The sequence below is a fragment of the Cynocephalus volans genome, chromosome 5 (assembly GCF_027409185.1).
Source record: "Cynocephalus volans isolate mCynVol1 chromosome 5, mCynVol1.pri, whole genome shotgun sequence".
NCBI classification, from domain to species: Eukaryota; Metazoa; Chordata; class Mammalia; order Dermoptera; family Cynocephalidae; genus Cynocephalus; species Cynocephalus volans.
The window spans coordinates 57,556,991-57,613,305 of NC_084464.1; the positions used below are offsets into that span (position 1 = coordinate 57,556,991).

The 56,315-nt window shown below is 38.7% G+C and overlaps 1 protein-coding gene across 1 annotated transcript; it reads left to right on the forward strand.

Annotated features, from left to right (window-relative positions):
• The first annotated feature begins 19,304 nt into the window (after positions 1-19,304).
• Positions 19,305-54,819, forward strand: MEP1A (meprin A subunit alpha). Its single transcript, XM_063098310.1, has 14 exons — positions 19,305-19,373; positions 19,459-19,483; positions 19,577-19,627; positions 23,740-23,780; positions 24,299-24,374; positions 34,750-34,867; positions 37,198-37,373; positions 41,751-41,972; positions 42,778-42,927; positions 45,762-45,977; positions 49,111-49,581; positions 50,415-50,588; positions 51,094-51,394; positions 54,663-54,819. Exons 1-14 carry the CDS (start codon positions 19,305-19,307, stop codon positions 54,817-54,819), a joined length of 2,247 nt encoding a protein of 748 aa, XP_062954380.1.
• The last annotated feature ends 1,496 nt before the right edge of the window (positions 54,820-56,315 follow it).

The following is a 56,315-nucleotide window of genomic DNA, read 5'->3' on the forward strand; positions in this document are numbered from 1 at the left end:
GCTTTGTACTGAGATAGTGGCTAATCAAGAACCTATGCCCTAACTGACCATATTTTATCGGATCACAAGAGCTGTGTCACCTTGCATACCACTGATTTCGAAATTGCCCATTACTCTGTCAGAACCCTCACTAAAAGTCTTATAAACCTCCTGCTTTCCTGGGTTCAGGGGAACTGATCTGGTTCAGTCTCCCCTCCACATTAGTGGAATAAAACTTTTGTCTGAAATGGCACCTGGCTCGGGTCTCTCCCTCTCTCTTCACCGTCTCGCTGAAACTAACACTATTCTTATTATCAGAGTCAAAAGGACCCTAAAATTCATCTAACAGAAAACCCTCATTTTACAGATGGGCAATCAGATGCTCAGAGAGGAAAAGTGATTTCCCCAAAGTCACATAACTGATTAACTGAGAGTCAGGATTTGAACTCAGGTCTTCTGTATTCCAGTCCAGTCATCTGTCCTCTTGTAGTTCCTTTCCTCTTGAGGTTGTTCCTTCCGTCTTATAGAATTACATAGACCAATTACAGGTCAGTCCGATACCACCAATAAATCCTATGTCAAAGAGCAACTTCGAGCAAGAGACAGCCCAGGAGTTCTCTTACCTGCTGGCTCTGCTGCTTTGCTCTCAACACTTGGGTAGTCCTAGATTCCATAGGATCAAAGGACTTTGGACAGCCAGCCTTGAGCTCTCCAGGGAGCTCCAGAGAAGCACCGCACTTGTTCTGTTTGGATGCTCAGGTACAGCCTGTCACACTAGGGACTTCACAGGTGCTGCAGCAACCCCATTGGCAAGCCAGTTCTTGCCCTATCTTATTGGACAAGACCAGAGTAGAGAAGCTCCCTTCCAGGATATGACTGGGGATCCAAGGCCAGTCTCATCCCACATATGTTCCCCCTTTTTGGGATCGGGAACTCCAAATTCTTGCCAAATTTGCAGAAGAGAAATCAGAAACTTTCCACTCCCTAGGAACCATGTGACTGTTTAGCAACTTTGTACCATGGGTCCAGAAATTAGAGAACACAGCTTCCGCTCTCTAAGTTGGCTTCCTATCTCTGGGCTGGTCACACTGGGATACTTCTCTGGCCTTACCTGACACTTGTGCACATCGTACTAGTCTCAGAGCAAATTGAACCATAGAGATGTCCTTTTTAATGTTCAGTACAGGAATTCTCATGGCTATGTGACTCTAGGCCTCCTCATCAGTTGCCATGGAACTTAATGAGCAGACCATGAAGAATCTAAGGCAGCAAAATACCTTCCACTGAGAACACAAGGTTGCATGTGAAACATGAAATATGAGGTCTGAATATGACTGCTTTTATAAAAATGTTAAGAGATTTTGGGTTGTCTTTCCTGCCATCAGAGAAATCTTTGGAACTGGTTGGCAAGGAGCCAGCAAAGATGCGATGGGTTCTTTTTTTTTTTTTTAAAAAAAAGAAAAACAAAAAACAGTTTTATGGAACTATAATTTACATATCATAAAATGCTCTCGTTTTAAGTGTACAATTTATTGATTTTTAGTAGACATACATGGTTGTGCAGCCATCACCACAATCCAATTTTAGAATATTTCATCACCCAAAAGCTCATTGGCAGTCACTCCCTATCCCACTCACTCCCAGCCCCTGGCAGCTACTAATCTACCTTCTGTTTCTATAGATTTGCCTTTTCTGGACATTTTCATCAAATGAGTTCTTAAGAGTAGATAATCATATCTCCATTACTCATTTATCCAATCTCTTAAATACATATTAAGCATTTGTTGTGTGCCGGGCACTGTGCTAGGTGTTAGGTGCTTGCCCTCAAATGAGCAGAACAAACTATGTCTTGTCCAGCAGAAAAGGCAGGAAGTTAAACAATCAAACAGTGGAGGGGGTGAAAAGGGAGACCCAGGACTCTTGTAATGTAGTCTAAAGAAGTCAGGGGAGGCTTCTTGGAGGAAGTGGCATCTGAACAGAAAACTGAAGGGCAGGCTGGAGTTAAGCAGAAGAAGAGGAGGGGAGAGCTCACTCCCTGGAAGGCAAGGGGAGGTGGTGACCAGATGGGGTGACTCTGGAGAGAGTAAATGAAGCCAGGTCATAAATGGCCATCATACGGCATTTGGGTGGTATCCCAAGGGCAAAAAGAAGCCTCTAAAGGACTTTAGGGAGAGTTGGTTGTGACACAGTGGCATGACAAACATATTTGAACAGGGCAAAAATGCAGGCAAGGAGACCGACGGGGAAACTGCTGGAGTAACCCAGGTGAGAGACGCCACTAGGAGGCAGCACAGCCCTGGGGTTAGAAGCTTGAATTCTCAAGTCAGAATGTCTGATCTAGGAGGTGTTTATCCTTGGGAAAATTGCTTAACTTATCTACACTTCTCATTTGTGACATGGGGAAATAATAGTATTGTATTCCCCTCTAAGGATTGTTACAGTTAGAATTAAATGACAGAGGCTTGTGCAGCATTTTACACAGTGCCCGGCACAAAGGCTGTGCTTGCCTGTGGACTGTTGGGCAGTGTGGTCCACCAAGGCCTTTCCATCTTCAATCTACTCAATAAATACATTGAGCATCTGCAATATGTTAAGTGCTATGACTTAAGATAGAGACATTATTTCTACCCTCAGGCCATTTTATTTGAGCAGGGTAAATTCTTAATCTTTTTGTATCATGGACTCCTCTGGCTGTCTGGTGAAGCTTGTAGACCACTTCTCAGAATCAAGTTTTAAAAGAATAAAATAAAATACAAAAAAGCTCCGTATTGATTCTCGTGTGTAACCAAAGTAGAGAACTAGAACTGCTACTCTAGATGTCTTATGTTGGGGAGAAAGACTTTTATATATTTTTAAATAGCCTTTCACGTAGAATAAACCTTTCAAGTAGAATTCATTCAACAATTATTTTCTGAGTCCCTCCTGTGTGCTGGCTACTTATCTACAGCAGAAGAAAAAAGTTCCTGTCTTCATGAACTGACATGAGTGGAATAGGCAATAAACAAATAAAGGAGGAAATATATAGAAATTAAGCGCTGTGGGAGAAGTAAAGCAGGTTGAATCAGGTAGAGTTCTCCAGAGAAATAGCAACAATGTAAAATATACATATATATATATTATAAATGATATATAAATTCATAACAATATATATAATAAATGAGATTTATTACATGGCATTGGATCACACCATTATGTGGGGGGGACAAGTCCAAAATCTGCAGAGATGATGGCCCCATTTGAGTCTGAAGGTCGGCATACTGTTGTTGAACCAGGAAGAGCCAATACTGCAGTTTGAGGGCCATCAGGTAGAAGTCTCTCTTACTCTGGGGAAGGTCACCTTTTGTTCTATTTAGGTCTACCAATCGGATGAGGCCCACCCACATTAGGGAGGGAAATCTGCTTTACTCACTCTACTGATCTAAATGTTGATCTCATCCAAAACACCCTCACAGAAATTCCCAGAAACGTGTTTAACCAAATATCCAGGCACTCCATGGCCCAATCAAGTTGACACCTAAAATTAACCATCATACTAGTTCCTGGGGAAGGTGGTAACTGGGGGAACTGTTTTAAAAGAGTGATCAGGGAAGGTATATCTAAGGGGAGGCCATTTGAACAGTGAGCTAGATAAAGTAAAAGCCAGAAGCTATGGAGGATGGCCATCCCAGGTGGAGGGTACAGCAAGCACAAAACACCATACCTGGGACAAGTTCAGAATATCCACACTGCAATAAGAAACCGCAATGGCTGGATCATGAAGGGGTGGGGAGTATCTCAGGGGAGGAGGTGAGGTTGGAGAGGTAGACCATGAAGGCCAAGGCGAGAACTGAGCATTTTGTTTTAAGGGTGATGGAAAGTTCCTGGAGAGTCTTAAACAGATCTTTCTGGCTACTGTGCTAAGAATAGGTTACAGAGAGGCCAGGGTAGAAGCAGGAAAATCAGTGACTGACATTATTATCATAGCCAGGCTCACGATGGTGGTGGCTTAGGTTGTAGTGGCATAGTGGCTATAGTGAAAGTGCTGACAAGTGGCCAGATTATGGATGTACTTTGGGGGACAGAGAACCCAAATGTAGGGAGAATAGAAAAATGCTCAGGATGTGCCCCATCAACCCTTTTCATGGACCTTGATTACACTTGATGACGATTCAGCTTTCACAGAGGGAAACCTTTTGCTGGGCTGTCAGCTGATTACTTTTCTGAATAGTTCTGGATGTGCCCGCGCTTCTGGAAAGTTGCTGTTGCTTTATTCGTCACTATATGCTTCTGTCTGTTTGCCAGGAAAGCTATCTCTGCACATGTTGCCTTTCTCCATATCTTGGTAACTCAGCTTTGCTTTGAGAATTCTTTTTGGCTAGTTAAATTTCATAGACTTGTTTGTTTTGCTGTGTTTTTCCAAAAAACTAACATGTTATTGAGGTATCATTTACATATGTCAAATGCACAAAGCTTAAATGAACAGTTTAATGTGTACCCTTGTAAACTCCACAACCTAAACGGAATTAGAACATTTCCATAGCACAAGAAAGTTCCCCCATGTCCCTCTTCAGTCAATCCCTACCAGTTCTCTGCCCCATCCCTCCTGCCTGCAACTTCTGTTCTGATTTCTGTCACCATAGATTAGTTTGGCCTGTTCTTAACCTTTGTATAAAGACATCATTAGTATGAATTCTTTTGTGTCTGGCTTCCTTCCTTCAGCATAGTGTTTTTGAAATTCATGTATGTTATTGACTGTGTCAGTAGCTTATTCCTTGGATGAATATACCACAATTTGTTTATCAGTTTACCACTTGATGGACATTTGGGTTGCTTCCAGGCTGAGGCCATTACAATTTTTACAGCAATGAACATTCAGTACATGCTTGCTTATTTACGTATATTTTCATTCCTGGTAAACACCTAGGAGTGGGATTGTTTGGTTACTCAGTAGAAAATTTATAAGTGTTTTTTGCTTGTTTGTTTCTGTTTTATCAAGTAATGCTTCTTTTTAAAAAATTTTACTCAAAATATTCTAACATTTACTTGTATTTGTGGGGTACAGTGTGTTGTTTCAATACATGCATATACTGCACAATGATTCACTTAGGGTAGATAGCATAGTTTGTGCCCATGAGTCCACCTCTTCTCCTCCTTCCACCACCCCGCTGCCCCCAGCCTCCTGTAACCATTATTCTACTCTCTACTTCTATGAGAACACTTTTTTTTTTTTCAGATTCCACATACGAGTGATGTCATGCAGTATTTGTCTTTCTTTGCCTGACTTACTTGACTTGACACGATGCTTCTCAGTTCCATCCACATTGCTACAAATGATAGGATATTAAAAATAGCTGAGTAGTATTCCTTTGTGTATATATAACACATTGTTTTAAATCCCTTCATCTGTTGATGGATATTTACATTGATTCCATCTCTTGGCTATTGTGAATGGCATTGTGATGAACCTGGGAGTGTAGGTGTCTTTTTGACATATTGATTTCATTTCCTTTGGGTACATCCCCAGTAGTGGGATAGATGGGTGTAGGGTAGATCTATTTTTAGTTCTATGAGGAACATCCATACTGTTTTCCACAGTGGATTCACCAATTTACACTCCCACCATCAATGTAGGAGAGTTCCTTTTTCTCCACATCATCGCCAGCATTTGTTATTTTCTGTCTTGTTGATAATAACTGTTCTACGTGGAGTGAGATGATATCTGATTCTGGTTTTAAGTTGCATTTCCCCAATGATTAGTGATGTTGAGCATTTGTATGTCTTCTTTGGAGAAATGTCTGTTCAGGTCCTTTGCCATTTTTTAACTGGGTTATTTGTTCTTTTGCTAAGTTCCTTATATATTCTGGACATTAGCCCCTTGTCTGTTGTGTAGTTTGCAAACACGTTCTCTCATTCTGCAGGTTGTCACTTCACTTTGTTGACAGTGTCTCTTGCTGTGCAGAAGCTTTTTAGTTTGATGTAATCCCATTTGTATATTTTTGCTTTAGTTGCCTGTGCCTTTGTAGTCTTGCTCAACAAAGCACTGCCATTCCCATTCTGTGTAGCGTTTCCCCTATGTTTTCTTCCAGTAGTTTTGGGTCTTAAGTTTAAGTATTTGATCCATTTTGAGTTGATTTTTGTGTATGGTGAGAAATACAGGTCTAGTTTCAGTCTTCTGCATGTGGATATCCAGTTTTCTCAGAACCACTTCTTGAAGAGGTTGTCCTTTCCCCAGTGTGATTCAGTTGCCATGCACGAGAGGGCACCTTCTAGCTAGGTACATCCACTGAAAAACCTGCATTATCAAGCCTTAGAAGGAAAACAATATGTGATAGTAAAGATACAAGTGATGATGAAGAGGTGGAGGAGAGGAGGACCTGATGATGGTGATGTTTGAGGAACTGTTTTTGTAGAACTTACCATGGTTGGCTTTATATGTACTACTTTATTAAATCCTTTCAACACTGAGAGGTAGTTTTATCCCCATTGAAGCTGAAGAAACTGAGGCTCAGAAACATTAATCAGCTTCTTCAAGATCACTTAAACCATATCGAAAGCCCGTACTCTTTCTACTAACTCTGCCACCTCACGTGAGAGGTCCTTGCAGACATCATCTCTCACACCTTCTCTAGATGCCCTGGCCAGCCTTCTGAGTGGCAGCTTTGCCTTTTAGGTGACTGTCTGAGTCCTCCTGGTGTCCAGTGGCCTGGCAGTCACTGTCTGGTATCTGATCTGCTGAACTAACATCTGCCTGCCTAACTGGGTCCTTTTGACTATCAGTTCGTTTGACCCCTGCCCCCCACTAAATCTCTCAACTCCTTTCTCATCCCTTCCCTTACCCCCCTTCACCTTGCCCCACCCCTGCATCATGAACACCATCTACATCCCCAAACCCCATTATAATTTACTACCTAAAGCCTATAAAGGAACGTGGATCCTTGGATCAACTTTTCTCAACAGTTGGAAGAATCTTTCCTCAAAAGTGCTTATTTGTTCTACAAATGTTTTATTGTTTTTGTGAAGAACTGTGTCCAAAACCAAAAGCAACAATACAGAGAACTTTAACAACACTACTAACTTGACCTAACTCACATTTATAAAATACTGTACCACAAAATAGCAGAACACAGATTCTTTAAAAAAAAAAAAACGAGAAAAATCATTTTTAATTGAAAATGTTTGACTCAGTGGCCTTATTTTGATAAAGCCACCACGTAGCATGAGAAGTATGATGCTGTTGAGTGCAGACATGCTACTTTTGTGGCTTTTGTATTTATGTGGCTACCTTTCATCTGTCTGATGGGTGAGAATTTCAAATGAATACATTTCAAGATGAAAAACTGGATCTTTAATTAATTATTTTACTTTTTTTACCCAACAGATATCTAATTATAATTAAGATAATTAACACACATCCTAAGTTCTTATTTCTCAGCAGTAAACTCTTGTCTAATAACAATAGTCTGCCTACATTTAGATAGTTTCAAATAATTTTCATTCTACTCCAAATTAACCTCCAAAAAACCCTGTGAAGTGGACCACACAGATGTAATTAGAAAGCACGGCTACTAAGTAGGAAGCTGGTGAGTTAAGGAGTTGGGGGTTCTCTATAATGTTGCATAGAACCTCAAGTCTAGCTGCATACAAATTTCACCTATTTCTTCACTTCAATATCATGGGTAAAATCACGAACTCACCCCATTTGTGGAGATACTCTTTTTTTAAAAAAACCAAAATCAATTTGTACCAACATATATTTTGAAATGTTTAAATAAATTACAAGTGCATTGAGGATTTCCCTGAAATTTTAGAGTATAAGAGCTATAATCCAATTTGGTAGGATGTGGGCCCCCTCTAGTGGAACATATAATACCAAGGAAAAGCAGATTTTAATCAGGAAGGATTAAAAGGTCTAAGCACAGTAGCACTCACCACTGTATGCACTAAATCCTTAGAAATGAATTGTAAAAGCAATAAAATAAGTTTATTCAAGACAATATAGAACCTTAGAACTTGAGAACTACATCATCAAGGTGTAACATTATTTTACAGAAAAGGAAACCAAGGTTCAAAGAAATTGTAACTTGTCCTCAAATCATAAAACATTAAAAATATGTGGTCCTGCTAAGAATTTCAGACCTTTCATGAAACAGCAGTAGCATATTAATTGTGCATAAAAGACCAAAAGAGATATGTGTTAAGAGACATATATACACGTAGTATGGCATTCTTTAGACATTCCGGAAGTTCCTCAGACATTCCGGAAGTTCCTCAGCCTGCATCAGAGTGAATTGGTGGGGAGGCTGGTTAGGAAGTGATGCAGTAGTAGAAAAGAGAGTGGTGATGCTCACCTGCAATGGGTGGGCGCTGTTGGCACGGGAGTGGAGCAGATGGTTTAGAGAGTTAGTTAAAAGGCTGAATCCACAGAACTTAGTGAGATTGGTTGCTCACTAAGAGGCAAGGATAGCTCCTAAGTTTCTGGTTTGGGGCAATTGAGTGGATCGTAACTGAGGCAGAGAATATGAGAGCAAAAGCAGGCTTGAATGAATAAATGATGGCCAAAAAAGTTAATAGCTGTGTTGTCTACATTTGTTTTCAGCATTGGGCCCTATAATCTGAAACTTCGTGTGTGTTCATGTGTCCACATAGATATTTAATTGATAGCAAGGGGATTAGAGAAAATCGATGCTTGGCTGCCTTACAAGTGTTCGTGAGACTCAAAAAAGAAAAAAAAAAAAAAAGGTCTGGGGCATAACAGAGGCTTTGTTTCTTCTCTGTCTTTTTTTTTTTTTTTTTTTTTTGTCAGTAAACCTTCATAATACCCCAGTTTCAGGATGTAGTTATAATAGAATTAAGTAGCTCTAAATTACATTATAACTGCATTTAGTTTCAATGATGATTACTTATTGATTCCAGCCTCTTCGATGTTTGTTGTAACATAATTGCATTGACAGGCAGCTGGTTAGGCTTGCTGGGTCTCCTTATTCAGTCTAGATTATCAGACAAAGGTTATGCTCTGCAAATTTCAGGGGGTTGTACCTTTGGAAAGGGGACTATCTGTTAGATTCCTTGACTTAAAATATTATTCTCTATAAGGATTTCAGAATTTTATAGGGATTTCCAAAAAAAAAAAAAAAAGGGAGAAGTTCTTGGAATGTTGGGCAAAGATTATTTAATGGTGGATTTCCAGGAAAGACAGATGATAAAGGACATGTCTTGGGAACAGAAAATTTCAAATCACACCTAAAAGGTAGTCACCAACTTTCCCTCCTTGTAGGGTCAGGAGGATAAAACAGCAAGGACATGGGGTGTGGCATCAGACTGTGAGTTCAAAAGCTGCCCTTTTCTATATATAGGATCATGTCATTTGAAAACAGGGACAGTTTGACTTCATCTTTTCCAGTGTGGATGCCCTTTAGTTTCTTTCTCTTGCCTGATTGCTCTGGCTAGTACTTATGATATTATGTTAAATAGGATGGTGACAGTGGGAATCCTTGTCTTGTTTCTGTTCTTAAAGGAAAAGTTTTCAGCTTTCAGAAAGATATCGGCAGTGGCTTTGTCATACATGGCTTTTATCGTGTTGAGATTCTTTCCTTCTATACATAATTTGCTGAGAGTCTTCATCATGAAATGGTGTTGCATTTTGTCAAAGGCTTTTTCTGCATCTATTGAGATAATCCTATGGCTTTTGTCTTTGATTTTGTTGCTGTGCTATATCACATTTATTCACTTGCTTATGTTGAACCATCTTTACATCCCTGGGATGAATCCCACTTGATCATGGTGTATAATTTTTTGATAATATTTTGTTGAGGATGGTTCATAAGAGATATTGGCCTGTAGTTTTCTTTTTTTGTTGTATCTTTGTCTAGTTTTGGTATCAGGATAATGCTGGCCTCATAGAATGAGTTTGGGAAAATGGTCTTTGTTTCAATTTTTTGGATAGTTTGAAGAGAATTGATATTAATTCCTCCTTAAAGGTTTGGTAGAATTCAGCAGTAAAGCAATCTGGTACTGGAATTTTCTTTTTTGGGAGACTGCTGATTACTGCTTCAATCTTGTTGCTTGTTATTGGTCTTTTCAGGTTTTCTATTTCTTCTTGGTTCAGTCTTGCTAGTTTGTATATGTCCAGAAATTTATCCATTTCCTCCAGATTTTCAAATTTGTTGGTGTATAGTTGTTCACAGTAGTCTCTAGTGATTCTTTGTATTTCTGTGGTATCAGTTGCAATGCCTCCTTTTTCATTTCTGATTTTTGTTACTTGAGTCTTCTCTTTTCTTTTTTCAGTTAGCCTAGCTAATGGTTTGTCTATTTTGTTTATCTTCTTAAAAAACCAACTTTTTGTTTCATTGATCTTTTGTATCACGTTTTTAGTCTCTATTTAATTTCATTTTTGTAAGGCAGCTATGCTCACCACTATACCACCAAGGCCACCCTCATTTCATTTTTTGGATCTCTGATCCTAATTATTTCTTTTTGTCTACTTTGGGAATGGATTGTTCTTGTTTTTCTAGTTCTTTGAGGCTTAGTGTTAGGTTGTTTAGTTGAAATCTTTCTATCCTTTTGATATAAGTGTTTATTGTAATAAACTTCCCTTTTAGTATGGCTTTTGCATATCCCATAGGTTTTGGTATGATGTGTCTTTATTTTCATTGGTTTCAAGAAATTTTTTGACTCCCTGTTTAATTTCTTCTTGCACCCATAGGTCATTCAGGAGCATGTTGCTTAATTTCCATGCAATATTTTAGTTTCTAGAGTTACATTTTTATTGGTTTCCAGTTTTAATCCTGCATGGTCTGAAAAGACACTTGAAATGATTTCAATTTTTAAAAATTTGTTGAGACTTGATTTGTGACTTAACATGTGGTCTATACTGGAGAATGTTTCACGTGCTGATGAGAAGAACATATATTCCATAGTTCTTGGAAGAAATGTTCTGTAGATATCTGCCAAGTCCAATTGTCTAACATGTAGTTTAAATCCTGTGTTTCTCTGTTGATTTGTTGCCTAGATGATCTGTCCAATGTTGACAGAGGGGTGTTCAGATCTCCAACTATTATTGTATCAGGGTCTATTTCTTCAGGTCTAGTACTGTTTGCTTTATTTATCGGTATGCTCCAGTATTGGCTGCATATGCATTTATGATTGTTATGTCTTCTTGCTTGACAGATCCCTTTATCATTACACAATGGACTTCTTTGTCTCTTTGAATGGTTTTCGGTATAAAGTCTGTTTTATCTGATATAAGAATAGCTAGCTATTCCTGCTTGTTTTTGGTTTTTATTTGCATGGTATACCTTTTTTCATCCCTTCACTATGAGTCTGTGTGAGTCTTTATAGGTGAGGTGAGTTTCTTGTAGACAGCACATAATTGAGTGTAGCTTCTTAATCCAATCAATCTGTGTCTTTTTTTAGTGGAGAATTTAATCCATTTACATTTACAGTTGTTATTGAAAGGTACTCTCTTACTCCTGGCATTTTATTGTTTTCTTTTTCTTCCCTTTTATTGTTTGTCTTCAGTGTTTTTTTGTTTTGTTTTGTTTTGAGGTGGCGAGATACAGTTTCTTTCTCTTTCTTGCTTGCATTTTTGTTCTACCAGTGGGTTTTGTTCTTTCTTGTGTATTCATGGTAGTGACTATGGTTTTCTGAATTCCAGATGCAGGCCTCCATTGAGGATTTCTTGTAGAGCTAGTCATGTAGTGGTAAAGTCTTGCAGTTTTTGTTTGTCTGGGAAATACACTATTTCTCCTTCATTTCTGAAGGATAGCCTTGCTGGGTATAGTCTTCTTGGCTGTCAGTGTTTTTTCTTTCAGTACTTTAAATATATCCTCCCATTCTTTTCTGACCTATAGAGTTTCTCTTGAGAAACCTGCTGTTAATTTGATGGGGACTCTCTTACAGGTGACTTGACACTTTTCTCTTGTAGTTTTTAGGATTCTCTTTTTGTCTATAGTTTGCCAGTTTGACTATAATGTGTCTCAGAGAGGAACTTTTTGAGTTGAATCTATAGATTTTTGAGCCTCCTGTATCTGAAGGTCCGTCCATGTCTCTGTCAATGCCTAAGAAGTTTTCTGCTTTTATTTTGTTGAATAGGTTTTAAATGCTGTTTTCTTTTTCCTCCCCTTCCAGAACACTCATGATTTGGATGTTTGTGCACTTAAGGTTGTCTGCTAGCTCTCTCTTAGATTTTCTTTATTTTATAAAATTCTCTCTCTCTCTCTCTCTCTTTCTTTCTTTCTTTTTCTTTCTCTCTTTCTCTTTCTCTCTTTCTCTCTCTCTCTCTCTCTCTCTCTCATCTCCCTGGGCTTTCTCAAAAAGACTGGATTCAAGATCAAAAATTCTTTCTTCTGTTTGCTCTAGCCTGCTGCTTAAGCTCTCAATTGTGTTTTTTATTTTGTTGAATGAATCCTTCAGTTCCAGGAGTTCTGCTATGTTCCTTTTTAAGGAATTTATCTCCTTGATCTCCTTGTAGAGTTCCTCCTTCATATTCTGAATAGTTTTTATTTTGTCATGTCATTGAGCTGAACCTTCTTGTATCTCATTGAATTTCCTTAAGATTATTTCTTAGAATTCCTTTTCAGTCATTTCATGGGTTTCCTGCTCTCTGGGGTCTATCACTTGAGAACTATTGTATTCATTTGGTGGTGTCATATTTTCTTGTTCTTTATTTCCCCCCTCATGTTTCTAGTGTCTCTACATTGATGTCTGGTCATCTGGTAGAGAAGTTGCTTCTTCTAATACTCTGGAGTGGGCCTTGAGGAGAGAAACTTCCTCCTGTAGATGTGTTTTATATTGACCATTGACTAGGGTGTTTTAATATTAGTTCTAAGTAGATGCAGTAGTGTAGTCTACATGTGGGCACTTTGGCCATATTCAGTGTTGGAGTTGTGTGTGAGTGCCTCCATACCCTAGGCACTGGGACACTTAGTGATTCCTTGCTAGAGTTAGTGACACTGTGTTGGGTCATTGAGGATGAGGGCAAGCTTTCAAGTTCTTGTGAAAAGTGCTTGGGTACCCTGTCATTCTTTGGCTGGGGTGGGTGACCTGAGTGGGTTTGTTGACTAGCATCCTGGGACCCTGCCTGATGGTGCACTGGGGTATATTGGAGCCCCTCAGTTTGCATAGGTGACTATGGGTGGGCTTTCTCTTTCCTCTTTCCTATAGGCAGAGTCTCCCCCAGTTGGGAGATGGGTTGGTGATGGTTGGGAATTTTCTTCCTTACTCTATTTGGCTATCCTCGATTTCAGTACTCTCCAGGGTTCTGTGTGTGTCTCTCCCTGGATAAAGGTAGTTGTGTGGGCTGCACACATACCTTCCAATGCCAGGTGTGCTACTGAGTCAGTGTAAATCCCCCTGTGGGTTGGGCCACTGGGTTGTAGGTCTGCACTTGCTCACCCCTTTCCCCAGGCTCCACTGGTGACCTTCCTTGTGTCAGTGCAGTTGAGTGGTTGGTAAACCGCCTGCATGGCAGTGGTGGCTGCTACGGTGGCTGTGGCTGCTACTGTGGCAGCAGGTCAGCACTGCAGTGGTAGTGGCCATGGCCGTGGTGGACTACCTGTACAGCAATGGTGTCTGCAGCAGTGGCAGTCTGCCTGCATAAGAGCACTTGCATTCCTGCTCTCTGTTGGTGGGGGCTGCCTGGTTCCTAATTTTGTTAAGGTCAACTTTATTGGGGTATAACTTACATACAATAAAATTCTCCAATTTTAAGTGTTCAATTCCATGAGTTTTGACAAATTTATACAGTATATACCCACCAACACAATCACAATATAGAGTATTTCATTCCATCACTCCCAAAAGTTTCTTTTTGCCCTTTGTAGTCAATCTCCTTCCACCCTCAACTCCTGGCCTCTGGTGACCACTGATCTGGCTTTATTACTATAGTTTTGTCTTTTCTAATATTCTATGTAAGTGGAATCCCACAGCATATGGTCTTGTGTCTGGCCTCTTAGCATAATGCTTTTGAGGTTTATCCATGCCATTGCATGTATCAATAGTTCAAATTTTTTTTATTGCTTAGTATTATTGCATGGTGACAATATTCTATCGTGTATTCTATTCTAGTAGGATTCTATTGTTACCTACGAATATAGCACAATTTGTTCATCTATCTACCTGTCGATCTATCTTTGCTAAGGGTAATACTAAAATGCTGGTGGGTACTTCTCTCCCTGTGACATTCACCTCTGTCTATGCTCCATGAGGGAGGGGACAGTGTCTATCTGCTCCATGGCTGTTTCCCCAGTGCCTAATGTTATGTCTGGCACAGAGGAGGCACTAAATAAAAATTTTATGGATGAGTGCATGAATGAAAAAATGAATTAATAAATACATTTGGTGATATGCTGGTCTAGCTAATCAACTGAGACTGGACACCGGCCTGGAAAGAAAACACATTATTAACTAATTTCTCTATTTTGATATTTTTCAGGTTCTGGGCACTGTACTTAACCTCTCTCCAAGCTCAGTCTTCTATAAAACGAGGGCAACAATTCTTACCTTAAGTGATCATCATGAGAATTAAGTGAGATTGTCTATGTAAAGCACTTTACACAGAACTAGTCAGGTAATAGGTCCCTAATAAGGCATCTGGTTGTTATCATAATGCTATTATTTCAATAAGAAATGTCATTCAAGCTAGGGAACTTTGTAGGGGATTGGCAAACTGCTGTTCCCAGAAATTCAACTGTAAAACCCAGGTGTGGCTAGTTTTCTTCCTATTCTGGTAGGTACGTAAAGTAATTAAACCCATCTATTCACAGGTCACCAGAGACTGACATTCTTATCTACATGTTTGTGCAAAGCAGTCCTCACTAGTGTGTGACATGTGGCATTGTTTTAGAAAGTGGCTGCAAGTGTAGTCTTTTAGAATTTTAGAAGATGAACTTATATTTAGAAATTTGATTCAGCATATGAATATAAACTGACTAATTCAGGAAGTTTCTTTTTCCAGTCTGTTAACTTTGACTAATTACCTTGAGAATTTCTAACAATGCTTCTACATGGGCCTACTTGTTACCTTCTCCTTACTAGTTCAACTCAGATCCCTGTTGAATTGGCAGACAATGCAATTGGCTCTTAACAGAGCTGTTGGTTACTTGCATAAAAGAATCAGCTGTACCAAAAACAATTTTGCAGTTTTCAATGGGAAATGGGATTACAAATCCCATGTGTTTTCTAAGAGGGCTGAACCTCCTTCTCTGGATTGAGTTACATGTGTGATTTACCATCATCTTGCTTCTATTAAAATACCTCAAAACTGAATGACATTTCCTAGGACAAAGAAAAATCCCCAACCTAGCCCCACCCGTTCTTTCTCCAACACCACCTCTTTCTGAAGAATTTCATCCATCTGTGCTCAACTCTCCCCAGGCTGTAGCCATGGCACTCTTTACTATGACTAACAAGGTCTTCCTTTTAAACATACTTAAGAATCCAAGAATCCTCAGATGACCAGGAAGGCCTCTATATGTAACAATTAAGTGTCCCTATTGCAAGCCAATCCTGTTTCCTTGTATCCTGACTTCAGAGACAGTAGAAAACAGATCTCTTGTTCCTCAGAATCACATTTCTTTTCCAAGAAAAGCCTGGCACAATTGTGTCTTCCCTTTACTCAACAATTTCCACATATTTAGTCTTTTCTCCCAGATGCTATGGACCAACTGGGCCTTCTCAGTGGTGATAACCCTTGTAGTCAGCAGAGGTTAGAGACACTTCCTGAAACCAGGGGGGCAGCTGTGTAGCTCTCAGCTGAGCTCCAACCTTCAATTTAAATACTTTATGAGGATTCAATAAGTAGGAAAAGAATTGGCAAAAAATAAAAAAGTAAGCTGCTTGTTTGATTCTTCCCCATACCATGTGAAAGAAGTGACAATGTGTTCTGTGGGTGCTATAAAGGAGAAAAAGCTGAAATCAGTGAGTCTCATGTTTTCCATGTAGGAATCACCCCCAAACTTGTTAAGAATGCACTTCCTGAAACCATACCTCAGAGAGGCTGTTCCTCGAGGCATTCTGAAGTAGATTCCTGTGTTAATGATCTCTCTGATTCTTACTACCTGATATGTCACCACTGGGAAACTGGAAGTTGCTCTGATCTTTTGATTTCCTTCTAAAAAGGGAACCAGGAAGAAGCTACCCAATAACCACAATCAGAAAGAAAGCATCTGGCTGACACAAATTCCATATAGCCCTATCCATCAAAGTGTATTCTACAAAATCACTGGGGTGTTTATTAAAAATGCAGATTCATGGGTCTCACCTTTTGAACTGAATCAGAATTTACAAATTCCAGGCCCAGGAATTGTAATTTAACAAGCTTTCCAGGGGATTTTGAAGGACTCTACAGCTTGGGAACTGTTTCCCTAGAGGTCAAGTCTTCTTAATAAATTGTTGGAGTTGGAACCCATGGAACTGGGACCTGCATGCTGCAGCTTGATGTTGGGTGCCTCACCCCTGGTTGCCTGATTCCAGTCCTAGGCAGAGAAAGCTTCCTCTCGGGTTGTATTTTAGGAGCACTGGAAAGGGTCTGTGTGACCTTGGGCAGGTTTCTTAATTTTTCTGTCTCAGTTTCTTAATCTGTAAAATGGGGACGGTATTAATGCCTTCTTCATAGGATTATTGTGAGGATTAAATGAATAATTGCACTTTAGGTCCTTAGAGCAGTGCCTGGCCCATAGTGAGTGCTGTATACATGTCAGTTGCTGCTGCTGCACCTTTTATAACTATATCACTATCTCAATCTCCACCATTCAGGGGGTCAATTTTTTAAAAGCCAGGGGTCAGCAAACTATGACCCTTTGCTTGGTTTTGTAAATAAAGTTTTATTGGAACTCAGCCATGCTCATGCCTTTACATTGTTGTCTGTGGCTGCATTCATGCTACAACAGGAGAGTTAAATAGTTGCTATAGGGATCTTATGGCCTGCAAATCTTGAAATAGTTTGTCTGACCCTTTATAGAAAATATTTTCTGAGTCTTGTTCTATACACAAGCCCCTATTAATATGTTGATTGCCCTGGGAGGACTAGCAAGGTGAGTTGTTAGAGGTTAACTCACAGCTGGTCAAGGGAAGAGCTCTGTGAGTGAAGCAGGACTGGCATCTTGCAAGAAGTACTGCGATTTTATGAGGCTGGAGAGTGTCTGACAATAGTTGGGGGAGCGTTTCCCCATTTTCCCCCGCCAATGGCTTTCCTCCTCCAAGCTGCGGACCACTTGCTCAACTGGTCAGTTTGTAAAATGTCCTCACTGAGATCAAAGCTAGTCACCCGATCCAAAACCTCCAGAGAAAATTATATTTTGCTATTTTTCACTCATCATGATAACTAATTGCCTATTGTGTGTCAGGCACTGGGGCAGATACAGAAAATAAAGCATGGACCTTGCCCTCAGATGAAGAAGTGCCTAGGATTGCAAATAACTGGTAACTAATTAACACCCGCGTTCAAGATCATAAAAAGAAAATCACCAGGGGTGAGTTGTGTCTGCTGAAGACCTATGCTCTCATCACTGGAGGGTCTGCTGAGCAAGGTATGTTCTGAGCTCTGTGATCTTATTGCTTATCTTTTGCCAGAAGGTAATGTGTGTGGATCCAAAGAGCTATAATTTATTAAGCGCTTTCTATGTAACATATGTAAACCTGTGGTTTACTTATGTTATCTCATTGAATCCTTACATTAGCCCCATGAAGTAGGCACCACTATTCATTTTATACAGGGAATGCAGATACTCAAATTGCCATAGCTAGTCAATGGTAGAGGTGGATTTAATTTCCTGCCTATCTGACTCCAAGGCCATCTGTATAATATAGTGTTCAGATAAATTTAAGAAGGAAGGGAAGGATAAAAGCATATCTGTCTGGAAGCAAGATGGAGAGAATTAAACAGCCCCATGATTGCCCTTTTGAAATCCTGACATCTGAGATTTAATAGGGAGCAGTACCAAAGCAACAGCATTGCCTTTTTATTTAGGGAACAAAATAACAAACCCCTACTTCACGGCTTCCAGAATTAACAAATATTCACTCTTGTCATAATTGCTTCAGAATTTGAGAAAAATCAACAGTACGTTTAAGATGTAAAAGTCTCCTAGATACTTAGAGCCAATTATTCTTAAGCTGATGTTTATCAAGTCCCTCCCCACCCGTTTTTAAAATCATGTAGATTGTATTTGCTGACTTAAGTCATCTTAGCTGTTGAGCAAGTCGGATTTTGTGGAAAACAGCGGCTTCCGGCTGCTAGAGGTCGTGGGGATGACTCTATTCTTTTTACCACCTCACCACCAATGACTTTGGTAGAAAGGAAGTCAGCCTTAGACCTCTCTGCCCATCAGAAGCTGGCCCCCCGTTGACATGCATCCTATTTTATAGTCAGGAAGCCCCACTCCCTGACTCCTGAAGTGCCCTTGTGCCGAGAAGTGCCCTTCTGCCACCAGGACTGGCCCACCTGCCCGTAATGAGTGTGAGGTGGAGAAATGCAGGCTCCAGACCTTGAGGATTGCTGTGCGTGCAAGAATAGGAAGGCGCGAGCAAAATTGCAGTGCCATACTGGGGCACATAGAGCCCCTGTAGAGTCTCTTCCCAATGTTGCATTTAGTGACAGTGCTGGTAGCTTGAAATTGTCCGTGGTGGGAATATTTGCACCATGCAAAGTCAGCTAACACTATAAATGAAGGCTTATTTTTTTTTTCAGAGAGCTGGCTGTTAAACTTTTACCTGTACATGACTGAATAGATCCCATAGTTTATTTTTTCCTCGACTATAAACACATTTTCCACTTCTTTGCTATTACAAAAAAGTACAGTCGACCCTCTGTTTCTAACGGTTCCACATTTGCAGAATTAACCAACAGTATACCCGTGAATACAGGAAGCTGACTTTTCATATCCACTGGTCCCCCAGGGCCAACTGTACTTGAGCATCCATGGATTTTAGTATTCTTGGTGTCCTGGAACCAATCCCCCACAGATACTGATGGATGGCTGCACTGCAGAGAATAAGCTGAATCATTTTATAGATTAGTTTTATTTCTATTGTGAGGATCTTTTACCTGTTGTTATACGAACAGTTATTGCTGGTGTATAAGAATGGTATTGGTTCTTATATGTTTATTTCAGTATTACTTTTTCAGACTTTTTCCTAGTCTTTGGAGCTTGAGCTTTTAAGGTAGACTTAGTTTCTGTCTTTGCAAGGGTTTATGACATTACTGTTGGCTACCTTTTTTTTTTTTTTTTTTTTTTTTTAAACACTGCAGTCCATATGGAGGGGTCAAAGTTTCTAATATGATAGTCAGGGCAAAGTCTAAAAGGTATTTATCACAAGATGTCTTTGCTAAAATCAGTTCACTTGCAACAATGGTTTGGACTAGATTCATCTACATTCTCTCTTTTACCTTGTTTTTTACACACATAGCTGCTGTATCGGTAAGTAGGGTTATGTTCTTCTGGATACTTAGACATGTTAATTCTGTTATACATTATCCATTTTCTGTATATTTTTTCTTTTCAGATTAAGCTTATTTCTAAAGAAAATGGTAAGAAGCATTTAAATGCATAGACAGTGTTTCAGAACTTTCTCTCTGTTGTTTCAGCAAGACTTCTAACATTTTTCCCCCCACTTTTAACAGTACATGAAGCAGATTTTGGTGAACAGAAGGATATTCCAGAAATCAATTTAGGTGGGTTCAATTTCTGCATTATTAATATCTTGAAGTAATTTAAAAGTGATAGGATTGCTGAAAAGCACTTACCTTCATCATACTCATACTGTGTTCTGTGCCTTTTAGGGAGAGAGAGTGATTTGTGCTTCATTAGGATTTGCAGTTTCTGAAAAAAAAGGAAATGTGGAAAGAGAAAGATGGTTAGAACAGATTTTCTAGGAGAGCTAGTGAGTCCTCACTAGATCTAGAAATACATGAACAAGTTTTCTATTTATAAAAATTTCATTTTTCCAGTTTTTTTAAAAAAGGAAAGAAAAATAGGTATTATTCTGCTTGCTAAAGAAAAATATGCAGAATAAGCCTATGGCTATATTTAGCATGTGGAAAAACCCAGCCCCTCTATTGGTCCATCATATTCATTAATAACTGTTTGGTTGGGATTTAGAGAAGAGCAAAAGGTATTTCCACTTAGACATCCTGTTCACAAACATTTCTTGCGGAAATCCATCAGTCTTGTCCATTATTGAGAGAAAGAAGCTGAGTTATCAGCTCTTTTTTCCCTCTGCTGTCCTGCTTCTGAAACAACATAGAGAAGCCTCTGCCTTTTGGGTGTCTTTGGTTAGGCATGGTGGAAGCAGAGGTATTTATGATCATAAACATCTGTAGTTTACAAAGCTTTCACACCCACTTGCATATTTGTTTGTCTAGTCTTGTAGTGGGGCAAGTACTGTTCTCATTTTGTGGGAAAGGACAAGAGGCTCCTCATGGTTAGGGTGAGTTGCCCCAAATCCAGGTGGCAGTGATGGGGCTCACCTCCAGGTCTTTTGACTCAGACCCCAATAGCTCAGTGCTATTTGGGGACTACAACGCTAAGAAACTCAAACCTAAGGCTTAAGTTTCTCAGGCTTTGTCCCATTCACAAGGAAGGCAGCTAGTTGATATTTAACTGGAATAGCTTGAAAATGACTGCATGGGCAGAGTAGAAATATTTTTGTAAGGTAAATGGGTGAATGGGTAAATGGGTCCTAAGACTTCAGAGCCAGGCACCAAAATATCTGTCTTCAGAATAAGTCAAGGTGTATGTAGTTCAGAGGATCCACTGTATTTTAAAATGTGGATGAGATTAAAATTAAAGTTTTCCTAGTCTCATCCTTATTTATCTAATAAAAATGAATTATTTTACTTCTGAGCCATTTCTTACTCTTCAGTCCCACCACCACCTCTGAACTGTGACCTCACTGAAGAAATCCCTTTACCATGTGGATCCCCCATCTTTTTAGGCCACTCGAACCAAGCCACCAGGATTGATAGGGTAGCCATGTAGTCAGATTCTCATATCACAAATTGAGTGGGAAGATCATATAGAGAATGTAGTCATTTTGAGTCTTCTCTCCATGCTGATGTAACCTTTCTTTTCCTCTACCCCAAGACCTGCTCCTTTTCATTTCAGTAAATGCAACTCCCTCCTTCTAGATTTTAGGCTCACAACCTCAGAATTGCCCCTAGCTCCTGTTTTTCTCTCACACCTTACACACAATCCGTCAGCAAATGCTATTAGATCTACCTTATTTTTTATTTTGACAGCTGACCTTTACAGGAATCGAACCCTGGACCTTGGTATTATCAGCACTATGCTCTAACCAATTGAGCAAATCGGCCAGCCCCCAATACCTTCAAATTGTATCACAAGTCAAGACTTTTCAGCACTTTTGCTACCCCCATCCTGATCCAAGCCACCTCATGTCTGACCTAGTCCTTGCAGTGGCCTCGTAACTGCTCTTCCCCGTCTGTCTTCACCCCTACAGACCACTCTACACAACATAGATAGAGCTCTCCTTTTAATATCGTTCAGATCATGTCACAGCTCTGATTCAACCTTCTAATGACTTCTCCAACACAGAATACAGGCCCTAGCATCTTGATTCCCAAACTGCGGTCCATAGGGCAACATCACCTTTATCACTTAAGAGCTTTCTTAGAGATATAGCATTTTGGCTCCACTCCAGACCTACAGAGTCAGCATCTCCATCCCCAGGTGATTCCTCTACACATTCAAGTTTAAGATGATCTGACCCTGGCTGCCTCTCTGACCCCATTTTTTACTATTTCTCCCTTTCTTACTCAAACTCTCCAGCCACCCTGACCATGTAGCTATTCTTCTATGAACGTGGTTTGCAATGTGTGTTCCCCCAACCAGCAGCATTGACAACATCAGGAAACCTGTTAGAAATAACCTTCTCAGGCCCTGCCTAGTCTTACTAAATCAGGAACCCAGGGGGTGGGCTCAGCAATCTGTGTTTAACAAGCTCTCTTAGGGATTCTGAGTCTAGAGTTGGAGGAGCACTGCTCTAGACATCAAGGCTTTCCTGCCTCAGGACCTTTCCATTTGCTGTTGCCTCTGCCTCCAGCACTCTTCCTTCACTCCCTCCACCAGATTTCTGCTTAAGTGCCACCTCCGCAGGGAGGCCTTCCCTGATCACCCTTTAATAAAATGGCACCTTCCTCCACCCCAGCACTCTTTTTCCCCTTACCATGTTTTATGTTTTTTGGGTTTTTTAAATCGCACTTTTCATCATCTGCCACACTCTACATTTATTTGTTTATTTGTGTGTCTCCTCTTTCCTATAATTAAGAATGTCATTTCCTTAAGGCTTTGTTTTGTTCTGTGCTATATCCTCAGCTCCTAGGACAATGCCTAGGACTCATTAGGCACTTAGTAAGTATGTGCTACATGAACAAACTGGGTAGTGAGTACATCCAGGCTTGCTTTCATTGCAGAGGAACTTATTTAGGAAGTACGCCCCACCCCGATGACCCCATCCATGCTGACCAACCACTGGGGCCAAGGTCTGGGTGGGCTTGTTTGTGTCCCTCTGGAACAGCTTCCCCCACCCCCATCCCTATTCAGGCCAGGTGTGAGGAAGTGCCCACTTTTGGGTATGACAAGCCTAGGTAAGAGTATGGATGCCCCAGCACAAAATATCCCTACTGAAAAAACAATTCAAAACCTTGGTCCTACTGACAGTCGGGCAATGGTGTCATTGCTATTTGAAAATTGTTTAATTGTACTGCTACCATATGAATAGGTCAGAGTTAAGGAGGTTAGGCAAGTCTAGAAAATGTGTGATGAGGAAGGGGTGATGCAGGGACAGGCTTAGTCAGTCATTAGCAAATGAAACCATGATGTCTCCTAATACTTAACACCTCCTTGATGTCATTTGTGGGGACTGAACTAGCTACTGAATGAGCCATAGGCTTTGCCAAGTGGGGTCTCTATTTGTATGTGAGGCTATAGTCATTATTCTCTGCCATGGTTTCCTGTAAATCAGGGGCTGTCCTCAGAATGAAGTACAATCCAATGACCCATGATCCTGTCTGAATTTGTCTGTGTTTTACAGGAATGCTGCTTTTCATGTGAGAGTTGTAAGAAGTGATATATTTTAAAGGCCCAGGAATTTTTCACACAAGAGTCTTCCCTTTTAAGAATCTTATTTTCAAAAACAGTATGAAGCCAGGATTAAGCAATACCAGCAATGGAAATGTGTATTCCGCTAAGCATCTGACAGCAGATGTTTGGAGATACAGTTTTGAATGGATCTCTCCACATTGCCCTGGTCTTCCTTATTACAAGGGTAGCACCCTGAGCTTGATTTTAGAGGATATCATTGTTTTTTCACAAGAAAGAGAGAAACCAACCATTTCCCTAGGGACAGGAGGAAGGGTGGTACATAGCAGAAAGGGCCCTGAATCGGAAGTCAGGAGTTTTAACGCTCCCTCGGCCACTGACCAGGTACAGCACTTCCTGTCTCTGGACTCCATTTCTTCTTTTGCAGAATGGGAGCTTTAGAGGCAATGATCAGTAAGATCCCTTCTAACTAAACTCTTACTTCTAAGATTCTTGAACAAGGTTTCTTGTTCCAAAAGTGAAAGCAGAGGACGTAACAGTATGAGATACTTATCGTCCATTCACATTTCCTCAATTAAAGGAAGTTTTTGCATTGTTTCAAGAGGAGTTTTTCCATATAACGATTAATAATTACAGATTTATAATGACAAAGGGTAATTTTACTATGAGAGATGCCATTTAATAATGCTCATTCATATATTCTTCTTTTAAAATCCATATCTAGCTGCAGGCTTGGACCTCTTTCAAGGAGACATCTTCCTGGGGGTGAGTACAGCCAACAACACTAAAACGCTCCTCGGGACTGGCTGTGCCACTGGGTTGTGAATCAATGCTCTGTGGCCAGCCCTGGGATGGGCACTGTGGAGGAGAAGAATGATTTATAATTTATAATCTGTACCCAGAAAGACTTCTACTGTAGTTGGTAGTGACAAGAACAGAGGGAAAACAAGCCAACAGCACTAGAGTCTATAATTATTAAATGGCTTGCCATTCAATTTCATTAATAAGAGAAGAATGAGAGAGAAAGAAATGTACCAATATGTCTACAGCAGCTATCTCAGTTTTGGGGGAATTGTAGGTCCCCTTTATTTTGTTCTTAATAATTTCTCTGATTTTTCCAAATGATCTCTAAGGAACTTCTATGGCTTTTATAATCAGAAGACAAATGCCACTAAGTTGTTTGAATTGTGTGATAGACTGTTGTGAGAGCATTTAGTGAAGGAGGAGGTCAAGGTGACCTTGAGGACTAGGCTTCGCAGTCATCTTTGCCTTTGTTTTCACAGAACTCCAGAAATGCCCTGCGAGACCCCTACTACAGGTGGAAGTTCCCCATTCCTTACATTCTGGCCGACGATCTGGGTAATATCAGTCGTTTTAAATTAGGAGCTCCTGGTTTAACTTTTCTCTCTCCCCCTTTCTCCTGTTCATCTGCTTCAGAGTGGGGGTGACCACCAATATATAAGAGGGTTCCCAAGCCTCATCTCATGCAAAGAAAAACATGACATCAAAGCGAGTGCTGCTGAACCAGTCTGAGACAGAGTTTCAAAGAATAATTATTAAAATGAAGCATCCATTAAAATATTCAGAAAACTGGGAGCAACATAAAGAATAAAAATATCATGAAATATAGGTTGTCATCATAGTGATGGAAAATGTGTACTTTAATGGTTTCTTTAGATTAATCCAAATATAGTACGAGGATATTATTTTTAGCATATTGATTTCTTGCCTTTTTTTTTAACGAGAGAAACATGCCATACTTTTGAGAAACAGAGAAGTCTGTGTTTTACATGTTCACGGTCCTTTTTCCTCAGAATGAATAGTTTCTACTCTTTTCTCTCTTAAGATAAACAGCTGAATAAGTTACATTTTACTCATTGTTAGAAATAATAACTGGTGAAAATAAGTAAGTATTAGATGCCACGTGTTGGCATTGGCTGACCCTGAAGCAGCTGAACTACAGCTGAGCAGCTGGGATGACTCAATGCCCGCAAAGCCCACCCTGTGTCATAGACGGGGAAGATTAGAGAGGAGAGGGGAAGCCAGGTCAAGACTGCCTGATCTTGCTGGTCTGCTCCCTGGTTTCCTCTCCGAGTAGATGTAGATTACTCGCAGGTTTCCTTATTTTCCATCATGGTTGCCAGTGCTGCCTCCAATCCCTTTTCTGAAGGACAGCTAGAGATCAACAAATGCTGTCGTTCTCAGTTATTTGCTGGAAAATTGAGCTGAGTTATTTTCTCCCGTGTTTGCCAGCACACTTGCACATTCATGGAGCGCCAATATTTATTGGAGCGTAATTTTATAACTCCAACTTTAAAAGGGTTTTTTTTCCCATTACCATTTCCCTTCTGTTTCACATCTGCACCACCCTATTATGTATGTACCCGGGCACTGTGAATTCATGTGCTATTTTATTTAATCTTCATCATGACTCTGTGTAAGTCAGTGCTTCTGAGACTTTGAGGTGCTCAGATGTCACCTGTTAACCCACAGAGTAGGTCAGGGTTGGGAACTGACATTTGCGTGCCTAGCGGTCCCCTAGGTGATGATGTTGTTGGTCCACACACAGACCGCAACCTGAGTAGCAAGGTCTCTCTATCTGCAAGGCAGGTAGGAAATTAATAGAGAGCAAGATTCAAGACAGATGGCCTGAAATGAAACAATGGCAGTAAGAATACAGCAGTAGTTCTCAAGTAGCACCATGTGAGAGTGTTAAAAGCTCAGGTGCCTGGGCCCGTAGCATGTGAAAGCAAAGCTACTAACCAGAATTCCATATTTGTGTAGAATTCCTTTATTAAAGTTAAATTGACCTAGACTGAAATACACTAATCAGTGGACAAGGCTTTTGACAAATGCATAAACCTATGTAACTCTCCCTTCCATCATTCTAGAAAGTTCCCTTGGGCTTAGTTCTAGGCAATCCCCATCCCTTCTCACCAAGAGACAATCACCATTCTATTTTTTTCCCCATAGATTAGTTTTACCTAATTTACAACTGCTTTACAGATAAATGAAATCATATAGCATGTATGCTTTTCTGTCTGGCTTCTCTTACTTATGTTTTTGAGGTTCTTCCATATTGCTGTGCATAAATAGTTCATTCTTTTTCTACTACTCAGTAATATTTCTTTTATCAATATACTATAAATTATTGTCCATTTTCCTATTGATGGACATTGAGTTGTTTCAAGTTTGGGGCTATTCTCAAGAAAGCTGTTGTGATCATTCTTGTACAAATCTTTGTGAATATATGTTTTTTATTTGGGGTAAATCTCAATGAATGGAATTGCTTCATCAGATGGTAAGTGTATGTTTAACTTTATAAAAAAATACCCAAATAGTTTTCCAAAGTGGCTGTGTCATTTTACATTCCTATTAAAAATGTATGAGTATTCCATTTGTTCCATATTCTCACTAACATTGGTAGTGTTAATTTTTTTAATTGTAGCCATTTTACTGGCTGTGAAATGGTATCTCACTGTGCTTTTTATTTACATTTCCCTAATGACTAATGATATTTAGCACATTATAATGTGTTATTAGCTATTTATGTATCTTCTTCTATAAAGTGTCTGCCCAATTCTTTTCTGAGTTGTAAAATTTGTATTGCTTGTCTTTGCATTCTTCGTAGAAGAATTTTATGTCTTTTGTCAGGTATATATATTGTGATATTTTCTTGCATTCTGTGATTTGCTTTTTGTTTCTGTTTTTTAAAGAGTATATTTTGAAGAGTAAAAGTTTTAATTCTGATACAGTTTAATTTATCAATTTTTTAACTTATGGTTTGTGCTTTTATATTCTATCTAAAAAATCTTTGCTTAACCACAAGTCACAAGGACATTCTCCTATACTTTAAGAAGCTTTATAGTTTCAGCTTTTTGTCTATGGTCTATCACAAGTTAATTTTTGTGTGTAGTAAGATGGAGAGGTTGAGACTGATTGATTTACATTCATTAATCCAGTTGTTTCAGCAAAATTTGCTGTAAATACAGAACTTTTCTTTCTTCACTGAATTGATGTGGTACCTTTGTCAGAAATAATTGACTACCTGTTGATCTATTTCTGGAATCTCTACTTTGCTACACAAAATTACTTCACAATAATCAACCACACTGTGTATTCACAAAATAAAATAAAATTTAAAAAAACCCAAAAGAACAAAAGTTCATGTAAAGATGGTATTATGTTTTAATTCTATTTTTTCCATGAAATTTTTGAAGTACTCATATTATTCCACTTGTCTATCATCATGCCAATATTACAGTGTGTTGATTACTCTAGTTTTATATTTAATCTTGAATTGAGTTCTCTAACTTTGTTCTCCTTTTTAAAGATAGTTTAGCCTACTTCAGATCTTTTGCGTTTCCATATGTATTTTTGAATCAACTTATCAATTTCTCTAAAAAGGCTGCTGGGATTTTGGTAGGATTATATTGAATCGACACATAAATTTGTAAAAAATTAATCTTAAAAATATTGAATCTTCTAATTCAAAAACATGGAATATCTGTCAATTTAATTAGATCTCCTTTAATTTCTCTTATCAGTGTTTTGTAACTTTCAGTGTAGAGATCTGTGTCTTGCTAAATTTATCTCTAAGCATTTTATATTTTCAATGCTATCGAAGTGGAATTTTAAAAATTTCATTATTCAACTGTTTTCTGCTAATATATAAAAATACGATGGACTTTGTATCCTGTTACCTTACTAAATATACTCAGTTCTAATTGTTGCGTTGTAGATTTCTTTGAATTTTCTATTAAAAACTCTTTGTGTCTGTTTATTGCTTTTTCTTGCCTTATTGCACTGGCTAAGACATCCATTGTCATGTTGAGTAGAAGTAGTAAGAGTAGATGTCTTTGTCTTCTTTCCATTTTTAGTGGTAGTATTCAATACTTCATTCATGTGTAACACTAACTGTATATGTGTAACACTAACTGTATGTTTTCAATAGATGCCCTTTATCAGATTGCAATTTTTCATTATGAGTCATTAAAATTTGTCAAGTGCCTTTTCTTAAACTTGAAATACCTGTATAATTTTTACTCTTTATTCTGTAATATGATGAATAACATCAAATTTTAATGCTAAACTAACCTGGCATTTCTCAGATGAGCCCTACTTGGTCATGATGTATTACCCTTTTTATATTTTGCTGGATTCCGTTCGCTAATATTTTGTTAAGGATTTTTGTGTTTATATTTATAAAGAATATAAGTCTCAAATTTTCTTTTTTGGTAATATCTGCATCAGGCTTTAGTAACAAGACTATGTAGGTCTCAGAAAACAAACTTGAAAGTGTGTCTTCCTTTTTTGCCTTTTGAGTGAGTTCAGGTATGACTAAAATTATCTCTTAAATGTTGATAAAATTCACCAATAAAATAACCAAGTAATAGAGTTTTCTTTGTGGGATAATATTTTTTTAAATTATTTCAATTTTGTTAATAATTAGCAAATCATTCATATTTTTTATTCCTCCTTATGCCACTTTTGCTAAGTTATATTTTTTAAAATAAAAATTTTAAGATTATCTCAATAGATGCAGAAAAAGCATTTGAAAAAAATTCAACAATTATTTCAACTGAGTTTTCAAAATATTGGCATGGTATCCAGTTATCTTTATAATATTTATAAGATCTTTAGTAATATTCCTATTTCATTCCTGATATGGGTAGTTTGTTTTCACTCCTTTTTTCTTGCTCAGTCTTGCTAGTGGCTTATTGATTTTATGGATCTTTTCAAAGAACCAACTTTTGACTTAATTTTCTCTTACTTCTCTTTCTATTTAGTTTCTTTCTGCTCCTATCTTTATTTTCTTTTTTCTACTTACTTCAAGTTTAATTTGCTCTTCTTTTTCTATATTCTTAAGATGGAAATTTATATCATTGATTTTAAATCTTCGTTTTTTCTTATATGATACATGCTATAATATGGCACCTATATTGCCGTAAATCTTATTTGAAGCTAAAAATCTTATTGAAGCACTGCTTTTACCATTTTCCACAAATTTTGAATTGATAAATGTTTATTAAAATTTAGTTCAGATATTTTCTAATTTCTGTTATACTTTTTTTGATCCATGGCTCAGTTGGAAATGTGTTTTTAAATTTCCAAATATTTGGAGCTCTTCTAGACATCTTATTATTGATTTTTAATTAAATTTGGTTGAGGTCAGAGATCATTTCAATCTTTTGAAATTTACTGAGAGGTATTTTATAGTCTAACTTATGCTCTATCTTGGTGAATGGTCCATATGCACATGAAAAGAATTTGTATTCTGCAATTTGGGGTATATTATTCTATTAAGGTCAAATAGATCAAGGCGACTGTTGGTGTTGTTCAAATATTTTATATCCATATTGATTTTAGACTAAATGTTTTACAACTTACTGAGAGGTGTTAAATCTTTAAGTACAATTGTACGTTTGTTTACTTCTTCCTTTATCACTTTTATAAAGCTCTGCTATTTTGTGCTAACACATTTAGAGTTGTGACATCATCTTGATAAATTGACCCTTTTATCACTTAAAGAAGTTTCTCTTTATTTCTGGTAATCTTCTTTGTCTTGAGGTCTACTTTGTCTAATTTAAATATAGGCACAATGGCTTTTTTATGATTACTGCTTGAGTTGTATATCTTTTTCCATTTTTTACTTCCAACTTATCAATGTCTATATTTTATGTGTATCTCTTTTAGATAGTATGTATTTGGGGTATCTATTTAATTAGGCTTTTGACCTCTGAATTTTAATTGAAGTGTTTTGTCTATTTGCATGTAATGAAATTATTGATGTATTTTGACTTAGAACTATCATTTTGCTATTTTTCGTGTATCTCCCCCTTCCCTGCCTTCTTTTGGTTTAGTCAAAATAACATTTTAACATTTTAACTCTTCTATTGGCTTTTTTTTTTAGCTTAAACTCTTTGTATTATTCCTAGCAGTTTCACTGTAAGGATTAAAACCTGTATCCTTAATGTGTGACAGTCTTCTTAAACTTAATATTGTGCCACTTTGCATAAAATGCAAGCATTTTATTCCATTTATACCTCTGCCCTTTGTGCTATTATTTGCTTATATTTTTCACCTATATACTCTATAAACCTCACAGTATAGTTTTACAGTTTTTGCTTTAAACAGCCCATTGTCTTTTAAAGTAATTGAAAAAAAGATAATCTTTATATCTACTTTCACTTCTGGTGCTCTTAATTCTTCTTGAAGATCTGAATTCCTCTTCAGTCTAAAGAACTTCCTTTAGAATTTTTTGTGGAGCAAACCTATTGATGACAAATTCTCTTCTTTCTTTCACCTGAAAATAACCTTTACTTTGTCTTCATTCTGAAGGATATTTTTACTGGAAATAGATTTCGGGCTTATAATCGTCTCAGTTTTAAAGTTGGAATCCATTGTCTTTTCTTTCCCAACATTTTATTATCAAAAATTTAAATATACAAAAAGCTAAAAGCATTATATAGTGAAGATTCATATGCTTACCACCTGGATTATACAACTAACAATTTGTGATATTTGCTTTATCTCGTCTATCCCTCCTGTCCATCCCTTTATGAATTTATCAATTCATTCTATTTTTGGTGCATTCCAAGGTAATTTTCAGGCACTAGTACACTTTACCCCCAAACACCTGAGCATGCACATTATTAATTAGAGTCTTATATTTGTTTATGGTTACTCTTGTGTAAAATGTACATAGGGTAAAATGCATGAGTCTTAGGTGTACAATTCAATGAGTTCTGAAAGATTTTTGCACTTCTGTAACCCTAGTTCCTGACAAGAGATAGAAAATGTTTATCTCAGGAAGTTCTCTCATGTCCCTTCCCAGTTATTTCCACTCTTCCAGAAAAACAAACAAACATTGTTCTATTTTTCTTTTTTATTCATAGATGAGTTTTGCCTATTCTAGACTTTCACATAAACTAAATCATGTGTTATGTACTCTTCTGATTAAGGCCTCTTTTACTCAGTAAAATGTTCTTGAGATTTTTCAGTGTTTATATTTATAGAAACAATTTGTTCCTTTTTATTACTGAGTGCCATTCCATTTATGAATATAGTCTATCACAGCTTGTTTAGCCCTTCTCCAGGGGTTGACTCTGTTTTGGCTATTATGAATAAAGCTACTATGAACATTCTTGCATACACTCTTTTTGAATATATATTTGCATATATCTGGTGTAAATACCTAAGAGCAGCATTGCTGGGTCATAGTATAAGTGTTTAGTGTCAGACCTCTTCCAATGAGCTTGTACCATTCCATAAACAATGTATGCAAGCTCCAGTTACTCCACATCTTTGCCAACATTTGGTGCTACCATTCTTTTAAATTCATTCATTTATTAATTTGTATTTCTATGATAACTAATGACGTTGACTCCTTTTTCAGTTATTTATTGATCATTTGTGTATCGTCCCTTGAGAAATATCTAAGTAGTTTGCCCATTTTAAAAATTAGGCTATTTATCCATTTATTATTGAATTGTAGTAATTCTTTATATATTTTTAATATTAGTCTTTTGTCAGATATACATTTTGCAAATATTTAGCCCCAGTTACATTGTCTCTGGTCTCCAGTGCTTCTGATGAGAAATCAGCCATCTTTCATATTATTGTTCCCTTGTATGCAATGTGTCTTTTATTTTATGTAGCTGCTTTCAATATTTTTTCTTTATTTTTATTCTTATAACAGTTTGACTATGATATGCTTATGTGATTTTCTTTGTATTTATCCTGCTTGGGTTCATCAAGCTTCTTGAATCTCTAAGGTGATTTTTAAATAATCAAATCTGAGAAATTTTGAGCCATTATTTGCTCAAATATTTTTCTGTGTCTTTCTGAGACTTTAATTGTACATATATTAGACTGCTTAATATTTTTCTCATTGGTCACTAAGGCTCTAGGCATTTTTCTCAATACTTTTCTCAGTCTCTTTTACCATCTCCAGTCTGCTATTAAAATCATGTAGTGAATTGTTCATTTTGTATATAATACTGATAGAATGTTTTATTTGGTTCTTTTATATAATTTGCATTTCTCTGCTGAGATTCTTAGTGCATTCATCTTTTTTTCTTTAAATCCTTGGACAAATGTATAATAGTGCTTTAAAGTCCTTGCTAATTCTAACATTTGAGTCATCCTGGATTCTGTTTATTTTTCTATCGACTGCTTTTAGTGTTGTCTGTGGATAACAATTTGCTGTTTCTTCACAGGTCCAACAGCCCAATCATCTGGGATTTGTGGAGGCTTTAGTTTTGTCCTTAGTGCTGGGATATAGTCTATACTCTTAAGCCATGGCCTCTCTGGAGTTTCAATGGAATGCCCAAGAGTTTTCCCAGCCCCTTAGTTGGCATGATTCAAACTCCAAATTCTCTCTCACTGTGATTGGTAGCAGTATACGTATCTGTTCAGCTTGATCTGCCTTTCACTTATTCACTAAGCCGCTTGGAGCCTTCTTCCATTTATGCAAAGCTCATGAGTCAGACATGTATTAGAGGGGTGCTTATAGGTAGATTTTGGGACCAAGCCCTGCTCCTCAACCTCTTTCCCTTCCAGAATTTCCTCCCTTGATTTTAAGCCATTCAGGCTGTAACTCAGTCCCACACTCTTCCCTGTGATATGTCAAGAAAATACCACTGTAAATTTATGCTTGAGTCTCTTGTCCTTACACTGAATGAACTGGGGAGTCCCCTCCTACAAAAAACTATATGAATGTGAATCTTACCCAGTGAAATTCCATCTTTCAAAGATAAACTTTCCTCCAGTTTCTGCCTGTTTTAGTCATTTTCCAGTGCACTCAAAGAATTTATTTTTTAAATTTTTTTTTCAAAAATTTGTAACTATCATCTATGGGAGGGTTAGTCAGATTCCAACTCTTCCACCATTACCAGCATCAGAAACTCTCCCAGAGGATTCTTAAACTGAGTGTGGTTACTCTTCCTCTGCTTTTCCTTAATATGTACAGTCATTAGTGTCTGAAGTTAAATCTCATATTATTTGATCCAGGGTTAAGGAGGATTAGTGGTTTTCAAGATTAATGTGTTGTTCAAGACAGAACTATGTAAAATTTGTAATGTCAGGGCAGTCTGTCTGCAACTAGAGATACAATGAGAAGAAAAGATACACTTCTTTCTTTCAAGGCGCTAGTAGTATCCTCAGTGGAGCAGACCTTGCACATAAAGACAACTCATGAAAATCGAGTGTGGCTCCTGCATTCAGAGGAAGGACACTCAGAGCTGGCTTCATGGAAGAGAGGGAGGCTTCAAGTAGCCTTTATTTCCACTTTTTTTTTTTTTTTTCGCTCAATGATGTTGGAAAAGTTTTTACAAAATTATTACAGAGTTTCCTAGTTCCCTTTTTACAACTTATTCAGGTGTGGAAAGAGAAGAAAAGGTGTGATTTTAAAATTACCACTCTCAGAACTTCCATTTGGCTTGAGAGTAATAAACACAACACAGCCTTCTAGGCAGCTTGACTTTAGTATAATCAAACATTTTTCTTGCACCTTTGTGACAACTCAGCTGTCTTGGGTGCATCTCTTCATAAGAATAAGTAAAAGTGCATGAAAATCCTCCTGTAGGTGTAATGAATGCTCTTGCTATCATTATCTGTGTTGTTTCCACAATTAATTTCTTGTTTGTTCCAATGACTATTACTTTAATAAATGCTGGTATGATTTGATGACATCTAAACTGTGAAATCTCCAACTTTGTTGTTTATTAAATGAAATAAGGTCCACAAAAACATAACACGACCTGGTAAACTGCCAAGAATTATAAACTCTTTGAGAAAATGTACAAAATCCAATGCTCAAGAAATACAATTTAATTTTTATAACTTGCCTTAATTTTTAACTTCGATACCAACCTTCAGTGAGTTGATGGAAGGAAAAAAACATGCACACAAAGTAAAAACATAATCTCAGTTCCTCAGGAGTACCTCTCGTCCCCACCCCATCTTTGTCCTATACAATACCAAGGTGTGTGCATGTTAGTTGAAAGGAAAGGCATTTGTCCTTTGATTATCAGTTCACATAGGTTACTATTCAGCATTTATTGTTCCTGCCCCTTCAGATCTATTAGGATTCTGCTGCTTTGGTACCAAGTTGGGGATACAGAAATCTTTTCCAAGGCTGTGCACAGTGCTGGCTGTCTAGCTTTGCTGTCTCTCCAGGCGTGTTGTAGGCAAGCAGGGTAAAATACCATATGTGCTTCCTATGCTTTCACAACCCACAAACCTCCCTAAGCCTTGCTTTCTTCCTCCAGCAAGAAACAATGTCTTTTTAGATAGCGGTCAGGAACAATATTCTCATTGCTTCTCTCCAAGGTACTTTATCTATGCATACAAAAGCCAGAGCAACTTGCAAGCCACTTCTATTTTCTGCTCTGCCATGTGACTCTCTGGGGCAATGAACTGAAAATCTCTGCTTCAATGGGAAAAAGGGAAAGGGAAAAAATGGGGAAGTTATTTCATAATTTTATTCAGCTATATACACTTGTATGTATTGTTATTTTGTAGTCATATTTGCATTTAAAGCATGCACTTAATATTTATGTTCACAGCTAATTTTGCAGTTTTAGTTTCCAAGGAATCTATTTACTACCAAAAACTCTATAATAAACCTCTGTAGATTTTATGTAGTTACATGATTTTCTCTAAACTATAAGCTATGTATATTACCCAAGATTTGAAGAATGCTAATTGATATTTTTACTGATTTCTGCAGATCTGAATGCCAAAGCAACCATTCTCTATGCCCTTGAAATGTTCCGCCTCAAGTCCTGTGTGGATTTCAAGCCCTATGAAGGAGAGAGCTCATATATCATATTTCAGCAGCTTGATGGGTTAGTGTGAAATTTTACAGAGTGAGAAAGTCATGCATCCATTGCTTTATAAAAAGGGCACATCTCTTTCAAAGGCTGAAATGAGAAATTGGAAAGAAACTAAAAGCAGTAATGAATTGTTTGGATACGTCTGGGCCCCAAGGAGACATATCTCAATTCTTTTCCTAGGTTTAGGTCAAATTTTAACTTACAGTAGTTTTTTTAAAGTCAGGTTTATTGAAGTATAAATTACACCCTCTTTAAGGTACTTTTTAAATAATAGTACTCCATTGTCTGGACCTCTTTGAAAAGTTTTAGATGTAAATTTACTCTTCATAGTTACTTATTTCTGAGAAGAAATGAACAACATATTAATAAAGAAGTCTTTTTTCTTCAGTGGTCAACCAACCTGGGATAGAAAAGATGTTGGGAAGCAAAGCCACCATCTACTGTGACACTGTAGGTTTGTGTCTTCGATATGTACCTGGAGATACTGGTTGTCTAGTTAGCCATGGTTAAGCATGGGGTTTTTGTTAATAGTGGGTGGATAATAGAGATGAAAAGGGAAGTTAGTACATGACTTAGCCTCTTAAGGAAAAAAAGTATGCAAAAAATAGCAATAAAAAAATGAAAAGCCAAATGCTGATGACTACTTAGACACAAGTTAAATACCTAACTTACCTGGGTAGTTGTTTTCTTAGCTCATTCTTTTATTTAAAGAAAAAAAAGAACACCTACTATGTGCCAGGAAGTATGCTGGTCTGCAGGTATAAAGAAGTATGAGATGCAGCCTTAGACCTCACAAGCTTTATAGGTGGCAGGTGGGAGCCGTGGACCAACAAGAGAGAAATAGTTTTAGTACACAGTGGTGAGTGCCATGGGCTGTAGCAGGTGAGAAGCGGGACCTCCAACTAAGTGTGGGTGAAGCAGCAAGGAGAGCCAAGGTGAGTGTTAGAGAGATGAGGAGGAAGAGGACATAGAGGCAGAGGAGAGGTAAGGACAGTTGGGGATGGGAAACAAGGGAGAGAGGGAGGGGAGGAGGAAGGTGGCAAAGGAGCAGGAGGAGAGAGAAAAGGAAGAAGAGAGCAAACACGAGCATGAATCTGGCTCGCTTGGAGAACTCATGAAGTTCAGTATGTCTGAAGCTTTGCATTCTGTTGGGGAAGGTTGTAAAGAAAGATTAATAAATGCTTTCTCTGAGTTGTGGATATTTTGCAGAGTAAACTGATTTGGTAATGAAATGCTACTCTCAGAGAGGCAAGTTGATATGGTTGTGTTCATACAACTCAGCAAACTTACTAAAAATCATTGAATTGTACACTTAAATTATGTAATTATATAATTATGTAATTATGTAAATTACACCTTAGTAACGTTATTAGAAAGTAAATAAATAAGTTCCATCTTTGAGTAAAAATCAAATCCATAAGCATTTGAAAGCATGTGATGCTAGAAATCTTGGGGCAAACAATGGCAGGTAAGACCATGTTACTGTCTCCAGGGAACTTCCGATCTGTTGGTAGCATTTAAAACTATCAGCAGATCTATCACACTGCTCAGCACTGGTTAGAATATAGATCTCATTTCACAATTTATAGCAAATAAAGAGACAATTTGTGGAAGGCTTTGGATTTGCTAATAGAGGTGAAATATTCATTGGATTTATGAGAAAAGACAAAATAATTGGGGGAAAGAGGGCATGAGGCTCTACCATGAGGAATTTAGGGAATCTGCCCAAAGTTCCTGAATCTACTGGTTTCTGAGGCAAGTCATGGGTCCTCCTTGCCTGATGCCCTTCAGAAATAAGTTAGGCAGCCTTCTCTCAGCTGTCATATCACTATAGATCTGCCTATCCAAAGGTATGAACTTGTGTAACTTGCTTTTTTAATGAAGTTCTTTTTATGCTCCTAAAACTTAAGCCTGATCATTACAGGAAACTTGAAAATTTATTAAACTATAAAAGAGAAAATTCAAATCAACCACAACCACCACTCAGACAACTTAATATTTTGTGTAAAGTCAATAGTGTTATTCCTTAAAGTGGCCTGTGGGTTTAAGGAGGTGGGATGCTAATTTTACTTCTTTCAACCTTGGTACATTATTGAGATTAATTTGCCTCTGAGCTTGTACCACTTTTATAATAAATCATCCCTTTTAAAGCCTGCATAACATTCCTTAGAGGGAATTTATTTAAGCATTCCTCTGTCTTTAAACCATCTGCATATGTGAATGCTATTGATAATTTCCTTTTATAATCAGACATAACTTCCTTCTAATTTGTGTTCTGGAATCCTATAACTTATAGCCACATAGGAATTCTCTAGTAGAAAATTTCCCTCTTCTCTTTAAAGGTGCTGGTCTTACGTTGGTGACCATCACGAAGGACAGACCATTTCCATCGGGGAGGGGTGTGCCTATAAGGCCATCATCGAACATGAGATCCTGCATGCTTTGGGATTTTACCATGAGCAGTCGAGGACTGACCGGGATGATTATGTGACCATCTGGTGGGATGAAATTATTTCAGGTGTGTATGAACCCAACGTGGTTGGATGGAGATTGCTACTATCTTTATCACTTGTTGAGACCAACCCTGGGGTGACCAGGCCAAATCTGTGTGTGGACAGGAGCTTCAGCCTCTCCTGTGGGAACACAGACTATGGAAAGGTTATGATTTGTTGGCCTTTTCTGTGGGCTGTATTGATCTGGTGATAACTGATCCCAGATAAGGGACTCAGGGAACGGTGTAGGGTTACCACTATGTGGGGGTTAAATGAAAGTTAATCAGAAGCTTTTCTTTGCATCACTGTTTCAGTTTGAACTCTATCTAAAACACTGTTTATTTTTCTGTCTTAGTGGGTAAAATGAATTAGGTCTCTGAGGACATTAGGGTCATTTTTCTGAATGTAAAATCTCCTGTGGCTTTAGAAAGCTAGAGGAGGTTTAGTTGACTATACAATGACCCTTGGACATGCTCTAGGATTATCTTTTTAATTTTTTTTTCTGGTGATTTATCAAATCAATGATAGATGTTTAAAACAAAACAACAAAAACAAAATGAATACTTTTATCTGAAATTACATCCCTAATTGTGTTAATTCTCGCTTAAATTGGTTAATTCTGTGTTAAATCTGAGTTCTGGTTAACCAAGATTTAATGGTCTTTTCTTCCTTGTTTCTAAGCACTTCTCCTCTAATGCCCCCACCCATACTTTGCAAAAAAATCATTCAGTTTTATCTCAGGTATTATGCAGTTCTGTTATTCTAACAGTGTCAATGTTCTTTCGTTTTCTTAGACTTCCTTGAATGCTGCCTTCCTTAATTGTTTGAGACAACTCAGTAGAGTGCTTTTGAGCACACTAAAACATTACTTATTGAACCATTTCCTAATGTGCTGGGGAAAAAGTCAATGCTGTGTTTCTGAAGATTCCCATTTTTTAAATAGGAATTAGTTCAGGGAGTGGAAAAGCATTATTTTTGGGAGTAAGAGATGAGTAAAACTTTAATTAGAAATGCCTTAATTATTACCCATGGCTTTCATAAAGCAAATAATTGCCTTGTGTAGGTATCTGTTTTATTTAGATCCCAGTTTCATCTGTGGGTTCATGTACTGCAGTGCATCTGTAATAATTTTACTTTTAGGGGCTTGGAAGAACTGGTCAAGGTATAAAATTAAATATGCGTCCTCAAAATATTTCTGCCAGAACTAGTTCATTTTGGAGTAAGGTGGTCGATGATTCTCACAGAAGGTAGGGACATGGATGGCTAACAATATCGAAATTACCTGTGAGGTTTTTCAGCCTGTGTTACTCCAGGTCCTTCATATTCTGATAAATCTGTGAATGTGGAATGGTAGGGAAAGGAGGGAAACTGTGTGATTTGTAAAAGCCTAATAAGTCGCCACGATTGCACACACACACACACACACACACACACACACACACACACACACACACACACACACTCTCTCTCTCTCTCTCTCTCTCTCTCTCTCTCTCATCCATCCTACCACATGACCACTGAGCTAGAGTCCAAGTGGTATTCTTCTTTGCTTTCCAGTCCAATCTAGAAAAGTTTTGGAGAGTACTCACCCAGAGATGAAATAACAGATCAGACTACTTAATGTATTTGTCTACCAGGGGTAATCATATTATAATTGGGTGTGTGCAGAGGGGAAAGGAAAATGGGGCCATAGGTCAAATGACTAAATCTCTGATTGTGAGAATCAGTATACAATTAGACTTTGTCTACATTTGCCTATAGGACTGAACTTTGTACTTTCTTGTAGATACACTTGGCTTTGGTGAACATTTCATGAGAAAGCAGAAAATATTCCCACTTCCAGGTCTAGAAGAAGATAATGGTTAGGGCTTTTAAAGATGGTTTTAGGCCAAAGGAGGTCCCCTTTATCAGAGCAAGCCAACACATTTGCCGGGGTCATTTGTAGACTTGCTTAGCCCTGGGTTGAGCACGGGTTACTCAACATGTATTTGCTCATCTCCTATCTATATTTTCATCGGGTGCAATTTCATATATCTAAATTGCCTGCAATCACTGGAGAACTATTCTCAAATGAGACATCAAATCAAGTAGGATTATAGACAAGGGCAGCATTATCAGGGTAATGTACAACTCTTACTGTGTTTCACCTTCAGTTGGTGGCAGTCTTGCTGTTTAACGTACGAAGACACTGTACACTGGCAATGTAGTTCTCTCCCCAAGTCCATCTCCATTCCTGAGTCAGAATTGTGTTTTACAAATTTGTTCTATTCCACTAAGGAAAAAACTCAACTTCTGAGGTCTAGCAACGGTTGGCAAACTATAGCCCAATGGATATGGGCTATATCCAATTGGTTTTGTAAATAAAGCTTTATGGGAACAGTCGTATCCGTTTGTGTACGTACTGTCTATGGCTGCCTTTGTGCTACAGTGGCAGACTTGAGTAGTTGTAGAAGAGAACATATGGTTTGCAAAGTCAAATATATTTTCTATCTGATACTGTATAGAGTAAGTCTGCCAACTGACCCCTAGTTTTGGAGGATTACAGCCTCTTTAAGGCTCTTAGCTATAAGTTCCCCGAATGCAGGACCATGCCCTTCCTACTCACTGTTGGGAGCCACCACCTGCCCAGCACAGCTCTCAGTAAATAGTAGGCACAACAAACATGTGTTGAACAAAGTGTTAAACATTATTCAAAACGTTTATTTGAAAAGCATTCTGATAAGAATCCTTGAGTAATAAAGACTGAAATAATCTATTCTTACCTGACGGTTTTATGGAAAATTTAGGAAAACACATCCAGTGAGTTGAAAGCACCTTGCTTCAGGTGCCACTGAGAGGCACCAGGAGATCCCAGACTCAAGCCCCAAGTCCTCACCACCACCTTGATGCTCTTTACAATTCTATCGCCTCAAGTGACATCGTAGGACCAACTACTCTGGAAGGATTTACTTTCTCCCCTCTCTGTTTTTAGGTCATTTATTTCTTTCAGTCCTGTCCCACCTTTGCAAATGCTTTGATCCTCCTCAAGTAATCTTCAGTAAAATCTCCATAAGTTGGGAGAATGAAACATCAATATTCTGATTTTACAGTTAAAAGAAGGTGTTGCTGGGCCGGGCCTGTGGCTCACTTGGGAGAGTGCGGCGCTGGGGACGCTGAGGCCATGGGTTTGGATCCTATATAGGGATGGCCGGTGTGCTCACTGGCTGAGCATGGTGTGGACCACACTGTGGATTTTCCAAAAGCATTTGGAGACTTCCTCCAGCACCTGCTGGAGCACTGCTGGGTTGCACGTACTTCTTCAGTCCTCCATGTACCTGTGTGTGATACCTTTGAAAGATACATTTTCTTCTCTCTAAGTGTTAAAAACAACTGGATGGGGAGCTAGAGAAGGGGAAGAATATGAGGATGGGAGGTTTTGATTGGAAGAGTTATGAGCATTCTCATTTGGGTTCCCTATCACTCTGCAAGAAGGAAACTAAAAATCTGCAGACCTTTCCATTACGGCAGCTGAAGCAATAAATTCCTGATAGTCAATTCCAAGATCATCTATCTGATCAGTTATTTCGTTCAGCTCCTCACACCCTGTCATGTCTTATCTCACTCACACTAATCTTGGAAAAACATTTACCTTTCCTATTTTGATAGGAAAATAAATTTTCTCCTTCCTATTTTGTTTTCCTCCCCATGAAGCTATTTCTGGAATAGAGGGTGTGAGTCTTGCTTGATGGGCTGCTCCTTTCTTGCCAGCGGCCCACCTTTCTATCTGCTCCTCAAAGTTCCTATTCCTAACTTAGGAAGAGCTGGCCAGGTACAGGTATGGGCAGACTCAGGGGCTGAGGTACTTGGCTATTAGGAAGACGTATCTCGAACATAGTTAATCCTGAACATTTTCCTGGATTCAAAAAATTTTTATCCTGACATTTGGAACACCTGCCTGAGCTTTGCTACTTTACCTTCTCTTTCTGAAAGCCTTGTACACACACGTACACAATTATATGTTTATAAAAACACAAAACCATATATACATATATTTAATAATTTATAATATCTATATACAAGGGTACTTCAAAAAGTTCATTAAAAAATTATGATTATCTTTTAATTCTATTTTTCCATGAAGTTTCTGAAGTACCTTCATATTTATATATTGTAACATGTGTGTTTTACGGTCATTACAATAATTTCATATACATTGTTATGTGCTATATTTATATGATATTAACTAATATTGACAATTACTAATGTGCATTAATTTTATGTTATATTAATTATGAAATATGTATATATATTTAAATCAAAGATGCATTATTTCCCTTTTTTGGGTTTTCTGAGTTTCTAGTCAAAGAGGAAAGGATGGGGAAATAATATGACTGAGCAGAGCCTGTGGATTCTCTTCCTAACAGGTTATGAGAACAACTTTGACATCTATGATGACAGCCTCATCACAGACCTCAACACACCCTATGATTATGAGTCTGTGATGCACTACGCACCTTACTCATTTAACAAAAATGAAGGTGTCCCTACCATCACGACCAAGATCCCTGCGTTTAACTCCATCATTGGGCAGCGCCTGGATTTCAGTGCCATCGATTTAGAGAGACTGAATCGAATGTACAATTGCAGTGAGTACCTCTAAGTTTGAGGACTGGGTAAACCAGCCTCAACAGACATTCTCTCAGCCTTAGAGGTTTCCTTTACGTTCGTCTTTATTCTTTTTAAATGTCCTAGTTAAGGGAACGTAGACAAACTATATCACCTTCCGTGTTGGCTTATCTCTAGACTAGAAATAATTATAACACCTATCTCACAGGATGATTATGAAAATCACTCATGTAGTTGTGTTTTGTAAAGTGAAATTATTGGACAAATATAAGGAGTTTTTATTGTCTAACTTCTTTAGCTTCTTTCTGAAGGGTGCATCATTTTTTGAAAGTTGAGATAGGTGATGGGCTTGCAAGTGTTTTGTGTCCTGCAAACTTCTTTACCGAGGTTAGTTATTCCTTACAGTTATTCCTCCAATTCTATGGGATGGGCTGTTTTCTAAGATGACCCCATGAGTATTCAGAGACACATTCTTTAATTCTGTTTAATAGGTATGTACAGAAGACCTACTAAGTAAGTACAAATCCCAGAACTATAAGTACCTTGTTCTTGATCTAAAAGAGTGCAGGGTTGGCATTTACATAGCAAAGAATGATTATAGGTCTCTCATCTTGACTCTGTGAGTTGGGTAGGGCTGTATCTATGTTGGCAAGTTCTAAGATCTATCTGATGATAGTAGGATTTGCATTTGAGAAAAAGTCAAGAAAAAGAAAGGCTAGTGATAAGGTTGTATTTGAACAATGAGGTTTCAGTGGCTTAAGCCATTAGCTATTTGGAATGAGAAGGCTTACATTTTCAACTGGGTGACAAAAATGTCATTTGCAGCCACAACTCACACTCTTTTGGACCACTGTGCTTTTGAGGAGGCAAACATCTGTGGGATGATTCAGAGCACCAGAGATGATGCTGACTGGGCCCATGAAGACAGTGCTCAGGCTGGACAAGAGGATCACACCTTGCTGGGACAATGCACAGGTCAGCGATGATGGAAAGTAAAGACATTGAAGTGGTTTCACGAGGTTCAATTAGATAGTGCCAGCCAGCATGTCTGCCTCAAAGTGAATGTTAATTTTCAAACTCGAAAATTGAAACAAGGACAAAGAACATTTTTCATATCTTAATTGTTAGTTCAATAAAAAGCAACCAGGCTCTGGGCATGCAAAAGATGCATTTAAGCAATGAAAAAACTGATACAGACATATCATTGATAAGATATGATTTCATAATAAGAGTAATATCTCTAAAGTAGTACCATCCAGTGTAGAAATAATGCAAGCTGCATATGTAATAATTTTTAATAGTCACATAAAAAAGTTAAAGGAAACAGGTGAAATTAATTTTAATAATGTATTTTATTTAACCCAATATATTCAAAATATTAGCATTTTAACATGCAATTCATATAAAATTTATTATGAGATGCTTCACTTTTTTTTTTACTAAGTATTTGAACTCTGACATGTATTTTGCCCTTATAGCACATCTCAGTTTCGACTGGCCACAGTTCAAGCACTCAGTAGCCACAGTGTTTAGTAGCCACTGTATCGGATGCACAGCTTCAGATAGTTCCCGTATATGGTTTGGGTAGTGAAAAAGCCATAAAGTCAGACAGACTAGAGTTTGAAAATGGCTCCACCACTTACTCATTGTAACCACAGGAAGTTGTTGTGTGAGTGCTTTTTTTCTTAATTCTTTGCTTTTGAACATCAAGATATTGGTACTTACTTCTCAGTGAAGATGGAAGACAATAACACATACTAAATTCCAGCTGCAGATCAGCAGCTTTACTCTCCAGTTTTTCCATCTTCCCTTTCTCTCCAGATGTTCTATATATTTTTTATTTCTGTTTTAGGAACCCTTTATTAAGTGCCTGTCATCAAAATCATCTCAAGCCATTTGGAAGCAGGTGGTATCACAGATTATAATAGCTTTTTAAAGACTGGACTGTTGTGAAGTCCTTTAGTCCATGCCTGCCTAAGAGTTTGTTAGATTTCCTTCATAGAAGGGACCCAGCCTGTCGCTCAGATGCCAGGATACCAGAGGAAATGTCTTAGGTCATAATTCTTTGCCACTCTTCCTCTAACCTCAGCAATGGGTGAAAGTCTCTGTCTCACATCAGATTATCAAACGTATTATTCCAAGTGTCCAAAGGGTGATCCAAGCCTGAAGTTCTCTCTAAATTTCCATTGTAGCCTTTAGTCCAGCCTCTCCTGTGAGCTTGCTGCTGGGCTAATATACGATTTCCTGCTAAACAAAAGGGTGATCGTTATGCGAGAGAAACCTGCTGGGAGAATATTTTAGCAAGTAGAAAAGGAAAGGATAACACCCCAGAAGAAATATCTGGAAAAGCTTTATCAGGTTAATTTGACCAGCCATCATGCTTCTTCCATAGGAGGCATTTAATAGAACCATGTCCCTCTGCTAGAGAGCATTTCCATTGTTCAGGAAGATGCACAGACTGGAAGAGCTCAAAGAATCCTTTGGGATCGAACCCACTAGCCATTTGAAACAGAGAGAAATGAATGAACGCCTAGTTAGTGGCAGAGCTGGGGTGAGAATTCAGGGCTTCTGAATCCCAGGCTTGGGTTATATGACTTTCACTTTATACTTCCTAGTATACCTGGGTAGGATTCCTGAGCAAGGACCACCTGGAAACCTCTTAGCCTTGTGAGCTCTTCTTTTTTCTAACCCCAGCATTCAGTATGCACTGGTCTCAGGTTAGTAAGTTCAAGTACTGGGAAGAACATGCAAGGAAGTTCAAGTACTGGGAAGAACGTGATGTAATATTAAAGCCATTAAGATATTTTCAAACTTTTGTGGAATGTTTATTTAGACCATCACTGCTTGCTGCCAATGTGGAGGGCAGGCGCTCCATGAATGAGGCAGGATGAAGCAGGGAGTATCAAGCAGTATTGCCAGAGTATCAGGGAGCATAGCTGGAATACCCAGCGCTGTACTATGTGCTCACTTTATTTGCATCTTGTGAAATGTTTTGATTGGGGCATTTAGAGAAGTGTGGACTGTTGGAGTACAGTTTAAAGGACCTCTTTATAGGCAAGCATTTTTCATTGTGCTTGACTTTGAAAAGTGTGCTGGTTTTCCAAATGACGTATTTGTTTAGCCACCTGCTTGTGAGAAAGAGTTTTGAGATAACTGAGCCAGGCAAACCCCAGTTTTGGCATTAATGAAGATACTTTTTGCTCTCTTTTTCAGTGTCCTTCCAAAACTTTCCTTTACATTCAGGAGAAGTCCTCGATTAGGCCCTACTATGTCTCGAATGCTCCTTCTGAAAATATGGCAAAAATAATTCTTTACCACTGAGAACACACCCAGTGATTAGGCTAGAAACAGAGAAAATTGAACCTTTGTCATTGTGAATATTTAAAATCCAAATCCTAAACCTTTGAATTTTACAGTTTTTTATACAACTAAGAGACCAACTCTTTTCTTTGGAATGAATGAATCTTTAATTTCAACAATAAAGTCATTGAGGGAAATAGAATTGACCTCCAAATTCCATCAAATGTTTCTTGAAGCCCATGTTTTCCTGAGTCAGAATTATGCATGTCACAACCTTGGGAACAAAGGCAATCAAAAGAGACAGTGGAGAGCTTCAGTTTTAGCTGATGTACAGTATGTCCATTGATGGCGAATATTTACCACCAATGAGCTTCTTTTTATTTTCCCCCAAAGAATTCTAGCTCTAGTTGCCTGGATAATGGCTGTTGTTCACTATTTCACTCGGCGGGGTGGACAGCACCAGGGCTGTGGGAAGCCAAAGATGAGATGTTGGGACGCCCTCTCCACAGGTGCCGGCTACTCCATGCTCTTCGACACAAGCTCGGGGTCAGTGGAAGAGGCAGCCCTGCTGGAGTCTCGAATTCTCTACCCAAAGAGGAATCAGCAGTGCCTGCAGTTTTTCTATAAAATGACAGGAAGCCCTTCAGACAGACTCGTTGTCTGGGTCAGGAGGGACGACAGCACAGGCAACGTTCGCAAGCTGGTCAAGATGGAGACCTTTCGAGGTAGTTGGAGGCCTGCACACAAGGACCGGTTTGGCTTAAAATCTAAGATCGTGCCCCTTCCCTCTGCTCTTCTTTTCACACCTCCACCACCTCTTACATCCTCCTCCTCCTCCTGTGCTCTCTCCTCCTCTTTGTCCTTTTCCTCTCCTTCCTCCTCTTCCAAGAGGCTGGCGTAATGTCTGACATGTTTTAATCACTCTGAATGTTTTAACCACTCAGAAGTCAGAAGCAGCATCGAGGGTTTATGTGAGGCTGAAATATAATTTTGTGAGAGGTCAATCAGAATTTCTAAATCCAATTTTTACAAGCACTTTGGAGAAAGCCTGGACCGAGGTGGAGAAAATAGATTGGAAGGAAAAAGTGATGCAGGAAATGCATCTGCTAGAGAGTGAGAGCATTGTTAAGTAGATGATAAGTGTTTTTGCATTTGTTTCAGGAAACTGAATGATATTGTTATTTAATGTGCTTAAATAACCTGAAGCCTACTGGTGAAGTTGGTGGGAAAAAAGCTATTTGCATAACTTCACTATAATTATTTACATGTTCCTAAGTGTTACTCTGTATATTTCTATAAGGAGATCAGCATGAAAACCTTATAAGGCTAAAGTAGTCAGTTGGATGTGAGAATAATCTGTCTGTAAATGAAGGTCCAGTGTTACAAAGCTAGGTATTTACATTCTCTTATTGTGGTGGTGGTTCATTCATAACTAGGAAATGAGAAACAAGCTTTCCTATTTTTACATTCAACAATGAATTGCTCAGTTAAAATTAGTTCAGAGAAAGGAAAGATTCTTTGTACACTTCTAGAAGAAGCTGCTGCTCCTGAAGCGTGGAAACTTCCTTAGCGGTCACTTATAAGAACAGGTGCCCAAATCACCTCTACCCAAGCCACGTGGTAGCTCACGAATAATGGTTTTGAAGGGTTTAATTTTCCGGATGAAATTTATCATAGCTGGTATGATGGAAGGATGACAGCTGGATGCCCTTTAAGAGTTGAGAATTTATGTTACCAATGATTGTAAATATTTAATGAGAAAGTGAGTTAGAATCTCAATATTATTATCTATTATTGCTCACTTTCATCTAAAGCTGGAAATATTATCCTTGTAAGCATGAAATCAACCAAACGACTATACCATGCTTCATTTAGTTCCTTATACTGCTGTACTTTGAGTTCCATTGAATTCAAAGTGTCTTTGTAAGTTTCCTGGAAGCACCACATGAATGGATTTTTAAAGTAGTCCATTCCAATACTGGCCTGTCAATAAAACTTTTCTAAAAGGTTAGTTAAATATCTCTTAGTGTTCATGTGGTATTCAACTTTAGTTACAACCATCTTCGAATAGCTTTTGACTTTTGCAAAATGTGTTTTGTAACCAAAATACTCACATACAAAATATGTGTTGATATGTATATCTCTCTATAACATATATATCATATACATAATACTTATGTAAAAATTTACATGCAAAATGCTTACATACAAACATGTACTTGTACTCACACGCACTCTTACATTTTTACTGATGCTAGGACCCCCATATAGATGACAATTCTGGACTAACAGGGTTGAAACTTGTCTCTATCTTAGTATTGCCTGACTGATTCAGGGCAGCCCTGTAGAAGCACGTGAATGAAACCTTGATGATTTTATAGATGAGTCCCTGCCTGAATGGTGTATCCTCTCAGGTCTTCCTCCCAACTCCATATTCCCATATTTCAATTTCACTGAAACAAAACATATTAAGAAAAAAACAAGGCAGTTACTCATTAGCAAGAAAGAAATCTTTATTCTCTCGTCAGGAGTCCCATGATCTATCACCCTGCTTGGTAAACCGTTCCAATCCTTTATCACTGTCCCTATTCCAGACTTTCTAGCACCTGTTGCGCTCAAGTCCTCCCTTGACTGCAGTGCGTCCCCAGGAGACAGAAGTCACACAGATGTGTATGTTACAGATGTGGTCTGTGTGCTTTCTCCACCTTTCTCTTATGTATCCTTGTAACTTACCACACAGCTCCACTCTGGGAGACAGAACATTGTTAGACCTGTCCCTTGAAGTCGTCCTTAGAGAGAAAGGGAGGTAAAAGGGTTCTTCAGTTTTGGAGAAAATGTAGCTTTATAAGTAGATTTCTGACTAGATAATACAGAAGGAGAAACAAAGACATTTTCAAAGCCCTCTTGCCAATTTCATTTCAGATCAAATTTCTGTAACACTCATCTGTATGAAATCATTTTAGCCAACATGATTTCACTTGTAAAGTAGCATTTTACTTCTCTTTGAGCTCAATTCTAGGGTACACTCTGTGAAAAATATCAAAGTGAGGGCATATCTTTGGAAAATTCTGAGTTGTTCTGGCCTGGCAGTTTCTTCTTGCCAACACCCTGAAAACTCCATCTGGCTTCTTACGCTGACCAGCCAAAAATCTGTGTTTTAAAACAGATTTCTCACCCTCTCATCTCAGCTCTTTATTCAAAATTCTCACTCAAAAAAAGCAAGTAGACCTAATCATCACTAGAATGTGGATATCTGAATAATGGTGACTCTCTTTGGATTATTTGGATCACCTACTTGGTGGAATTTCAGATAATAGGAAGAAGAGAAAAAAAATCTGGATATTATAAAGGGTAGGGGAAATCCAGTTTGTCCTATAAGTTATTACTTATTCTGAAGCTTTCCATAGAGCTTTGTGGCAACAAGCTATACATAGGACCATATGGAATTACTGTTATTTGACTTTTGGCTTACAAAATGGCTATTTTATGTGGTTCAACCTAATGCTTGGGCATTCAGTGCTAATATTATGGGGTGGAGTGCAGTTTTACTAACAAAGTCAAGAAGAAACCCAGAACCTGTGAAAATAGATAACAGTGGCAAATAAATTAATGATGAAGATTTGAATATGAATTTTAAAATAAGTCATAGTATGTCTTTTTTTTAAGCTATTTTCCCTTATTAGACTTGTGACTTTGGAAGAGTTACTTAACCAGCTTATAATAGTACCTATTTTATAGGATGGCTGTGAGGATTAAATGAGATAATTTATGTAAGGCACTTGGCACAGTGCCAGACTCACAGTAAGTGCTCATTAAACATGGGCCACAATTGTCACCAACTTTATTCTCTATCCGCAGGAGATGCTGACCATAATTGGAAAATTGCCCATGTAACTCTTAACGAGGAAAAGAAGTTTCGTTACCTTTTCCAGGGCACCAGAGGTGACCCTGGGAACTCAAGTGGGGGAATTTACCTGGATGACATCACTCTGACAGAAACCCCCTGCCCCACAGGGGTTTGGACAATACACGATTTCTCCCAGGTCCTTCAGAGCACAAGTCAAGGGGACAGTCTCCGGAGCCCTCGATTTTATAATTCAGAGGGATATGGTTTTGGGTTGACCTTATATCCCCATAGCGTAAACTCTGAAAGCTCTGGCTCCTTGAGACTTGGTTTGCACTTGTGCAGTGGGGAGAATGACGCTATCCTGGAATGGCCAGTGGAAAACAGACAGGCTGTGATTACAATCCTTGACCAGGACTCTGATGTCAGGAATAGGATGTCCCGAAGCATGACGTTCACCACCTCCAAGCTGCACACATCTTCAGGTAGGTGATTTGAACATAACTATGAACTGCTCATCAACCCGGAATGGCCCACAGATATGATTCTCATGTGTGTAAGAAAGAATAACATTGCTCTCACATTTTTCTCCTTGGGCATATCAATAACATAGTCACTTTGGAGTATTAAGTTAAAATTTTCAATGCCCTCTTATCATCCTTCTCTTTCCTAAATTCACTCATCAAGCATCTACTGAGAGCTTTTGATATGCCCAACTCTGTGCTAGGTACCTAGGTACTTAGAATACAAGTGGATCAGGTAGTTCCTGCCTCATTGATCTCAGTCTAATTGAGAAGAAAGACACTGCTAATCATTTATCAAATACTCAGAATTTGCCACACTCTGTACAGAGCTAATGTACTGACTCCTAAAATGTTCCTGAATGTCAGCATGTCCATGAAATATGAGGGTACTTCAAAAAGTTAATGAAAAGATTTATATTATCTTTCAATTCTATTTTTCCATGAATTTTTTTAGGTACTCACGTAAGCTTACATCAGTAAAGGAATGGGCAAATTATTTTTTTTCAAAAGAAGAGACTTACACTTTTAAAAAAAGAAACAGTAGCTGTCACTTTCTCCTCCTTACGGAAGTCACTCAGTAGTGTACAGTTGACCATTCAGAGCTGTGATTCTCTGCCCCTTCTACTTCCCAATTCTGAATTTTAATTTTCCTGGAAAGAGTAAATAACCTGATTTTTTCTAACAGTTTTTTTTTTTTTTTTCTGATTAGCAAAGCCCTATATACTCATTAAAGATAAACTGGAAAGTGAAGTATTAAGAGGTAATGTGATTTTATGTTACTTATAACTTTACAGAGATAAATGGCTTGGTCATCTGGGACAGGCCATCCTTGGTGGGATCCTATGATACTGACTGTGATTGTTTTAGAAGCATCCCCTTGGGGTGGAATAGTTTCATCTCCCATGAAATGCTGAAAAAGAAGAGTTTCCTTAAAAACGATGACCTCATCATTTTTGTGGACTTTGAAGGTACTTCTGCTGTCTTCTGAATAAATATTCCTATGTCTGGAGGGCTGTAATGATTTTACTTAGATTTTAAAGCAACTCATGAAGGTTAAAGGAAAACAGACAACAAAAAAAAGGGGTGTTGTAATAGAACCATGTTTTATTCACTTGGGCAAGGACTCACATCTTTAACTGTCCTTCGTAGACACTAAAATTTTAGTGTCATCTTTTTGATAACTTATCAGATATGACAGTTGGTTGATTTCAATTTAGTTTCAGTCAGTCTATCCCTGCTAACTTTACCCTTCTTTTTGCAAGTTCAATAAATAAAAATGTGATCGGACTACCCTAAGACAAATAGCTGGTATTATGAGAATCAGCTTGATTCAAAGCCACCTCTCCATGTCACTAAGGGTGATGTTCATGAGGTATAGAGGCAGCCCAGGGAATTTTCTTCAGAATTGGAAGTTAACCATAGCCAGTTATTAATCCTAGATCTTCCTCATGACTCTTTATCTATTCCCTGAAGATATCACCCACCTCAGCCAGACTGAAGTTCCCACTGCAAACAAAAGACTGATCCCCGAAGGCCTCGTTCTCCAAGGCCAGGAGCAGGAGGCCTCAGGAGAAGGTTCAAAAAAAGCTGTGCTAGAGGAAGCCCTACCCGGTGGCCTGGAGCCAGGGCAGCTCAGCCGACAGAAGCGGTCAGTAGAGAACACGGGCCCCTTGGAGGACCACAACTGGCCACAGTACTTCAGAGACCCGTGTGACCCAAACCCTTGCCAAAATGAAGGCGTCTGTGTGAATGTGAAGGGGATGGCGAGCTGCAGGTAGGCTCCGTGTACAGGGCGGGCAGGCGGTGGCTCAGCCAACCTGAGCCGAATGTTTGCTTACCCCTGGTAAAAGGCCAGTCACAGGTTAGAGCAGCCACTGCATCAGATCGTCACGGCATGTCGTTTTCCATGACTCTACACTGATGTGCCCTGGGTCGGTGGGTATGTGCTGGCAGGGCAGAGGGGCCCCAAGTCTCTTGTCTCTTGAATTTGATCCCTTTCCCACCTCTGGGGCATTGTCAATAACATTTTGGATGTTGTTGGAATTTCTAACTCCACCACAGTGCTTGCAATCAACCTAGAGCTTTTAGCTTAGGGACTCTCTACTCTGTGACCTGGTACAGTCAGACCCAAGACCAAGCTTAAATCCTCACTGACTGCAGATGTTGTTATTATTAATTATTATTACTATTAGTTCTATAGTGTGTCAGTTCTGTGGTACTATTATTATAGTCATGTTTTCAATAACAGTAATGAGAAAATCTGATATTGTTGACTGCCTGCTATGTGCTACGTGCTCTCCTGAGCTGTATACATACATGGTCTAAATTAATCCTCACCATGACATAAGGGCTCTGCTTATCCCCATTTAGTGCATCAAGAAGTTGAAGTTTAGAAAGCTTAAGTAATTTGTCGAATATTACACACATGGTAAATGCTGGAGCTGGAACTTGTGTCCAGGTCTGTCTGTCTAAACAGTTTGCTATATTTAATAAATCTTTTTGTAGTGTTTGTTTTTGCATAAATACCTAAAAAAAGTTTCATGGAAGGATGTATGTGATGACAGAAGCATCAGTTGCATTTGACACAACGTAACAGATGTAGGAGTCATTTTGCTTGTCTCAAAACAGCCACATTTCCTCTGTGTTCTTTTCAATCTTCACTTTGTGTCTTCATTTTTTACTTTTATTTTGAAACAATTTTAGACTTACAGATATATTGCAAAAATACTACAGAGAGTTCCCCTATATCCTTCGCCCAGCTCTCCTTAATGTTAACATCTTACACAACCACAGCACAATTAGCAGAGCCAAGAAAGGAACACTGGCACAGAGCTATTAACTAAACTGCAGACTTCATCCAGATTTCCCCAGTTTTCCACTCATGTCCTTTTTCTGTTTCAGAATCTGATTCAGGATCCCACATTGCATTTAATTTTCTTATCTCTTTAGTCTCCTCCAATCTGGGACAATTCCTCAGTGTTTCCTTGTCTTTCACAACCTTGACACTTTTGGAGAGTCCTGGTCAGTTATTTTGTAAACTTTTCCTTAATTTGGGTGTGTCCTATGTTTTCTCATAATTGCACTGAGGTTGTACATTTTGGGCAAGAATAACAAGGATATGATACACCCTTCTCAGTGTATCGTGTAAGTGGGTCCATGATGTCACACCTGTCCTTACCATTGATGTTGACACTCATCACCTGGCCAGGGGGGTGCACACTGGGCCTCCCCTCTGATGAGTTATTATTCCTCCCACTATAATTAATATACATCTTGGGAGAGGTACTCTGAGATCGTGCAGACATCCTGCTTTTCTTCATATCCTCACCTACTAAGTTCAGTGTCCATAGGTGGATCCTGACCTCAATAATCACCATTGGGATCTTCTAATGGTGATTTTCTATTTGCTCCATTTCCTCCACATTCACTAATTGGAATTCTTCTGTAATGGTTCCCTTCTCCCATTAATTTATTCATGCAATTATTTGTTCATATCACAAAGGCATCAAATATTTATTTTATTACATGGGCTATATTTGAATAATTTTATTATTATTATTATTGTTGTTTAGAGTGTTCCATCTTTGGCCTTTGGGAGCCAAAAGGAGCTTTTCCATGTTGGCTCCTGTGTTCTTTCCACATGCTCCCATACTTTTATGAACACAATATTACTTCCTGGTACCACAGGATGCTCCAGGCTCATCTTTTATTTTCCCTCCCCCAGCCCTAGAATCAATCACTTTTCCAAGGAGCCCTCTGATTCCTTTTATTGGAGAATACCTATCTCATTTCTTGAGGACTCCAAGGCCATGGGTCTGCACCTCTTTGCCTGATAGATCCTTGAATGCCAGATATTCCAATATGTGCCCCAACTGGCTTCATCTTACCCAGGGTAAGGGAGGCAAAGGCTGCCACTTGGGTGTCAGCCTCTGGTCAGCCAAAGTACTCCTCTCCTACAAACCTGCTGCCTGGAGTTTTTGTAGTAAGTTTTTCCAAGGTAATACTATGGAACATAATTAAGCTGTATTTGAAGGGGACTGGGTCAGAAAAAAATGAACAAACTTGCTACTGCTCACTGATCTCTAAGAAGTCAATTCCCAGACTAGAGATGAAGCCTTGAAAGGTAAGGTAATTCAGTATTAATAAAAGGAGATGTTGACTTCTGATTGCCACATTCTGCTTTTTTTTTTTTTTTTTTTTAAGATGACTGGTAAGGGGATCTTAACCCTTGACTTGGTGTTGTCAGCACCACGCTCTCCCAAGTGAGCAAACCGGCCATCCCTATATAGGGATCCAAACCCGTGGCCTTGGTGTTATCAGCACCACACTCTCCCAAGTGAGCCATGGGCTGGCCTTGCTCTGTAGAATTCTGAGTAGACTTTCTAATAGGAATGTTTAAAACCAAGGGTGGTTGTTTTAATGGAATGGATGAACACCTTGGTTCTGAGATTAGTTGATCTTTATACCAAATGAGATTAAAAAAAAAAAATAAGGTGTGGTCATATTTGTTTACTATGTGTCAAATACCTTCATATGAACAATGTCCTCATTATCTTATGTAAACTTCAGGGCAACTTTGTGAGATAGCCAGCTGTATGCTAACCTTATAGTTTGATTAATATTGTTTAGAAGTTTTCAAGCTACATCTAATGCATTAAGTCAGACTCTGTCTGGGCAATTTCCCCTGTAGCTTATAGTCTTAGCCGGTGTCAGGCAATGTATTCTTTAAGTGTCCCAAACCTTCCTCCTGAATCTTTGGTGGCCGAGAGTACTGAGTCTGGAGGCATACCTCCTGGGTCTAAACTTCAAGTGTGAAATGTTTCCTAACAGTGTGACCTTGAGCAAGTCATTTAATAACTTCCACCTCAAAGGGCTGTTGCAGGATTAAATTAATTGATTCCTATAAAGCACTTGGAATGGGGCCAGGCACATGGGACCGCTCGTAAGTATTTGCTGCTATTATTGCTGCGGTGATGCTTGTTGCTGGGAAGCACCTGAGGCCCAGGTAGTTCCCACACTCCCCTTGTGTCCTGTTCCCTCAGGTGCGTCTCTGGACATGCCTTCTTCTACACAGGGGAGCGCTGTCAGGCCATGCAGGTGCATGGCAGCGTCCTGAGCCTGATGATTGGAGGCACGGCTGTCATGATCTTTTTCACCGTCACCATTATCTCCATCCTTTCCCAAAGGTCAAGGCAGTGATTCGCCTGCTGATGTCGGCCAGACTGGAGAAACGCCTCCTGCACTTGAACCTCTTCTTCTCATCGTCGGCCCAGCTGGGAGAAGTTTTATGAGCCTTGCTTTGAATAGGGGTTCCCAGGACCAAGGCCTCCAGCCTCACGCATGACCCCGATCATTTTTCTACCCTCACATGGCTCTTTTACCCTGCTATGTCCTCCTAATGTGTCCTGTAACAAGCGTCATCACACTTAATTGTAAATCACTTGTTTAACCAACTGTCTTTCCCATAGACTGTAAGCTCCATGAGGGCAAGGGCATGTTATCTTCATTTACCACACTAGCCCCAGTGCCTAGAAGTGTGCCTGCCTGGCACATTGTGGGCACTCAATGCATGTTGAATGAATGAACCAATAGATTAATGAATAACTAAGATATAAAAATGCTCACATTTCTATTTCAGATGATATATATATGATGAAATCCTTATGTTGGTTGCATTAGAATCAAATACTCATCAGACATTTATTCCTTTAAGGTCTTCTTAAAGGATTTCAAATAAAGATTCCTCTGGGCAGCAGGACTTCATGGCATTTACTTTTCTCCTTCTCTGATTCTAAGAAGTCTTTAATAAATTCAATAAATATTTAATTAGTAACTTCTATGTGTCCAGCATTGTATGTAAGTGTGTGTGCGCCCACGTGTGTGTGCGCCCACGTGTGTGTGCGCCCACGTGTGTGTGTGGGTGTTGGAGGGTACAAAAGTTCTTTTTCAGATCTTTTTAAGTTTTAATGTATATTTTACATGCTTTTCATGTATAAAGTTATTATATTAACAAATTGAAGGTATCAGGTAGAAGAGACTTTTAAAGAAACATTTTAGATGTGCTTTCTTTCCATAGTTCCAGGTCAAGTAAAAAGAAAAGCTGAGGTTCCCATCCCCCAATCAGAAAAGAACTTGCTCTAGAAGTTTAAAAGAAAAGATTTTAAGCAGCCTGAGTGGTCCAGGCTTCAGGTTACTAGGCTTCCTAAGTAGATAGAGACTTTGTGGCAATTCTGTGGAGTTAAAATGCACCGGAAACAAACATGATGGATTAGGTATGAGAACAGTTTGTGGCAGGTGAAAACAGCACCCCCTAGGGCAATGACTCTAACTCAAGGGGCATGAGTACCCCCTGGAGGGCTTTTTAAAACACAGATTGTAGAGCCCCACCCCCAAAGTTTCTGGCTCAGTAGGACTGGGCTGGAATCTAAGAATTTGCATTTCTAACAAGTTCCCAGGCCGATGCTGATGCTGCTGGTCTCTGATCACACTTTGACACCCACTGTGTTAGTGGGTAGAAAATGGATCTGGAGCATTCTGGCTGCAGGCTTGGGTTGACCATCCAGCTAGCTGTGTAATTTTAGTATGAAATCATTTAAACTCTTGGTGTTTGTTTACTAGTCTGTCAAATGAAAATAATAGCTGACTACCTCCTGTCACCCAACCTTATCACCTACAGGGTTGCAGAGTAATAAAAT

Excerpts from the sequence above, each read along its gene's own strand:
- MEP1A (XM_063098310.1), top strand. The coding sequence starts at position 19,305 with ATGGTTTGGACTAGATTCATCTACATTCTCTCTTTTACCTTGTTTTTT. Across the intron at positions 19,628-23,739 it reads TATTCCAGAAATCAATTTAG|CTGCAGGCTTGGACCTCTTT; the intron begins GTGGGTTCAATT and ends ATCCATATCTAG. Across the intron at positions 42,928-45,761 it reads CTTGCTGGGACAATGCACAG|GTGCCGGCTACTCCATGCTC; the intron begins GTCAGCGATGAT and ends CCCTCTCCACAG.